Source organism: Mus musculus, chromosome 6 (assembly GCF_000001635.26).
Source record: "Mus musculus strain C57BL/6J chromosome 6, GRCm38.p6 C57BL/6J".
Taxonomy (NCBI): domain Eukaryota; kingdom Metazoa; phylum Chordata; class Mammalia; order Rodentia; family Muridae; genus Mus; species Mus musculus.
In genome coordinates, this window is record NC_000072.6 from 128,138,073 (window position 1) to 128,199,020 (window position 60,948).

At 45.9% G+C, this 60,948-nt stretch overlaps 1 protein-coding gene, 1 long non-coding RNA gene and 1 pseudogene across 4 annotated transcripts in view; 1 reads left to right on the plus strand and 2 right to left on the minus strand.

Moving 5' to 3' along the window:
• Positions 1-5,506, minus strand: part of Tspan9 (tetraspanin 9) — a 182,183-nt gene extending 176,677 nt beyond the window's left edge. For all 3 annotated transcript variants that reach the window (NM_001356301.2, NM_175414.6, NM_001379133.1), the window contains exon 1: positions 5,442-5,506. The gene's annotated coding sequence lies outside the window, so the exon portion shown is untranslated. The remainder of the gene's footprint in view (positions 1-5,441) is intronic.
• A 26,121-nt stretch (positions 5,507-31,627) lies between these two features.
• On the minus strand, positions 31,628-45,731 carry 9330102E08Rik (RIKEN cDNA 9330102E08 gene). The gene is made up of 3 exons (NR_077223.1): positions 44,665-45,731; positions 43,841-44,007; positions 31,628-34,240 (listed from the first exon to the last, which is right to left on the minus strand). It is a non-coding gene; the product is annotated as an RIKEN cDNA 9330102E08 gene (long non-coding RNA).
• On the plus strand, positions 47,293-50,712 carry Gm18609 (predicted gene, 18609; annotated as a pseudogene).

The following is a 60,948-nucleotide window of genomic DNA, read 5'->3' on the forward strand; positions in this document are numbered from 1 at the left end:
ACAGAAAGACAGAGAAAATCACAGGGACATGAGAAGGGAGAGCAGCCCCTCACCAAGATTCTGATTCAAACCTCTCATAGCAGAGAAGCAAGTTTCAGAGCCGGTGACAACTGCTTGAGGCTTTCCCTAGCCCCAGATGTGTCTGCAAGTTTCTAGGAACCTGACCAGAAAGCTTATTTGCAGGGAAAGGACATGTACTAATTAAACTCCTTGTGCAACTTTGCTGGCTCTTGATTTTACCCGATCTTATTATCATTCCATCCGAGGCTTCCCCAGAGCCACCCTATAACCTCACATCAGGACAGACAGAAGGGCTAGGGAGACGGTTGAGGATAAGGTCCTGATGACCTGAGTTCAATCCCCAGGAACCCATATGACACAAGTAGCGAGTGGACTCCCCTAGCTGTCCTCTGACTTCACACTCAGAGATATACACATGCCCACATCCATAAACATAAACAAAATAAACTAATGTTTTACTTTAATTCTTTCTAATTTAAATGGGGGTAAGGGGGATCTAAGCAAGCTTTTAAAATATAAATTGACAGCCATCAAAATTGCACATATGGCTAATGCTAAGATAACTAACCATGATACTCTCTGAAAAGCCCATTCCCACAATCTCCTCTGATGAGCACATACTCAGTGGCTTTCTCTCTAAGCACCTCTCTCCCTGCTCACCCCTGTGCTTTTAGTCTATATTAAAATACCTTCCATAAAATCTCCAATTCTGCTTCATACTGCTCAGTCCTGAAATTCTTCTCTATGCTGAAGCCACAACCCCTGGTTTGGCCTGAGCTGAGGTTCCTAAAGGATCAGGGAATCTCCTTGAGCTGATGAGGACTACAGCCTGGAACTGGCTGGCTGGCTCCTCACCAGTGACAAATTCACATCCATTTTGGTTTGGTTTGGTTTTTGGTGTGTTTGTTTGTTTGTTTGTTTGTTATTTGGTTGGTTGGTTGGTTGGTTGGTTGGGGTTTGTTTGTTTTGTAATGGTAAGGATGGAACCAAGGGCCTCACACATGCTAGAGATGTGTTCTACCACCCGGCCACACCCCAGCCCCCACAGGTGGTCTTGCTCCTAAAGTCTCTCTAGGTCTTTACCACTCCTGGCAGGTCCCAGCCACTCACCATGGTTTCCATCCATCAATCACTTCCTTGAGCCCAGACCTGCTTCTGTGACCCTCATGCCAAAACCACAAGTATCCCAGGACCTCCCAAGGCTCGCCAACCCATGCCTGCACATAGCAGGCACTCCATTTCTCATGGAGGGAGAGATGGATGGAATTCATCCCTGGCTGGACAACTGGAGCCAGCTACAGTGTACCTCATCCACCTGCCTGGTGTCTTCATTGGCCCTTCAGAGCTGTCTCTCATCTGTCCTCAGGCTGCTCCTCCCTTCTCCCATGAAACCAGGCCCCTTTGAAGTTGGTGTCTCCCCTCCAGCTGCCTGAAGTATACCTCCTCAATCAGGGTGACTACTGAAACTTAGATTTCCCACAACATTCTGCTCTCAGAAGGACTCACCAACCATGCTGTCCAGAATTGGCCTCAGCCTCCCAAATACCTGGAACTATGGCAGACAGCCCCCTATCTCACTTTATACTTTAAACTGTGATTTTTGTGAACCCCATCCTAACTTCTTGACTGAATCATATGTCCAAGGAAAACAAGAACCCGCTTTTGGTGTGTTTTTGTTCTTTTTGACAGGGTCTCATTCAGCCCAGCTGGCTTCAAATTCAGGAGGTAGCTAAGGATGGCCTTAACCTTCCGATCCTCCTGCCTCAGCCTCAGAGTGCTGGGATTATATGCATCATGCCTAGCAACTTCGATCATTTTTATTTATTTCTATATCATCAGAAGATAGCACAAAAATTTAATAAGGATGCAAGGCATGTTGGTAAATGCATGTAATCCCAGGACTCTGGAAGCAGGGGTAGAAAGATCACAAGTTCAAGGCCATCCTCGACTATATAGCAAGACCTTGTCTCAAAGAAAATAAAAAAGACAAGAAGAAGAAGAAGAAGAAGAAGAAGAAGAAGAAGAAGAACAACAAGAACAACAAGAACAAGAAGAAAGAACAAGGACAAGAAGAAGAAGAAAGAACAAGAACAAGAGGAGGAGGAGGAAGAAGAGGAAGAGGAAGAGGAAGGGGAAGGGGAAGAAGAAGAAGAAGAAGAAGAAGAAGAAGAAGAAGAAGAAGAAGAAGAAGAAGAAGAAGAAGAAGAAGAAGAAGAAGAAGAAGAAGAAAGAACAAGAACAGGAGGAGGAGGAAGAAGGAGAAGGAGGGGGGAGGAAGAAAGTGGTGGTGATGCTGATGATAGTAGGGAGGGGATGAAATTCACTAGGGAATTACCTAGCAAAAGACAGGTAAAGACACGAAATGTCACGGGAGTTCCAAAGCAAAGGTTCACTGAAGGTGACTCAGAAGGGCCCTGAAAAGAGCTCCAACTGAATAGAGTCTTGGAGGGCAGAAAGATAGACATCAGAAGGACACTCTGGAAGGTGGAACAGAATAAACTCTGGGGCTAAAAAGAAGTGACCAAAGCATGTTTGGAGGACCAGTCTGGCAGGACCTGTGGGTTCCTGGAAGGCCTAGAGTAGAAGAGAAAAGAAGGTGAGTGTACCTGGGTAACATCCACTCCTTAGTCAGCACAGATGATCACCGCAGCACTCCTGGGCCTCAGTGGGAGAAGAGAAGCCTTGTCCTCATGTTCCCAGCATGTGAGTCTAGCCACCCGGCTAGGTTATAAATAACAACCTCCACTCACTGCACACCTGCTGTGTATGAGGCCCTGAGCTACAAGCTTCTCCCCACAGTCAGGGCTCCTTCCCACAGCCCTGGAAACATTGTATTGTTGTCCGCCTTGTGTAAGCAGGAAGCTTAGGCCAGCAGGGGTGAAAGCTGTCGCCCAAGGCCTGACCTCAATCCCTCCTTCCTAAGACCAGGTGCACTGGGGTCACAGAGTCAGGGAGAACACCCTGTAAACCAGCCCACGACACCGCCACCATGTTGTGTACCAGCAAAGCAGGCTGCTTCTCCCAAATGCCTATGGAGAAGCTCAGAGTAAGCTTAAGGTAGATACATACATACATACATACATACATACATACATACATACACACATCAAGAGATGAAGACACTACACTCACACAGAGAGCAGAAAGGCCGAGGGAAGGTACCCTTATAAATTGTACTTAGAAGGCAGAGGCAGACAGAGCTCTGTGAGTTCAAGTCCAGCCTGGTTAACATATAAGTTCAGGCCAGCCAGTGATATATATATGTGTGTGTGTGTGTGTGTGTGTGTGTGTGTGTGTATACACACACACACACATACATAGTGAGAGACCCTATCTCATATTTATATATATGTATATGTTATATATGGATAATATGTATATAATATATAAGATATAATAAAAGATGAAGAATAATTGAAGAAAACACCCAGTATAGACCTCTAGACTCTACCTACACATGCAAACACATGCACATACTTATAATACACACATGACCTAAAATTTTAAAATATATATATAGAGAGGGGGAGGCAGAGAGAAGGGGGAAGAGGAGAGGGAGAAGGCTCAAAAAAAAAATACAAAAATGTCATAATGGAACCTGTTACTTTGTATGCTAACTTAAAATGAATAAAAAGATGTAACGTATAAATTGACTGGGTGCTGAGATCATGTTACACTGTTAGTTTAGGTGCTACTGGAGGCCCTGGAGACTTTCATCCTGGTCCTCCAAAATGGGGAGCAGGGATGGACAGAAACTTGCCCAAGGCTTCACACGTGGCGGAAGGGAGGGAGCAGATAGGCTCAGTAAAGATGGAGACAGACAGATGCTCTACGAAGCTTCCAGATCCAGCCCTACTTCTCTCTCAGTAAGCTTTGTAGCATTAAAGATAATTTATTCTAGTGCCATCTCCCTAACCAAGAAGGCGGGTAAAAGTAAGACCCCAAGGACAAGTATAGATCATTAACAGTAAATCCAGCGTATGTGTGGCAAATGCATTTGGCTTACCATAAATTACCACATGAACACTAGTTGTTAGTATTAATATTACATCTCTGCTCGCAGAGTTCAAGAGCCCTCCCAAGCAGACCAAATAGAAGAAAAGACAACAGCAGACCATTCTGAAGCACTCCCATTGTTCCTGGCCTTGTGCACAGTGGGTCTTCAACTAAAAGAACTGAGTAACACTTGGAGTTGTACATACCCCAATGTCCTTCCCTCTCTCACCCCACCCACCAACTCTAGACTCAGCCACATCAAGCACCAGGACCAGGCTGATATAGGAAGTGTTGTGATTGTCTGACTCCTGCCTGCTGCATTCCTCAGCTAAATATAAATGATTTGCCAAGTCCATTGTTTGAGATGCTCCACAATCCCTCTCCTATTGCTCGCACCTGGAAAACAAACACACACACACACACACACACACACCCTTCCCGGAGGCTGTTCTGAATAGAGAAGGAGCAGACAGGTCTGTAGGAATCAAAGCAAGAGTTCTTTGTGCTTTCCACTAGTCCAGGAATGCTGCCTGGAGGAGGAAATGCCTGAGTCACCCCAGGGGAGGGGGCAGATGCAGGTCAAAAAGGCAACTTTAGTTCTCTGAGCCAAGAAAGGTAAACTGCTGCATTCTTGCCCACGGTGTGAAGAGGCAAGATCATTCCAGCTTTGCGGAGAGCTTACTACACCAACTGCCAACTTCTCCAGTCATCTGGAGAAAGATGCTAAAGAGATCAGTATCCTTCATAATAGACAGAAGCGAAGGAAAACTCTGGTCCATGATGCACGGCTACAATTGCCGCTGTCACAAGCTGTTGCTTGTTTAGACTTTTTTTTTTCAACCACATGAAAGTTTTTTTAAAGGCCCAAACTTGAGCGCACAGATGGGCTACATCGCAGATCGAGGGGTGTGCCAAAGCCCTGTCACTCTAAGAGCCTCTCGGCCAGCAGTAGCCTGAGGAATAGCTGGGGGGTTCAATGGGTCTGTAGACAGGCCCAGACCGTGTCTGCGGCCCTGGGTGAACCGTCTCCAGCCGGTCTACGAGATCCCTGACGGCTCCGGGGGGGATCTCCCTTCCTGTGGCATCTAGGGTCTCCCATCCCTGGGCTGGGGAATAAGGCGGCTGAGGTCCACAGCCCTGCAGCCCCACATTCCTGAGACCTCGCTGACCCTCACCAAGAGCCTGGGGGGCGCGGTGACAAGCCCCTCACGTCCCGGCCCCTTCCCGCCCCTCCTCTGTCACCCCTCCCTCGACCCACCCTCCTACCTCCCCCACCCCGGGGAGTTCCGCCTCCCCGGGCGCCCCCAGACTCCCACCCTGCTAGGAATCCGATCGAGGCCGGGCCCCGCCTGCGCCGCGCTGAACCCCAGCAACTTCGCGCGCCCCGGAGCCCCGAGTCGCCAGCCCGCCCGGGCCGCACTCACCGCGCTTGGACTCGGTGTGGCGCCCCGGCTCCGCTCCCTCCCGCACCGCGGCGGCCAGCGGAAACGGGGGGCGGGGCCGGCAGGCGGAGGGGGTGGGGCCTCACCGGGCGGCGGGGCGGGGGTCTGGCTGCACGGGGGCGGGACCAGTAAGGGGCGGGGTGGGAGGGGCGGACAGAATGGGGACCAGGCGTCCGAGCTGTGGGAGGACCCGGCTGCCAGAGGCAAAGCAAAGACGATTGAAAGAGGCGAAGGCCTCAGGGGAGCCCCCTCCACAATGGCCATGTGTCCCGCGTAAGCACTGGAGGGAGTACGGTGCTGTTTTCCTCTCGGGGTTCTAGGAACCTCCCTCTGCACCCCGATTCCCTGTTCTCCTGTTCTCCCAAGGTGGCACTACTGCGCCAGTCGCCTGCGACTATCTGACGGCCCCGCCCCCTCCTGGGGCTGGACCGAGGGAGGGCAGGGCCTGAAAGGTGGAACTCGTGGGCTGGGCACTCACACAAGCTACCCCAAGGCTGCCGAACCAGGGTCTCAGCTTTCCGGCTCGTGTCCGTCTTCGGGCCTCACCATCCTCACCCCGCACCTAAGAAATACTTGCCTGGTATTTCGGGAGGACTATTTGAGATGTTGACCACGCGGGTGTGAGTTAGATAACTGCCCTAAGATACCCTGTTGGAGGAGCGGCTACCTCCACTTGAGCTAGAGACTCCAAGGGTTAGCGAAGGACACTCGAGGGAGGGACCGAGCGGAAGCAGGAGATTCATCTCTGGCCTACCTTCCTGCAGGCATAGATTCATATAAACACCTCATCTAAACTTGTTTCTGAAGTGGACCCTAAAACTCTCGCCTCTCTGTTCGTATTGTCATAGAAAGTTTTCTGTTCTCATAAGTGCACTGAAATCTCAGCAGAAGAAGAATGTTTTGAGACAGATCTCACCGTGTAGCTCTGGCTGGCCTGAAACTCACTATGTAGACCAGGCTAGCCAGGACCTCACTGAGTGGATCACCCATGCTGACCTCCAATTCACAGAGCTCTTTCTGCCTTTGCTTCCTTCCTAGGTGCAAGGATTAAAGACATCCCACCATGCCCAGTGGAAGACAACTTTTTCTTTCTTTGCTTTGCTTTGATAGTCGCTGGCTATGTTGCTCAAATGGCCTCCTGAGGGGCTGGGACTGTGAGCACAGGCCACCAAATCCAGCTTGAGATAAAGTGTTTAAATCGCAAGGCTCACCCCTGTATTCTCCAGCTACCTGGCTGTTTCCACTTCTCTCCTGGGTTACCTCACATGGTCTTGCTTGTTTCTGTTAGACTTAACCCATAATCCAGCCCCTAGAACTCTCATTTCCCACAGAGAGAAATGGTCTCCTCTCTTCCTTCAGAGTCTCATTCACACCCAATCCCTGGGATGAAATCTTGCCAGGGTGACCCCCACCGGCAGCACTACGAGGGATCAGCTCTGCCTACTTTGCAGTTGAGGGGGTACAGAGAAGAGGCCTGGTGATGGAATCAGACAAAGCAGCCTGCTAAGGTGCAAACTCCCAGATTCAGAGCCACATGTGTCTGATCCTGCCTGCCTCTTCTAGGCCGTGGGCTCTAGGCCATGGGCTCCTCACACCAATAGCACCCCTCCAAGTTTAGGACATGTGAGGATTGTCTAAGATAATGAAAATGGATTGGGTGAATGCTAATTCCACCCCTACACACACACACACACACCTCACTTGAAAGGAACATGAGCAGATCTGACATCTTGGAATTACGAGAACCTTGAGATATCTCTCCTCAGTCGTAAGCCAGGTAGCCCAACTCACTTTGACACAGCCAGGCACAGAGAGAGCTGGGAGCCTGTAGAGCTCATAGCTTCAGGAAAATGCTATTGGAAACGCTGAAGGAAAAGGAATTAATTATTCAGCACAAAGAAGCAAAGTGACCTATGAGCTGTGTGGTAAGCATGCTGTGATTGTGTCCACTGAAGGGAAAACGCAAATAAACCTTACAGTGAAGCTTTTGGAGAAAGAACTCCAAAACCCATGGGTACCAGGCTTCTGAAGAATTCCACTATGTTTCAGAAACAGTGAAGGATAACTGTATATTGAGCTAGATACACATACAGGAAGTTCATCCAAGTTCTGGGGGCACATTACATCCACTGCTCTTGCCCTGGCATGGCTTTTAATAATTCTGCTTTTGCTCTCAGGATACCCTAATTTGCACAATAAATTATATGCCACTTTAACTATGACCACAGGCGATACTCGGAACAGCTCCTCCCAGCCCCGAATGCCAATGATATTTCTGGCTTTTCTGGGTCTCCCAGAGTTTCGTAAGATAGAAAGTTGGTTTATCCCCTTAAAATTACCATACCAAATCAAAAATGATAATAAGCAAAAAGTACATTTGCAGCCAGCCGCCCCAAGTCAAGGGACAGTGGCTGATGGATGGTGCCACCTCATGGGAAGAATTGGTCCTGCAAGGACACTGAGTTTCCTGTAGACTGTGACAGCTAACATCTACCAAGAGCTTGTGTGCCACCACTGTCTCCACAACAACCTCTACCATCCCATCATTCTATAGAAAGGGAGATTGAGCCTCAGAAAGCCAGGGAATTCCTCTCAGGCCATTCAAACGGCAACAAAGACTAAGCGAGGAGGCCGGGGAGGTGACTTAATTGATAAAATGTTTTACTAAGTATGAGGACCTGAACGTAATACGTCCGTTGGTAATCCCCCAGTAAGGAGCTCTGACAGGAGGATAGTGGGGACTCACTAGACAGTGGGGCAAACTCCAGACCCTAACTCAACAAAGAAGATGGAAAAGAATAGGAAAAGACACCACACTGACCTGGGGGGTGGGGCGGGGGGAGAGGATGATGATGATGATGATGATGATGATGATGGAGGAGGAGTAACAAGTCTTTGTTTTAGGTGTTACTGGTGTTGGCTGGGAAATGTAGCTCTGAGTAGACCACATGCTTCGCATGCACCAAGGCCTTTGATTCAGTCCCCAATACAAACAAACAAATAACTTTGCTCTTTAATCGCTGAATCTGGCAACTGTGCCCATTTCATTGATCATAGATAAAACAATTGCAAAACATTCATTAGCAGGCAGTTGGAGCTGCATAGCAACTCCCTCTCTCACAAACAAAAGCAAATGAACAGAGAACAAAATAAAACATGCACTGAATCAAAGACTGGCAAACATAAAGGCCCAGAGAGTAAATACTTCTGGCTCTGTAGGTATACATTCTCTGTCCCACTCATGCAGAACAAATTGTACAAAAACCATAACTGTACAAAAATAAATGAACATGACTGTGTCCCAATAAAACTTTATTTACAAAAACAGGAACTGAACTTCAGTCTGCCAACTCCACCTCCAACTAGTGTCTTTTTCATATTGGGGTGTGCCAACTCCTGCCTAGCCTCAGATGTATTGTGGGAGTGGGGAATGTAAAACACAGAAAAAGATTAATCATTGAGCATAATGACTACCAGTAATCCTATCAGCATGTATATACATGTATGCGACGATCAGCAATTCTATCAGCATGTATATGCATGTATGTGACCAAAAATGGGCCCGCACCCACAGAAGGAGTGCCTCTCAAGTAGAGACAGGTTTAGGGTGAGTTTTATAAGGTCTTGATTAGACCTGCCTGAAGAAAAGCAGATTCTGTGTCTGGGTCAGCATGGACTGTGTAAAGAGAGAAAGGCATTCCTCAAACCACAACAGGAATCCCAGAAGTCAAGGAAAGCAGAGCTCCCCTGCAGGAGACCTTCCGGTGAAGCAATGCTGTGGGCATTCCTCTCCTGTGGTGCAGAGCATGAAGAAGCACATGGTAACTATCTGTGAGGGGAGGGGACAGGGGGAGGACATGCATGCGGGCACTCACCAGCAGAGCATGTGGCTAGCAACTGTGAAATCCTAATGGTTGCTTGAAATCAATAAGTACAATAGTGATGGACACATTAGCCATGTTTACCATCAGTTTTCTCATTGAGCAACTATAGAATGTTAGTCTCTGCTCATTGAGGGCAGTGACATAGTTTAAAACTCACACCTCAGATTCTACCCTGGAGAGCACGTATAAAAAGACTGCTCAAAGATGTCCCTCAACAGAGGAGTGGATACAGAAAATGTGGTACATTTACACAATGGAGTACTACTCAGCTATTAAAAACAATGGATTTATGGAATTGTTGGACAAATGGATGTATCTGGAGGATATCATCCTTAGTGAGGTAACCCAACCACAAAAGAAGTCATTAGATATGCACTCACAGATAAGTGGATATTAGCCTAGAAACATAGAACACCCAAGATACAATTTGCAAAACACAAGAAAATCAAGAAGAGAGAAGACCAATGGGTGGATACTTCGTTCCTCTTTAGATTGGGAACAAAACACCCATGAAAGGAGTTACAGAGACAAAGTTTGGAGCTAAGACAAAAGGATGGACTATCCAGAGACTACCCTACCCGGGGAGCCATCCCATAATCATCCACCAAACCCAGACACTATTGCATATGCCAGCAAGATTTTGCTGAAGGGACCCTGTTATAGCTGTCTCATATGAGGCTATGCCAGTGCCTGGCAAATACAGAAGTGGATGCTCACAGTCATCTATAAGATGGAACACAGGACCCCCAATGGAGAAGCTAGAGAAAGCACCCAAGGAGCTGAATGGGGTCTGCAACCCTATATGTAGAAAAACAATATGAACTAACCAGTACCCCCAGAGCTCATATCTCTAGCTGCATTTGTAGCAGAAGATGGCCTAGTCGGCCATCACTGGGAAGAGAGTCCCCTTGGTATTACAAACTTTATATGCCCCAGTACAGGGGAATGCCAGGGCCAAGAAGCAGGAGTGGGTGGGGAGGGGAGCAGGGCAGAGGGAGGGTATAGGGAACTTTCAGGATAGCATTTGAAATGTATATAAAGAAAATATCTAATAAAAATTAATTAATTAATTTAGGAAAAAAAAAAAGACTGGTCAATTCAAATCATGGTGGTGGGAGTAGAGAGGAAGCTCAGTGCTTAAGAGCAGGCTGCTCTTCCAGAGGACCTGGGTTTGATTGCCAGCACTCACGTGGCAGCTCATAACCCTCTCTAACTCCAAATCCAGGACATCTGATGGCTTCTAGGGGTGCTGTACCCACATGGTACACAGTTGTGATTGCTGACAAAGCATTCATACATATAAAATAAAACACACGGTAGTGCATGGGCGGCAGAGGTAGGTGAGTCTTTGGATTATAGGCAAGTCAGGTTGATGTAGTGAGTCCCAAGCCAGTTAGGACTACATAGTGAGGTCCTGTCTCAATAAATAAATGAATGAATAAATAAACATAAATAAACAGGAACTGAAGAGATAGCTCAGAGGTCAAGATCCCTGCTCTTCTGGCCTCTGAGAACACTAGACCTGCAAAGGTTTTACAGACATACATGCAGGAAAAACACCCATACACGTAAAATAATGATAAAATAATTTAAAGATATAAAATAAAACCTTTAGCCAGGAATGATGGCCACCACTATAATCCTAGCACTTGGGAGTCAGGAACAGGCGGACCTCTATAAGCTCAAAGCCAGTCTAGTCTACACAGTGAGTTCCAGTCCAGAGAAGGCTACAGAGTAGACTCTCAAAAATAAAATAGTAAATAAACACTACACCCAAACGTGAGCTTGCCATAGCACTGAAAAAGCCAGTGATGCGGGGGGTGGGGGGGTGGGGGCTTGATCTAAGATACAGACAGAGACTCACATAAGCAGAGGAGCACACCTGCCAGGCTCAGGAGTTCCATGTGTATTTATGCTCTTTACTAAATAAGTCATCACCGAAGTGTTTCAAACAAGAGAGCAACACTTGCCGTGTGTGTAGTGGCGCATGCCTGTAATCCCAGCACTTAGGCTGAGGTAAGCAGATCACAAGAATCACGAATTATAGGCCATTGTGTGTGACATTAAAAAGAGAGTGATGTGATCAGATTTGCATTTTGAACCTCTGACTCTGGGTGGAGTAGAGAAGGGATTAGAGGGAACTCAGTTTTAAAAACGGATACAGGAGACTTCAACAATAAAGCTAAAAACGGAGCTTTGTCTTGGTTGGTAGAGGTGAAGGAGGGAGGAGCCACCTGGATAGATCTGAGAGAACTCAGAAGTGAATTGTACAGATCCACGGTGGACGTGAAAGACTGGAAAAAAGAAAGGTCAAGAGCTGGCCTTGGTGGTGCCGGTGTGTGATCCCTCTGCCTGTGACAGGAGATGGTGTGGAGGGCAGCAAGCCAGGAAGGGAGGCAAGAGGTGGGGGCTCAGGCTTCTGACTGGTGTGAAAAGGTAGCTGGTAGGTCATTTGCTGAGGTGTGGAACGAGATGTTTAACAGGGCATCAGAGAGTTGAAGGAAGATGAGAAATAAGCAGAAGGGGAATTTTGATGGAAGTCATTTCTTCACTATGACCAGGCAGAAGTGCTGGTGGAGAGAGCTGAGATGAGAGTGAGAGCTGAAGCCTAGTTGGCCATCATTGGGAAGAAAGGCCTGTTGGTCTTGCAAACTTTATATGCCCCAGTACAGGGGAACGCCAGGGCCAAGAAGTGGGAGTGGGTGGGTATGGGAGCAGGGCAGGGGGAGGGTATAGGGAACTTTTGGGATAGCATTTGAAATGTAAATAAAGAAAATATCTAATTAAAAAAAAATAAGAGAAAAAAATTGCTGGGCCCACAGATTGCTCTGTGGGTGAGAGCACTTGTTCTTCCGGAGGTCCTGAGTTCAATTCCCAGCAGCTACACTGTGAACCTTAACCTTCTATACTTAGATCTGAAGCCTGCTTCTGTCATGCAGATGGACAGGAAGACAGAATACTCATATACATAAATAATATTTTTTAAAAAATGAGGACTGGTCGGGTGTGGTGGTACACACCTTTAATCCCAGAACTCGGGAGGCAGAGGCAGGCAGATTTCTGAATTCAAGGCCAGCCTGGTCTACAAAGTGAATTCCAGGACAGCCAGGGCTACACAGAGAAACCCTGTCTCGAAAACAAAATGAGGTCTGATAAGGAAAGAAAGGAGGGAGGGAGGGAGGGATTTAAGAGAGAGAAAGAAAGAGAGAAAGAGAATATTGCCTAACTCAGGCATAACGGCACATTGGCACATACCTGGGGTCTCAGCTTCTTGGGGGAATGTGAACATAAGTAACAAAGTAAGATCCTGTCTCAAAAAAAAAAAAAAAAAAAATGGAGGTGTGTGCCTGATGACTGCTCTTCCAAAAGAGCTGAGTTCTAATCCCAGCAACTGTGCTGGATGGCTAATAAATGGCTATAAATTCATTTTTAGGTGATCTGGTGCCCTCTTCTGGCACCAATACACATAATGTACATACATACATACATACATACATACATACATACATACATACATACATACAGGGAAAGCACACCCATATACATATACACGAACACAAAGAAGTAAATAACTTTTAATTTATTTATATTTTCTTCTCTTATATATTACATCTGGACCACAGGTCCCCAATGCCTCCAGTCCTCCTCCCACGTCTTTCTTTTCCCCCACACCCACTTCTCCCATTTCCCTTCAGAGAAGCATAAGCCTCCCAGGGCTATCAACCAACACATGGCATAACAAGTTACAGTAAGACTAGGCGCATACTTCATATCAAGGCCAGATGAGACAACACAGTAGCAGGAAAAGGGTCTCAAAGTAGGCAGGAATCAGAGACAGACAGCCCCTGCTCCCACTGTTCATAGTCCCACAAGCACATCAGCCTAAACCACTATAACACATGCAAGGAGCCCAGGTCACTCCCATACAGGCTCCCTGATTGTCCCTTCAGTCTCGGAGAGCCTCTATGGGCCCTGGCTAGTTGGTTCTGTGGGCTGTGTTCTTATGGTGTCCTTGGCCCCTCTGGCTCCTACAGTCCTTCCTCCCCTGTTCCCACTCCCGCTCTGCCTAATGTTTGGCTGTGGGTCTCTGCGTCTGCTCCTATCAGTAGCCAGATGAAGACTCTCAGGTAGTGATTATGTTAGGTTCTGGTCCATGAGTGTAGCAGAATATCATTAGGAATCATTTCGTTGACTTTTTCCCCCCATTTTGGTTCCATCCTAGGTCCCCGGGGTATCCAGCCTCTGGTTCTTGGACATCCAGGCGGTGTCAGGCTTGGGCATGGGCTCCTTCTCCTCACATGGGTCTCAAGTTGGTTGGGCACCCTTACCCTAGCACATCTTGCAGGCAGGAAAATTGTAGGTCAAGGGTTTGTGGCCGGGTTGATGTTCCAATTCCTCCACTGGAAGACTGGCCTGGTTATACAAGATGTCAAGTTCAGGCTTTTTATCCCCCATTACCCTAACCCTAAACCTGAAAACACACACATACATAAGATTAAATTAAATAATCTCTTTTAAAAGTTGTTGGATCCAATACACAGCACTATGAAGAACAAAACCACAACCTCATGACAAGAGGCCTATTTGTGGTATGCGGGGTCTTCCTATCCAATGTGAGTCAATACTCACACAGACAATACTCACAAGAGCTCTCTACTCTGAACAATATACAAAAGCAACCAAACAAGAAACCCATCTGAGAGCTCTGGAGAGCTATCCTGAGTAGGTAGGATTTTTAAGAGGCTGGGGTGTGTGTGTGTGTGTGTGTGTGTGTGTTAGAACTGGCTCACATTTCCACACTTAAAGTCGTTATAGAAGGAATCCAGGACAGGGAAATCCCAGGCAGCCCAGCTACAAGTGGAGAATGGAGCTGAGGCAGGAGCTGAGCCTACCAGGGACTCAGGAGGATTTTCAGTTTAACCAAATTGATCATCCACTGAAATAAAAACTATCAACTGTTTTCTGAGAAATAAAATAAAATCTAAACTCTCTCCTATGCAGCCTTCAAAATCTTCAAGGTATTATCCAAAAGTTCATAGCATATAGAAAGCTGTGAGCACTCTCAGGGCAAAAACAAATCATAGAAGCCAATGTCAAGATAGCCCAGAGGTTGGAATTATCAAACAAGGGACTTTCAAATGGCTGTGGTTGTTCCAAGGTAATAAGAAATGAACCTAGAGAGAACAGGCACTCAGAGGGAAGCACGGCCTGAAAGCAGAAACTGGAAAACTCGAGCAGAAGACTTACAAATAAATTACCCAAAATAAAAAATCAATCTGGGAGTGTGACGCAGGCCTGAAATCCTGGCACATAGGAGGTGGAGACAGAAGAATTGCTGCAAATTCAAGGCCAGCTATATAGTGAGATTCTATCTAAAAAAAAAAAAAAATTAACTAGGTGAGCCTACTGAGTCTCCACTGAAGAGCTCAGTGGAAAGGACAAATGGGCTTGAAGGCAGATCAATGTATTATCCATCTTAAAGAGATTGAAAAGAAAAGAAAACCAAGTCTCAAGGCATGTGAGACAGTAATAAAATGTATAGTGTAAGTATTTGGAGTTCCAGAAGGAAATAGGACAGTGATTGATTGATTGATTGATTGATTGATTGATTGACAAGGTTCTTGCGATGTAGCCCAGGCTATATTGGAACTTACCACCTTTAGCTTCTGGAGTACTGGGATTACAGGAATACACCACCATACCCAATAGAGAAAAAATTGTGCACGTGTGTGTGTGTGTGCGCGCACATACACACACACACACACACACAGGTTCCACATTTAGGGTGAGGAGCCAGCCAACCAAGAGGAAAAGACTAAGCATATGAGACCTGAATACAGTCACTAAGCATTCATATAAACCAGGGTGCCCTGGGGTTGACTGTCACAGGCATGGTGATATTGGATGGTTGAGTTCATCTGAAGTCTTGGTTTTGTCAAACTGGTGTGATAACGTGTTAGAGGCTTGAGACTATCATTGGCATGGATTCTAAGGTTCATCAGGAGAGGAAGACAGTATAATAATTAACAGTGGTGGGGGTAAGTAGAGCCCCAGCCCTTGGATGCAGATGGTAGGAAGGACCATGTAGTGAGGAGAACTGAAGGAGCCAGCTGGAGGGAAGGAGAAGGACACCAGAGAAGATGGGCTCTGACTCACTGACGCAGGAGCCCATGATTTGCAGGAAGCAGATTAGGAGGAGAGACAGTCTTCAAGTGTCTGCCAGTTGAAAAGTTCACTCATCCAAATACTGAATCTGCCCATGATAAGGGCAGAAGAGGGTACAAGGGGATGCAAGATGGGGGTAGATGTTATGACAATGAGGACCAGGTCATGCAGTAGAAGAGGTTCCAGAGAAGATGACATGCTTGTATAGCTCAGGCACAAATAGGTGACTAGGATGGAAAGAAAAGGAGACAGCAACCTTGCTTTTTCATTCTTAAGCTGTGACTTATAATAAATTAACCAGCTACCATATAGTGGGGCTGGAGATGCCCATTTAGCTTGGTGTGGTCACCTGGGACCATATACTTAGTCTTTCCCTTTTGGCTGGTTCTTCTCCATCACTTGCGTTTGCTAGCACTTGGGAGGTAGAGGAAGGGGGTCTGGATTTCATGGCCAGTCACAGCTACACAGTGAATTTGAGGCCAGCTTAGACAAAAAGTCAAAACAAAACAAAACAAAAGAACAATAAATGAATAAAAATAAAGAAGCAGAGAAATAAAGGCAAAAAAAAAAAAAAAAAACCTATGCACATTTAGTATTGCGTAGTTTCTCTAAGTTAGTCCCAGCATACCCTAGCAGGGCATCTCCTCGGAACCTCAGAAAGTGTTGTCAAGGTCCTGGCGAGGTGGTGGTGTCTTGATTTTCCTTGACAGCTAGATTCCCGGGGGGTCCTAGCTTCTAGCTGGAAGTCTGTTGGCAGCTGTCCTCAGTTACCAGCCACAAGAGTACCCCTAATGTGCCCTCTCTTCCACCACACCAGCCAGAAATCTTTAGATGGAGCCAGAATAAAACCACAGATGACACATCCAGCCACCATTGCCATTTATTAAAAGCAAGATCAAAACCCAATGCCCCCACAGGGGTTCCACTGCTATGACAAAGACCACGACCATCAGCAACTAGAGGAGGAGAGGGTTTGTTTCCACTTACAATTTACAGCCCTTCATGAAGGCAGGTCATAGCAGGAACTCAAGGCAGGAACTGAAGCAGAGACCATGGATGAGTGCTACTTACTGTCTTGCTCCCTGTGGCTGGCCCAGCTTGCTTTCTTGTACAACCGAGTCCATCTGCCCAGGGGTGGCACCACCCACAGTGGGCTGGACGGACCCTCAACTCAACATCAATGATTAGTCATGAAAATGTTTTACAGACCTGTCTGCATGCCAATCTGGTAGGGAAATTTCCTCACTTGAGGTTCTCTCTTCTCAGATAACACACACACACACACACACACACACACACACACACACACACACACACAAATAAGCCAACATGCCCTGCATGGTGACACCTACCTGTAGTCCCAGCATCTGGGAGAAGGCTAGTGAGAACGATGTAGTGAGAATCCATCTCACAAAAAAAGAAAGGAAAATGAAACAGAATTAAGTCTCGGAACCATGTGCTCACACACGGGGTGGGGGGTGGGTGGGGCAGCAGACTGGGTGAGCACCAGGAGCCTGAGAGCTTGAGCATCTCTTAGGGTTTGTCCTCTACTGAAGAAAGTGGAATTAGAAAGCCTTTTGCAGGCTATAATGAGGCAGTCCAGTACAGCGGTGGGAGATGGGAGGGCGCAGTCAGACATGGTGGGAGCTGAGGCAGGGCAAAAACATTCAGGATGGTGCTTGACAGATGATGATGGGCGGAGAAGACTGCGTCAACTTGCCATCCAAGCTGGTGAGAACCACGCTATTTGCTTTTCCCACCATGCATACTGTGTGAAAAACAAATCCATTGACTTACATACTTAAAAAAATGTGTGCCAAGCGGGTGCGCATTGTTAGACATGTACTGGTTATATCCCCTCCAAAAAGCCCAGCCTTCTTACTGAGGAGATGGTTAGCAGGCGCTGCACACACGGGGACAGCTTGAGAGGAGTCCTGAAGATGACAGAGAGAGAGGGAAAATGACACACCGTGATCTAAAGCACAGAATGCAGGCAGGAGTCAGAAGGCAAAGACAGCTCTCAGCTCCTAGAGGGTCGAGGCAAAGCCAACGCTTCAAACTTGGAATCAAAGCCAAGTGCACTGAATAGAGCTGGGTGTAATTAAATCGTGTGACTGCCAGTAAGATGGCCAGAGTGTGATGGTTTATAAGACACGGAGGGTAAAACAGACAACCAGTACCCTGGACAGGAGCCTGGGCTCTAAGTAAACATGTATCTATTCATGACAGAGAAGAGTTCATTAAGACTACAACTAAAATATAGAGAGATTAAGAGTGTAATCTTGTGGTACAATTTGTGCTTACCATGATTCAGACCCAGGCTCTAATTCCCATTGCCACCAAATGAATGAATGAATAAAATAAGCCAGATGTGGAAACCTGCCTTTGAAAATTCAGTATTGCAGATGTGGAGTCTGGATGAGTGCCAAGAGTTCAAGGCCTATCTGGGCAACATAGTTCCACAGAACTAGAGTGAGACCCTGTCTCGGAAAGGCAAGATGGGGGAACTGGAGAGATAGTTCAGGCACGTCCCATGCAAGTGCAGGGACTGGACTTTGGATCCCCAGTACACACACAAAAGCCAGGCAGGAATGGCAGGATGCCTGTAATCCCAGCACTAAGGAGTCAGAAACTGGGGATGATCCCCCAAGCAAGCTGGCTAACTAGACTAGCTGAATCTCAGCTCCAGGTCCAGCAAAGACCTCTGCAGACAAGGTGAAGGACAAGGTGAAAAGCATCCAATTTCAACATCAGGCCTCCGCACAGACAGCATCCACATGCATACACACGCAAAGGGGGGGGGGAGGGGGGAGAAAATGAAGGGAGAGAAAAAAGAAAGGATGGGGGGAGGGAAAATGGGGCCGGGGTGGTGGCCCAGGCATGTAAACCTGAGAGATAAGGCAGGAGAATTGGAATTCCAAGGCACCTGCACCTACACAGAAACCTGGAGGCTATCACAGGGTATCAGTTGATGTCTTCATACACGGGCCTGGGCTCTCACACATGCACTCTCTCCTTTTGGATTTTTGAAGCCAAGTCTTGCTATGTGGCCCAGGTTAGCCTTCAACTTGCGATCCTTCTGGCTCTCTCTCCTATGTGCTGGGATTACACATTGTGCAATTATTCCTGGCCATCAATACCGACCTTGGTTACAGTGTTCTTTTTTGGGTCCACAAGGAAATTAATGTCTGTTCTGAAATGTCATCTATCTATTCATTCTTTCTTAAGGAAAAAAAAAATCAAATGCCAGACCTAGCAGATGCTGCGTGTAAATTGGTAGTGAGTAATGGCTACAGCTCAGATGATTAAGAATCCTATAACAGAAAGTTCTGCTACATGTTTGATTCCATACACAGTTGTGGTCATTAGCACACTGTTAGACATAAACCTCTGCTTACGGTTCATCGTACCTCCACTGATTTCATAATGTGCTCACTGTACGCTGAACAGATTAAATGTCAATAAATGTCCTTTAACAATCGTGTTTTTAAAAGTCAGCTCTATTAAGAACAAGTAATATGCATATAAAAGAAATTTTAAGATGATTTTAAGACGGTTAGTCACAAATGCAAAACAATATATAATTTCTCCAAGTTTCTGAATAAAATAAAATTAATATACACGTTCAGGTATTATGTACAGTTGCAATAAGCTGGGCAAGTGCTGTGTGGAAATATTCCATACTTGGTACAAATCTAAAATTATATTAATTTTTAAATATTTGTAGGTACATGTAAATCCTTTAATATTTGTAAATACATGTAAATATGAAAAACTTCTACCTGTGATCCTAGCACTTGAGAAATGGAGGCAAGAAGCTAAGAGACTTAAGGTCATCTTGGCTATTAGCAAGTTCAAAGCCAGCCTGGGTTACCTGATACTGGTCTCAATGATTAAATTAATCAAATTAACTGCCAAAATCTTAGCTGACAGAAATTTAGTATCAGTTTCTAAACCTGAAGCAAGGAAGTGATGTCAGAGCTGGGGGGTGTGGAAGGACAGTGAGGAACACTGTTTTCTGGATGCAGCATGGCCAAGCACTTATGAGCTCCACTGTGTAAGACCGAGTCTTTCAGGAGTCCAACATGGATAGGGGAAGAGTTTATGAGACCCCACCACTGGCTAAGGGGCTCTTGGCTGTTAATGGCTGTTGGGGAGCCAGGAAGTTTTTTTTTTTTTTCCAGTGATGTAGCATTTTTCTTCAGTGAAGTAGCTACTGTTAAGTTGATCATGCCTTAGTGCATAGCTCCTCACCCACGCTCATGTAAGCAGCCATAATTAAACTTAGTGAGCCATTAAAAAGAAAAACACTGTGTAGGCAGGTAAGAGGGGGACTTGTTGGGGAAAAGTGTGAGTGGGATTAGAGAGGGTAAGGATAGGTATATGTGATCGAGACATTATATACATGTGTGAAATTGACACATTAAATATGTTTTTGTATGAAAAAAAGTAAACAAAAATTAGTGGCTGACTATAACATGGAAGGGGATCATATACCAGTAACCCATGCATGCACTTGGAAGGCTGGCACAGGAGGATCATGGACTAAAGATCAGTCTGGGCTAGACAGCGAGGCCTTGCCGGGTGGGAAACTAAGGATATTCTACTGCTGCCCGGCGAATCTGCGGCTGCCCGGCGAATCTGCGGCTGCCCAGCGAATCTGCGGTTGCACTCCCTCACTTAGCGGCACAACCTCAGAGCTTGGGAAATTAACTAGGGCAGGCCATCTGCTCCCTTTTCTTTGACTATATCCATGTCTTTATTGGCTTTTTCTCCTTGCTTAACAATAAAATTTATCTCTTAAAAAGGAGAAAAGGGTCTTGAAAATAGAATTATTATACGGTCTCCCTGTTGATCTACAGATGGCACTTAAAGAATCCACGTTAGGGCAAAGCCGCGCCTCCGCAGGCTGTAATTGCTTTGAAAAATCTTACTGCTAAGAAAAAAAAAAATCAACGTAGTCTAATTTTAAAACTAATTACAAAACCCATCTCCTTAGTAGATTCTAATCCCTCCTTTGCCAAGTGTCCCAGCTCAATGAAACTTCCATCAATTTCCACGTTCATTACAGAGGACAAGAGTCATTGTCCCAGCAGTACTGGGGAGGTGGGGAGTTGTACCTTTTCACACTGGCCTATTTTGAACAAGTCTGCCTGGTATCCACCCACTGTGGCCATCAGATGCTATTAGTTAGGCTCCCTAGAGGCACAGTGCGCGCGCGCGTGTGTGTGTGTGTGTGTGTGTGTGTGTATACTGGAATCTGGAATATATATTGTAAAATGGGACTCAGGGCTTACACCATAGGAACTAGATAATCCAACAGTGGCTCTCGACCTGCTGGAGAGCCTGGGAGCCCAATGGCTACACATTTAAGAATCTGGAAGCTGCAGTGGTCGTCTGACCCTGCAGGCCTGGAGTGAGGTCCAGGCTGGAGTGTGACGCCCTATAGGGATGGGAGTGACACTGGGCACACTCTTTCAGGGAGAAGCTTGCATGACTGTGCTGGCTTCCTTGTCTCCATTGTCCCCAACTGGAACCCTCAATATATTGAATGCCACCTACCTTCTGAGCTGTCTTTCCCTCTCAGTTGACCCTCTCTGAAAATCCCTCTGACACACTGAAAGATGTCCTTCACCATTTCCTAGGTGATCCTGAATCCAGTCAAACTGACAATGAAGATTAGCCAGCGCAGATGGTGTCTTTGGTCGTTTTCCCGTACCTCTTTTAGCTCATTTTTAGTCACTTCCTCGCCTGTCGTTCTAACAAGTAGGTCAGGAGGAATCTTCCCACTTAGAAAATTTCCCTTAAATCTGGATGGATTCTTTTTGTGTCTTTTGTATGTCTCCCTGTACCTCCACATGTGTGTGTGTGTGATATGCATGGACTCATGTACATGTGGGGGGGGGGGCGGGCAGGGTGTGTCTTTGTCAATCACTCTCCATTTTATTTTCTCCTTTAAAAAATATATTTATTCGTGTGTGTGTGTGTGTGTGTGTTGCCCAGGAGCACTACAGTGTCCCCATGGAGATCAGAGGACACCTTGTGGGAGTCAGTCCTCTCCTTCCATCATGTAGATCTCAGGGATCAAACTCAGGCTTGGCAGCGAGCACCTTTGTTGAGCCCCCTCACTGGTCCTTCCAGTTTATTTTTGAGACACTGAGCATGGAGCTTGCTAGTTTGACTAGGCTACCTGCCCAGCAAGCCCCAGGGACTCATGTCTCAGCCTTCCCTGTACTGGGATTACAGACACGCAGTGCCACACGCAGGTTTACTTTTTGTGTGGGTTCTGGTGGTCATCTGAAGCCATGCTTATAAGCATGCACTCTCCCTACTGAGCCACCTCCTGCTGCCCCAGACTCCTTGCATACTTAAGACTTGATTTGTTACTTCTTATTCTACTTCAATCTCTCACATCTAGAACCCTCGACCCTTGACATATCACTCCCTTGTGTGAGAGTCTGGTTCTTCCTCAAAAGCTTTAACAGCAGCAGGTCATTTGTTTAAAAGGTAACAGCAGACAGCTCCCCATACAGAGCTGTAAGTGCTTGCTGCCCTAGGTCAGATAATCTTCTCCCTCCCTCCCTCCCTCCCTCCCTCCCTCCCTCCCTCCCTTCCTCCCTTCCTGCTTGCTTTCCTTCCTTCTTTCTCTCATCTTTCTTTCTGTCTGTCTAGACAGGTTCTCACACAAGTAGCCCAGGCTAGCCTTGGGATGTTGACACAGGAGACTCCGGAGTTTAAGGTCATCCCTTGCTACCTATCAAGTTTGAAGCCAATCTGGACTATGTGAGACCCATCTCGTGGGAAATAAGGCAAAAGATGTGCCAGATAGCTTATTACTGTAGAGTTACGTTTTTCTCTGATTATGAATATTACCTTCCTGCCTGAAACAATACACTGTGCAAGATACTATGAAGAAGGGGAGGGGGGAGATCTGGTATTAGTAACAAAGAATAACAGTAGAAGAAGTTGAGAGTTCAAAGTGGGGAGGGGCTGGGAGTATGCATCTCTCAATGGTAGGGCACTTGCCTAGCATGCACAAGGACCTGAAGATGACCCCAGAAGGGAGAGGGCAGACGAAATGGAGACCTCTGACTGTAGGGTAAGTTTTCTGAAGGACTTGTTGGACTTAGGAGTGAAATTGGACACATCAGTGTGAACTCATTTTCCAGTTCTCTCTAGAGGAGTCTAGCGGCAGCCACCCTGCCTTCAGTCCTCAGTGGATGATAGGATTCCATGCTCCAGAGCACAGCTACTGGTCTCTAACAGCCGTATGCACACAGGGCTTCCTCGGAGAGCAGCTGATTCCGTCCAGCCAGACTGCAAGGATAATCAAAGTACACCTGGTGGCTGGGCCAGAAGCAAGTTGCTCTTGGCCGGTGTTGACTGTAGTAGTAAAGGAAAAACAGACACAGACATTTAAAAGAGCAAGCTTTGACCATTAGAATATATTTAAAAAATCTTTTATGAAAAGCCAGAGTCTGTCATGACAATGGATATGTGCTGTAAAAGGGGGGGTGGGGTGTGAGTTCCCTAAAATGCCCACTGCTCAATTGATGTATGAACCCATGTTGTTCGATGTTATTTAAAAAAAAAAAAAAAAAAAAGCCAGACACAAATCAGTTCATGGAGACCAAAGGTTTATGTGAGTGATAGTTTGGGGTTTCAGCCCATAAGTGTCTGCCTGTGGCTTCAGGGCCTACACGGAGGCCACACATTCTGATGGCCCTCACCACAGTGCACAGCCAGTCACCTCATGGCTGGGATGTAAAACCAGAAATGGACCAGGATCACACAATCCCTACAAGGGATAGCAACATCTTCAGACCTTAAGCATGGTGCAGTTTGCCTGACATACAAACATGTATCTTTATGGTAATGGAAAGCTGACCAACCAGCACTGCTGGGCTTGTTTCTCACATAATGGCTAACTAGAGAACATGCACGAACTCACACATGCATGAACACACACATATGCATGCACACACACACAAGCATGCACACACACATTGTCACTACAGATCAGGTTTTCTGTTTCATTCATGATTTCTTTCTGAAACAGTGATGGTCAAAGCTCAGCTTGTTTTTTGGTTTTGGTTTAGTTTGGTTTGGCTATTTGTTTGGCTTGGTTTCATGTGGTTTGTCTGAGTCTGTTTTTCTTTTAATGTTGTCGTCAGCCTGGCTAGACACTAATGTGCTTCTGGCCTCAGCTACCACATTTACTTTAATTTTCCTTATACTCCTACATTGAATCAGCTGCTCTCTGAGGAAGCCCCATGTCTTTAAGTGGTCAGACTATTAGAGGCCAGTATCTGGGCACGTACAAATCGTATTATAGTGGGCTGGGTTCTATCCCTGGCAAAGGCAAAAGGAAGAAAAAGACAAAATGGAAAAACAATGTGCTCATTGGCAAGCTGGTTATAGCAGTGAGCTCCTGTAATACCAGCATTTGGGAGGCTGAGGCAAGAGGATGCCCTCTGAGTTCAAGGCCAGCCTGGCAACTACCTCATCAGCCATGGTGACTGAAGAGTATATTGCCTCAAAGAAACAAAACAGAATAATAATAATTCCTAAAAACCTCTTACTAGGTGTCCCCTCCATATGTCTCTATACCCTCCCAGTAGCTCAGGCCACAAGCCTTTAACATTCTGGTTTTATTCATTCATTCATTTATTTATTTAGCTTAAAAAAAGTGATGGGAAAATTCACTTGAGATTCAGTACTAGCCAGTGTGTGTGTGTCTGTGTGTATGTGTGTGTGTATGTGTGTATGTATATGTGTGTGTGTGAGAGAGAGAGAGACAGAGAGAGAATGAGAGAGATGTATGTGTGAGTGTGTGTGTGCACATGTTTTCATATGTATATGTGTAGAGCCCAGAGCTGGTGCCAAGGGTCTTCCTCAAGCTTCACTTTTTTTTAGGACAAGGTTTCTCATGAACCTGGGCCTGTTGGATTCAGATAGTCTGACTGGCCAGTGAGTTTCAGGATTCAACATGTTTCTGCCTTCTCAGAGCTAGGATTATAGATGTATGCTAAGATGCCCAGCTATTAAGAGTGGGTTGGGACATTGAGTTCAGGTTCCTGTGTTTGTGATGTAAGCACTTTACCAACTGAGCTATCTCCCTGGCCCAGCCACCATTTTCTAAAAGAATTCTTGGCTTCTGCTTAATCTGGAAAATCAGAACAATATGTAAATTCCAAAGCAGTTAATTTTCATCTTAATCCAAGACTTTTAAAATTAACTTGTTATTACTTTACAAATAATTGGGTTTCATTAGATGTGATTTAAACAAAATTTGGCTAGTAGTAGGTTTAAAAAAAAGAAGAAGAAAAGCACGTGCCTTTAACCCTAACACTAGAGAGGCAGAAGCAGGTGAGTTCAAAGCTACTCTGGCTTGTAATAGCACGTTGCTCCAATAGCACGTTCCAGGGCACCCAGGGATATGTAGAGAAGCTCTGTCTGAGACAATCAAACACAATTTGTTCGTGTTTTTCTTCCTGCCATCTCCCCACTCTATTGTCCTCCCTCTTCCTTCCCACATCTGTGTTGTCTGTACCCTTCAACCCAGCCCCCTGCGCCCAACGTTAACCAATTAGAAAGGTAGAATTTGCCTTTTAAGGTATTGGAAATGTCAAAAAGCATGCTTTGTAATGTTTAGTGCTGAGACAGACCGGGTATGGTGGTCAGAACGCATGGATGAGTGTGCTAAGAGCTGTGAACGGAAGCCTTGTGTTTTTTGAACACCGGTTGACATTCTTAGCGTTAAACACTTATTTCTAAGATCTTGTAACATTTATAAGTCTGCCTTAGGCAGATGTTAGAAGTCAAATGTTTGAAGCGCTTAATTTATTTTAAGCTGTCTAAGCCAATTTAATTACTCAAGTTTGTAAGTGACATTAAAGGCGGGGGGATCTCACGAGCTAATGGAGCATTAGTCAAACAGCATATGAAGGAGGGGTACGTTAAAACACCGGTGAGCAGTAGTGCATATGCCAACAAGATTTTGCTGATAGGACCCTGATACAGCTCTCTCTCTTGTGAGGCTATGCTGGTGCCTGGCAAATACTGAAGTGGATGCTCACAGTCATCTATTGGATGGAACACAGTCCCCTAAAGAAGGAGCTAGAGAAAGTAATCAAGGAGCTAAAGGGGTTGGTATCCCTATAGGAGGATCAACAATGTGAACTAACCAGTACCCCACAGAACTGTCTCTAGTAGCATATGTAGCAGAGGATGGCCTAGCTGGCCATCAATGGGAGGAGAGGCCCTTGGTCTTGTGAAGATCATATGCCCCAGTACAGGGGAATGCCAGGGCCAGGAAGCGGGAGTGGGTGGGTTGGGGAGCAGGGCAGGGGGAGGGTATAGGGGACTTTGGGGATAACATTTGAAATGTAAATGAAGAAAATATCTAATAAAAAAGAAGAAGTGAAAAAAAGGGAAAAAAAACCCACTGGTGAGCACAGAAACATGATGTGCACACCGAACGTCACAAAACTGGACCCTAAAACTTACAGCTTTTGGCTAACTCTGAAGTCCCAGTACCTTAGGGGCTGAGGCCAAGAGACTCACAAACTCATGACCATCTCGGGCTACACAGCAACTTCCAGGCAAGACTGAGCTGTGCTGTCAGATCCTATCTCAAAGAAAAATAAAACAGTAAAATAAAAAGTATAACTTTCATAAACTGAAAAAATAATGTAGAAATATCTTCTAGCATTACCTAAGTCTATTACATACAAGTTCTCCTAAGGCAATAAAAGAATTGTCAAACAGGTAGCAGTTTGCAGACTAATACAAACATAGGCTTGGAGATGAGGGAGTTGCTCAGTGGTGGAGCACTTGCCATGTGCTGAGCCGGGTTTCTTCCCCAACACCAAAGGAAAAGCCACAGAATGATGTGCCTTAGTTGAAAAGAGTTAAAAATCCTCCAAGTAGCCAGGCACAGTGGTTCATGTGTCACAGCTCCAATTGGAAAGCTATCCAATGGCAGGAAGGAGCCACGGAATATTAAAAAGTCACACAAGAGATTTTGGGGGGTAGGGCAAAACCCAGGAAGGCAGATGACTCTGCTCAGATGAGAAGCAGCAGCAAAGAACTGAGCGCAAGACAGGGCTTAAATAAGGTTGGGGGCGGAGGGGGGAGGGGGAGGGGGAGGGGGGATTGGGGGGGATTTGGAGGGGTGGAGCTCTCCAAGGTGGTCTGCGATTGGAGAGATTATGTGGCCTGATCTTGGGGCAAGCTCAGGGATTGGTGTTTTTTTTTTCTTTAGGGCGGGGCCTGGCCTCTCCCACCTGGGGTCGGGGATAGATTAGGAAATGCTGCTTAGGGGCTCCTACCTGAAGGACATCTCCATCAGGGCTTCGAGAAGAGTCTAGGGCTGGAGCTTGGTACCTGGAGGTCTCCAGGGGCGGGGCTTACAAAGGCAAACTCTTGTGCTTAAAACGGAGTTGGTGTGAATAGCCAACAGCACACACCTATAACCCCAGCACTCAGGAGGATTGATAATTTGAGGCCAGCCTGTCTCAAAAAATATGGAAAAAAATAAAATAAAAAAGCACCTGCATTTAGACAAAGAGTCCAGTCCAGTTGCTCAGTTGCTTCTTAGCCTTCAGTATGCATGGGAATCACTCACCCACAGGGCTGGACCAAAGACTTAAAGAATGAGTAGCAGCTTTGTATTCCCAGAAAGCTCCTGAAGTACGCACCAGCTGACCCAGAACCATCCTTCCTCGCCCTGAAAACTGTTCCTCTCCACCTGTGCAAGTGATCTTGCACATCATTCCAGTTAACAAGACCTGGAACTGACCTCCAGCCAGGGGCGGCTCCTCCATTCCCTCCAGTGTACACCTCCTACCCGCAACCCACCCCCCTCCCTTTTCCCAAGTAACAGCAGGACTCAGATTAGCTAAGGAAGGCTTAGAGCAATGGTGTTTATTCTGAATTTCCAGTGGTGAGGTGTGTGTGTGTGTGTGTGTGTGTGTCTGTCCCTGAACACATGTGCATGCGACCATGCTCCTAAGTATGGAGGCAGACTCAAGACTCTATGCCAACACTTCTCAGCAAGAGAAATTATTGGGAGGTCTGCCTTGATTTTATTTCTCTTCTGTATGACTCCTCCAATTAGAATGCAGTCTTCTTGCCTGCAAGGCTTTGGTGTTCTTCACAGCCATGTCTCAAGGAACTGGAACAGAGCCAGACACTTCCTGTGTGCTCAGAAACGATTTGTGGGATGCTCAAGGCCTGGTGCTTTGAATATTAGGTTGATGTTACAGCTCTGCTGTCAACAGGGGTGGGTGCCTTGTGCCTGTGTCTCCCTCACAAGAGGAGCAACTGTGGCCACAGGCAGAAGTGGGGGGTCTTCCTTGCTCCCTACCACAAGTTATCTCAATGCCACTTCCAACTCTGACGTAGCTGTAGGATTCTGCAGAGCCCAAACCAGAATGTTCCTCATGCAAGGCCAAGGAAGGACATAAAATCAGAGGAGGAGACACAGCAGAGGGCTGACCAACAAAATCCAGAGGCCTCCAAAGCCATGGGGGGAATGTGATGAGTTGCCAAACCAGAGAACTTAGAAGCAAATATCAAAGCCAGGGAGCACAGCCAGGAATCCCAGACCAGAGATGAAGAGAAAGAGCAAGTGGGCAGATCACAGCTGGGAGGGGCGAGGCTTGCTTTAATGTGCCTCCAGAGCCAAGCTGGGGTGGGCGACTCAAGGTTACAGGGGCTATGGTAGGGCTGTACAGAATGGAATTTTCTGGGCTCTTTGTTTCTTAGAACAGAACCTGAGGAGGAGGCACATAGCTTGCTTAAGGCCTGGCTTCCACATTCTGACTAACACAATCATACTATTGCCTGTGTTAGGACAGTGAGGACCTGGGTACCCACTTCCCCTAAGAGCTGGCATATACCACCACTCCTAGTGTCCACTTCAGGATTCAGGGCTAGATTTCAAGAAAGGAATTGGAAGAAGTCAGCAAAGTTGTCACCAAAGAGGAAAGACTCCCAAAAAGTCCCAGGCTGTCCTCTGAGGAGGGAGGACTGCAGAGAGAAGCAGATCCCTTTGATACCAAGAAAACATTTACAGGGTCACAAGACGCTCAGCAGACTCGGGCTAAGCATCTGATGACTCCTGATTACTTCTAAAACGGGCTTGCGAGCCCGCCAGCTGGCAAACACATTTCCCTCCAATCCCCTTCTGCTGTTCATTTCTCTTTACTCTCCACGGCCTCCTGTGCCCCACATCACCCCTACAACAGCAGAACTACTTTACGAAAGGTGATTGCTGTACAAAAAAAAAAAAAAAAAAAAAAGAAGGAAAAAAAAGAAAAAAGAAAAAAATAAAGAAGAGCTTTCTTCTTTATTTTCCAAGTCTTGGGGTTGGAACCCAGGGCCTCACATGTTTGACAGTCTCCCACTGATCTACCCTTTGCCCCAAAACTGTTTCCTTATAGTTTTCTAGTTCCAGGCATCTGCGCTCTCCTGAGGTGAGCTCTCATATCCAGCATCAGGCAAACCCTGAACCTTCCTGGCCTGCCATCCCCCCACCCCCTCCCCTCTCCCCCTCCCCGTCCCCTGTATTAATGAGCTCTGGCTGAGGAACCAGGTCAGTGGGAGGAGAAAGGGTTCAGCTCACTCACCAGGTGGGTTAGCTACTGATTTCTCTGCGCCTCCATGTCTTCGCCCATGAAACACTGTAGTGTATTTTCATGCAGCTGTGGATGTCAAGCAAGAAAGTGTATCTGGAAGTGCTTTGTAACTGAAGAGCGCCTCCAAGTCAGGAAGAGCCTTGTGTGGTGGGTAGCACAAGCCTGATACCAGCGCTCAGCAAGATGCTGAGGGCTAGGCTCTCCTGGGCTACCCAAGGCCCTGCTTCAAGAAGCAAAGCACTACTGTCATTATGACTGCCACTTCTCATGCCTTACTGTATGCCTTCACATTTGTTACTGGGTTAGAATTGTTTGGTTTCTAATTTTAAAAAATAATCTAAAATATAAATGATTGAAATAACACTTTTCTTTATCATATGGAATCTATCCAGAGCTATGATAAGACTATGGTATCGAGGATCCAAGATCCTTTTATCTTCTTGCTTTAACCATGGGGAGCACCCATTCCTAACATTATTTTAGTCCAAAATAGATACACGAAATCCAGCCAAGGATTGGAGAGATCAGAGACTAAGGATGATTGACACAGAGCTTGAGAACTTGAGTTTGATCCCCAGAACCCACATAGATGGAGAGAACCCACTTCTACAAATTGTCCTCTGGCTTCCACACATCCAGTGAGGTGTGTCGATGCACAAACACAAGTCTAAAACAACTAAAACCAGTCATTATAGAACATTCCAGTCAGCTTCTTAGAATGAATAAAGATGACGCCCTCTTCTTTGCAGGTCACCCCTGAAAATTCTGCTTCTGCTTACTGGCCTTCACTAGCCAAATGTTGTCACCTTTAAGTACAAGAAAGGATGGGAGATGTGGTGTTATTCTGAGTGACCATGTGTCTATCAAAACAGAGAGGTTTGGTCCTATTATTTGAAAAGGAGACAGGGGTCTGTATCATAACTGGTCACTTCGCCATGGTCATCCTCATCTCCCTGTGAAGAGCAGCAGCTGACCTCCCCTAGCCCCAAAACCTTTCCATTACCACTGACAGCAAATCACACTCCTGCTTCTCCAACTCTTCCTTCCCTATACACACCATGTCTCAGCACAGGGCTGACCACAGCTTCTCTTCTCAGCCCCAACTCTCCTCTCAGTCATGTCCCCAACTCCCAACCCAAATAAGAATATGCTGTCCTTCCAGAGTCTGGTACAGGGAGGAAGGTGTCCACTGAGGGCAGGCGCAGTCATCCAGGCAAGGCCTCCCCAAACCCTGCTCAGGAGCGGGAGTGGGAGATGCAGCAGGTACAGGCGGGGCTTCTGCATCAGACCTCTCTGAACTCCAGACTAGTTCAGTTTAGCAGAGTAGAGCAGTTGACATGAGTAAGATGCTCAGTAGCATTGTGGAATAAATGAGTGCTCCTGACATTTCAGCATGATGCAATGGGACATCTTGGGCCCCAAAGAAAGAAAAAGACAAAAGCTATGAAGATGGGAAGGGAAGTACTGGCCAGAATTCAAGGTGGTTATGTTCAACATATATACATGTATAAAATTGTCAAAGATAAATTATTTGTAGAGAGGAGATTACTGCTAATAAATGTCTAGAAATTGGGCTTCTTGATCCTTGGGAGAACCAGAGCCTTATATTGGGCACAGGACTTAAAGAAGTACACACTCTTTTAATGTCATCCAACTCCTATTAATGTGGATGCCAGCCTCAGACACCAGTGCTTTCCCATGGAGGAAGGGCCCCCTGCAAGGATGGAATGTACCAGAGAGCAGACAGAGTGTCCTAGTGCCCGGGGAGTGTAGCTGTTGGGTGTGACCTACTAGAGTGGCACATGAGCTTATCAGTCATGCCATTGTGATTTCTGACCATAAGCTTGTCCTGGGCAGCTTGCTGATCAGTAAGCCATTTTACTTCTGTGTCAAGTGCTAAATTTGTGCTCCTGAGTTGCTAAGTAAGGTTCATACTCTTACTGCAGGCCCTGCCTGAATCCATTGCCCCCACTCCTCCTCCTCAGACCTAATACAATGATTTCTGAGTCCTTTTCTTCGATTAAGTACACAGGGTTGTGCACTCAGAAACTGAACAAGGAGCCCCCTGCTGGAGACTCGGCAGAGAGATGACCAAAGATTTGCAGGGCCTGGGTAGTTTCTAATGCACTTATTCTTGGATAAAACAGTGATGCTGGCTGGAAGTTTGCCTCCAAGGGCTTTCCAGTAGGTGCTTTAACTGGCAGGTACTCTGTAGTGTTTGAGGAATGTTGGCCATATCCTGTACTCTTAGTCAGTAGCACTGTAAAGTGTTAGCAGAGGACCTTTAGCGCTGGCCTGTTGCTGTTCCCATGGTTCAGCGAGCCTTACTCATGTGCACCTGCCCAGTGTGTGCCTCCCTGGTGTGCACTTGTTACTTTGTGTACCTGCTCCAGGACACGCCAGCTGCTGGTGTCTGTGATCTATTAACAAGTGTGGAATTCTATCATTCCTGTACAAAGGAATATGCACAAAGGCCTTCATGTCTGTAGCAGCCTTTACTAAAAGTGGGTAAGATGACATGGGCTTATATAGCAAAAATGCAACACTACAGCAGACATGCAAGAGCTTTAAAGAAAATAAAAAGTGTGGTCGAGTCTACTGCTCGGGCTCTGGCCCCATGGGAAAGCCATTCTCCACACTTAACAAGTAGACAAACAACAAAATGCAAAGCTTCTCTGCAGGCCGACCTCCTCTTTCCCTCAGGGTCTCCTCTTGATGCCTGAGACACCTCCATCCACTTCTTGCCTCGAGGACCTACAGTTCTCAACATGGAGTGCAGACCCCTCACCCTTCTGGCATGGTTCTGCATGATCTTCACAAACTGACACCAATGCTGGACCTCCTCAGCCCCCTCTGAGGGACCTTGATGGCTTTCCGTTCCTCTTCCCACAAACGACAGGTCACCTTCTCCTTCTTCCTCAGTCCAAAGGAAGCTCCAGGCACTCTGCTCTGTGTTGCTTGGCTTCATTGTCTGAAGCGCTTCAGAAGTTAACTATGACACAGCAAGTATACAAATGCATTACCAATCACAGCAATATAGCTGGGCTCTCTAGGCCACACTTTCTTCTTTAAAATAAACAGCGAGGCTTGTCTGGAGTCCTAACTTCTTGAAAAGCAAAGGCAAGGTTACACAGAAACCCAGAAGCTAAAGATCAGCACAGACAAGAATGCGAGACCTCTATCAGTGACACTGTCAGTTCCATGAAGATGCACTCTTCTGGACCATGTAATATGAGTTCTCATGGAGTGGGTACAAAGCAGGCATGACCAAAACTGTGGCACAAGAGGAGGTACTTATTAGTGGTCTCTTATAAAGTTAGCCACAGGTAGCCATTAGGAAATAGGAAGGACATTATTAGTTACAGAAGGCTATGGGCAGTCAGTGAGCCAGGAAGGCTAGACTCAGGTCTATGGGAAGCAGGGAGGAACAGCAGAAACAGTTCCCCTTCCTACTGGCCAAGGTAGCACTCCACCAGTATAGAGGCTCCTAAGCTGCTGTCTTCTATGGCAACTCTTTGGACAATAGGCCTCTAAGTAAGTAAAGTTACTCAGGTCAGGTCAGAGGGGAAGCTTGTGCTCAACAACACTAAGAGTCAACATCATTACCAACCTACAGCTTGTGTTCAGGGAAAGGGTTGTGTCTACCATTTTTCTATGGCCAGGAGGCTGCCTCCATGCTACCTCCAGGGGCCTGTCTGGCCCTGGACCCACACCAAGCTAGGGAGAAGGCTGGGGCTTTTTGGGAATTGCAAACAGAGGCTCCTATCTTTACAGGCAGTCCCTTGCCACTGGCTCAGAGACTTACTCCAGGCTCCTTGGTTTCCTCTCCTCTCCTTGACAGCAGATTTCCTTGTATACTACAGTCATGCAGCCAGCCTGAGGTTCAGCTGGGGCTCATTAAAGTGATCACAGTGGGGGTAGAGGGAAAAGTGTGATCAAGAACATGGATTTGTTTTCCCCAATTAGGATCAGTCAGACTCCTCTCAGGTGATCATCTAAAACATGATGGAGCTGTTGCCTATGGGATGAAAACAATTGCCCAGCCTTTGCCAAGCTTGGGTACAACTCCTAGCTCCTCAAAATGAAGAAATAACATCAATAAATATTTCTCATCTTTCAAGGGAGACCTCTTCCATGTCTTTCATAGTCTTATCTCTCCCATCTGTGGAGGCCAATTGTTGTGGGGACCTCACAACCTTACTGCATAGTTCACTAGCCTGTCCCCTCCATTCAAGTCAGTTCATGCCAATGCATGTATTTGGGAACTGGAGGATGTGCTCAGCACTGTAAAGCATTGCTCATAAATAGGGTTGATAACTTGATACCTACTTTACAGGCAGGAAACTGAGGTACAGTGCAAAATAAGTGTGTTGCCCTAAGGCTGTGCACTGAGTTAGTGTGGACTGACTCCAGAGTGCTGCTCACCTCTTCCCTGCACCACCACCTCTGCTGCCCTGCTCACGTCTGCTTTCCCACAGAATACCTCGTTCGAGCTGGGCACACACAAACCCTCCCAGGTTGGACCTTCCACCTCTGCTCCAGATTGCTTGAAGCAGTGTAACCAACAGCACCAGCCCCGGTTAGAGTGGAAGCATAGGGACCCTTGGGTGTGGATCCCCAACATCTGGTGATGTTCCTGGCTGAGTCCACTGGGCACTCGGGTGCATCCTTCTCAGCTCTGCCAGCTCATTCAGACACTTCAGTTCATTTGAAAAATGCAAGGTACAATGGGATCACTGGCACCACAGGATCAGTCAGTTCGCTCCTGGTGGTGCACTTTTGCTTCATACTTTGGGCACTTGTTTTGCTCCGTATTTTGTCACTGCAGGGCTTCCAAGTCCCTGATAACCATACTCATTTCTTTCCTCTTTCTGTCCACAGCTTTTAGATTGGGTGTTGAACTCCAGGCTGCTTGGTTAATACCTAAAAGGTGTGTGAAATCCCCAGCAAGTCTCCTGCAAGCAAGCCTCTGTTGACGATAACCTACAGGCCAGACAAAGATGTGATGGGTGAAGCCACGGACTGGGATGCCATGAGTGAAGCTCTCCATCAGACTGCTCCTTGTGTATTACTAAGCAGGTTCTTCACCCTGTGAATTAATGTGAACATAGGCTTTCAGGTAGGGGATCAATGGATATGATTTGAGTAATAGCCACTCTCATTGTAAGCCCTGAAGCTAGGACCACCTAACCAAAGCTCCTGCTGGTTCTCAAATAAACCAGGGAAGCCTAGTGGGTTCTTTCTAGGCTTGTTGGATTCTGTTCCTCTCTTGCTCTTTCCCAGGGAGGACATCAGTTGGCCTGAGGCTGGCTCCAAAGAGACTACCACACAACAGCTCTGCCTATAGCATCCAGGAACACAATACTTTGGATTCCTTCACCTCCAGCCCAAGTCCAAGTCCATGGGACATCCCACAATCCAATCATTGTCAAGTAGGAAGAAAGGCGAGAGGCCAGGGACCTGGGAATAGAGCCATCCTTTGAAGCTGATGGGCACTGAACCAGGCTGTTCTGCTTCATCAGTGACATGACAGGCAGACACCAGGCAGTCCAGGAAGGTTTAGAGACTTGGGACTAGTACAACAGATGAGATGGAGCAGGCACTGAACATGAAGCTGAGGTGGAGGAGGACACCCAGGGGCTACATGTGGAACTCCCATATGCCTGAAGCTTGGTAGCAATCTCAGGGACACACACACAGTTACACAAGAGAAAGACAGACAGACAGACAGACCGACAGACACAGACATAGACAGACTCAAAAAGACAGACACACAGGCATAGATACAGGAGAGACAGAACAAGGGAAAGAAAGAATCTAAATATCAAGGGAACAGAAGCCCATGCTCAATTCCATGCAATAGAAAACGAAAAACAAAAACAAAAAGAAACCAAAAAACAAAACAAAACAAACAATTACATCAAGCCAGGGATGTGAGCAGAGCTTCACTGGCAGAGGGCTTGTTTACATGAAGATGAAGGTGTGAATTAGATCCCCAGGTATAACGCAAGACTGCACGTAGCTGCACGGTGCTGGTATCCCAGCATCAGGGAAGTAGAGACAGGAGGATCAGAAGCTCAAGGCCATCCTCCGGCTACCTAGCGAGCTGGAGACCATGCTGGGGGACCTAACCTCTCACCAAAATAATTACAAACAGACAAGCAAACAATGCCACAGTTTCGTTGTGGGTTTTCCTGTTTTGTGAGTACTGTAGACTGACCCCAGGTCTCACACATACAGGGCAAGTGTCCCAGCACAGAGCTGTATTCCCAGATCCATGGCCGGTTTTCAGCTTTTGTGGAGTGAAAGGTGAGAAGGGAACAGACCTCAAACACCCATCCTCATCTGCCTCTCCTCTAGGCTGCAGGGTGCCTGGGAGTATCTCTCCTCTCCCCAGGCCCAGAGTGAAAGACAAACTCAATTACGGAGAAATCTGCATTGGCCTACACTTTGGTCTTGCTCTAGAAGATGTAAAATACCTGTAAGGAAGAATTTGAAGGAGTCCACTCCTGCCTACCCTGGCCTGGAGAAAAAAATGGTTGTTTCCTAAACAACAGAAAACAAATCGCCCACATGAGTTCCTGGCCCCTGCTCAGATGTTGTACTGTTTGACGTTTCCACTGTGTGGCTAAATGCCTGTCAGACTATGTCAGGAAATATTATTCACTCACAGCTTCAGTCCCTTATAGTGGGACAGACATGGCAGTTATGCCAACACATTCCACCTAATGTAGCAGAAGCATAAGTGGACATCTGGGCACAGGTCGACGAGTAGGCACAGACAACCAAGGTCAGGTAGAACCTTCAGAGGCCATGCTCTAGTGTCCCAGTGTCACCACCCATGCCCTGCCTCTTAAAGTCTCCTCTGCCTGCAAAACAGCCCCACCAAGTGAGAATAAACATTCAAGAAATGAGCGTGGAGTGGAAAAGATGTCAGATTCTAACCAAAGCAAACTCCTAGCCTGGAAAGCATGGGGTCATCTCAGAATGCAGTGCATTTAGTGCAACTTCAAAGCCTCCATATGCCTGCTCTGTCTGAAGTCTGTGTCTTCTCTTAGCTATGAGCTCTTGTCAAATAAAAAGAAGGTGACATCATTCTAGGATACAATGGTCCTAAGTAAACATTCCTATTCCAAAAGGAAGAAATAGGAAAACAGCAAAAAATAAAAATAAAGAAAATTTAGAATTGACTAAAGGAAGACACCTGGAACCTAGCAAGGCAAACATTGAATCCAATAGCTCCATATCCAATATCTGGGACTCATGGTGGCATCATCTGGGCTCCAAGAAACTTGGGCAACTCAGGCTGTATGGCCCTGCCATTTACAGCATCCACGGTGTCTTGGGCCAGCTCCACTCACTGAATCTGACTTTGTTGGCAGATTATCATCCCACATGCTCACATTTCCAACTCCTCCTCACACTATAACTCAGGTCTCACCTTCACAGTTTCCTGTGCATCCTGCTTGGAGGGACCCTGCAGGGAATCTGACCCTATTACATGTCACCAGGTCTTACAGGTTTATCTCTGGGATGTCGATGCACTGCCTATGATCCAATAACCTTGGAATTCTATGATCCTGAAAAACTAGCACCACATGTCAAACGCTGGGTTCTGCTTCCAGCCTGAGAACTAGACAGGCCTGTCTGTGCCAAATGCCCTGTACAGCTGAGAGTAAGAAACACTTCCCTGGGTGACTCTTGACCAGGCTTCCCCTTCAGCTTGCACTCTTTTCTAATGGACTTGGAGGTGTAGAGCGTGAAGCTTACTTTCAGAGGGATCATGCCCTCACGGTACCGTTCCTACTGTCCCAGTGCAAGGTGCAAGGCTTCTAACCGCTATACAGGTTACAGGCCTTGGGCCTGGAGAGATGGATGGCTCAGTGGTTAATAGTACATACTATTCTTACGGACCCCCCGGCCCCCGTTTTGAGTTTGATTCCCTGTACCCACATCAGAGAGCTCACAACTGCTGGTAACTGCAGATCCAGGGAATATGACATCCCTCTTACCACACACACACACACGCACACACGCACGCACGCACGCACGCACGCACGCACGCGCACACACACACACAGACAGAGTAAAGGTTTTTTAAAAAAGAAAAATTTGAAAACAAGTACACAGTGAGACAATTTTTTTAAAAATAATTACCTGGGCTGGAGAGATGGCTCAGTGGTTAAGAGCACTGACTGCTCTTCCAGAGGTCCTGAGTTCAATTCCCAGCAACCACATGGTGGCTCACAGCCATCTGTAATGAGTGCTGGTGCCCTCTTCTGGTGTGTCTGAATAGAGGGACCATGTACTCACACACATACATACATAAATAAATCTTTTTTAAAAATACAACTCTTTTGTCTCCATTTGTCTGCAACTTCAACTGTATGCACACCTGCCCACACACATATCTCAAATGTTTTTGTCTTGCTCTTTGCTTTTAGTCCTCACTATAAACCTGGCTAAAAGGCAGCAATGATGGGGCCACGGCCTGAATATTATACTGCCTCCACATTTCCTCTACCAAGGAAATCTGTCCGCTGCTTTTTAAAATTCATATTTCCTCAAATACCAGCAGAACATAGATATTCATTATGAAAATACAACAAAAATACCTTGCACAATTCCCAGTAGAATCCTGTCCCCATCTGAAACCTATGGGCAATCTACCGTCTGCACTTCTATAGGCGTTCTGGCCTGTTAAACCTCGCCAGAGCCATTACAATCACTTACAACAAACTGAGGCTTCTCTAGCTTGTACCTCCAAACTCTTCTACATTCCTTCCAAAGTGGGTCCCAAAGGCCTAGAACCACCTAGTCTGGCTTACACTGAAACAATACCACTTCACTAGAAGCAAGTTTTAGTATTGATACTTTGCATTGTGACCTGACAGAACTAAAGACAGGAACATCTTATGTTGACTCATCGTTTCAGAGGTCTCAAAATGGGAAGACATTGGGCACAAGAAAGAAGCATGTTCCTATCCAGGAATCAGAGTGTAGCTACAGCCAAGGTGAATACAACCTTCAACGGCTGACTACACATGCTCTGTCTCTGCCAACCAGACCCTACTGCTCAGTTTCTGCAATCCCCAAAGTATTTCCACAAGTTGGAGACAGGCATTCAAAACATGAGCCCAAGGTGAAAGTCAAGGTTCAGGCAACAATAGATGCCAACACCTCTAGCAATGTGATTGTCTGCGTTGTCTCTAAGAGACAGTTTCATGATCCAAGATAGCAGAACCTTTGCAGAGTCAGTTTTGATAGTGAAAAAACACAAGGACACAAAGCAGAACAGAGGACTGGCAGACGGCATGCTGGGAAGTTCTCCATGTCTCTTCCTCTGGACAATCTGTCACTGGTCCCTGCTGATGCTCTTCCAGGACAAGGCTCTTAGATGGCCACTCACCACAACCCTTGGCACTACAGGGTCAAGTCACCATCCCTCTGTTCAAATCTCTGACTCAGCCACCAGGCTCAGTGACCTCCGTGACCTCCCACCATCTTCCCTTCCTCTGCTTCATCCCAACTGCTCTAAGCGTTCTCTTCAAAACACAGGTCTGACTGTGTCACTCTAGTCCAAACCAGTCCACGGAGCCATCTGACTACCAGGGTGTCTTAGACAGAGTTTCTATTCCTGCACAAATATCATGACCAGGAAACAAGTTGGGGAGGAAAGGGTTTATTCAGCTTACATTTCCACATTGCTGTTCATCACTGAAAGAAGTCAGGACTGGAACTCAAGCAGGTCAGGGAGCAGGAGCTGATGCAGAGGCCATGGAGGGATGTTCTTTACTGGCTTGCTTCCCCTGGCTTGCTCAGCCTGCTCTCTTATGGAACCAAGACTACCAGCCCAGGGATGGTCCCACCCACAAGGGGCCTTTCCCCCTTGATCACTAATTGAGAAAATGCCTTACAGTTGGATCTCATGGAGGTATTTCCTTAACTGAAGCTCCTTTCTCTGTGGTAACTCCAGCTGTGTTAAGTTGACAAAAAACTAGCCAGTACACAGGGCAATCATCTGAGCCCCTGGCCTGGCTCGTGGGTCCTTCCAGTCCCGCCACTTGCCATTCCTCTCCAGAGCTCATTGCCATGCTCCAGACAAGACCTTCTTCCTTCCTTTCCAGCATCTACTGAGCTGAGCAGAAATGTAGCCTTCATGCTTCCCTCTCATCAGCTTCGGGTTATCAGAGAGCCTTGGTGATGTGGGTGGGCCTTTCCCAGGGTCATGCAGCTGACCAGGGACTAGTGTCAGGCCCAAGTCTGAGACTCTAAGCCTAATGCTGCCTCCAGCAATTGGAGGAAAGTGCTGCATGGGACAGTCTCCTGTAACTGAGCTCTACATTAGATGAGTCACCATCTGGTAGAAGTAGAAGTAGGACATAGCTGTAGTACAAAGACTGAGTTTTGTTTCCTTTTGTGTGGGGCACCAGGCTGGTCTCAAACTTGTGGCAAGCCTCCCACTTTTGCCTCCCCAGTGCTAGAATCCCAAGGATGATCCACCACACCTGGCAATGCTGACATCTGACGTGTTTAATTATGACAGGGTCCTATTGGTTCATATTTATCCCCAGTACTGTCTCTTGTTGCCCCTCCCACCAAATAGCTCCTACTTCTACTTCTGTCTTTCACTTGTGTAAATATATGTATATCTGCACTCATGTATATAAAACATAGGTCCCACATATGAGTCTGCCTTACTTGGCTTATTGCTGTGTGGTGATTCTACCAATTTTCCTGCAAATGACATGCAGAAGACAGGGAGGCCTTTTCTACCCACAGCACAGCTGCTTTTAGATCACTGCCACAAAGTACAGGGTGTACACACAGATGCAGCTGCGGGCCCTGATACCCAGAACTCTCCCATAAGAACAAAGACAGCACTAGAACCAGGTTGGGCAGGATTGAGGGCACAGGGTGCAGGGCACAGGCAGTTCTGTCACCAGAGCCTTTCAGGGCACATTCACACATTATTCCCATTTCCATGCAGCAGTTTCCCTGGAGTATGGTCTTTCTGAAGACTGCCAGGGGTGGGGTGGCAGTGTTAATTGCCCTATGGCACAATGCAAGATTGTGCAGTAACAAAAATGCTGAGAAGGACGTCCAGAAAAAGTATTTCCATGAGGAAATGGAATAGCAAGTGGCTCGGTGTACCATGCACGAATTAAATGCAGAACTAGGTGGAAGGGAAAGCAATTACAACAGCATTCAGGACAATGGTGTGCCTCTGAAACAAATGGTCCCCTTACTAAACACCCACCAGTCCCTACCCAGGATGGCTCAGTCTCCCACCATGCCTCCATCATGATCCTGAAGGGGAGGACAGCTGAACAGGACTGACTTCTTCATGTGATAAATGAGGACCAGAGCCAGGGCTTTCTCCTACTTAAGTCTTAGACCAATCCTAGAGGACCAAGTTTGTCAGACTGGCCTGAATGGAGTTCAAGGATGGTTTGTGTGTTCAGATTCTGTTTTGACTAGATACATGGAGCAGAACTGTGGACCACACCTTTTTATAAAATGCTAGTAGGAAGGCTGGTCACAGTGACTCACATCTAATCTCAGCACTCAGGAGGCTAAGGCAGAGAGCTGCCATGAGTTTGAGGGTGACCCAGGCTGGGTAGTGAATTACAGGCCAGCAAACTCTTACTGGTGCTGTCTGAGAAGGTAGGGGCTTCAACGAATGAGCTCAGAGCCTAAAATGGTGCCGATTCATGGGCTGAAATCACAGGCCAACAGGCTTCTTTCCAATGCCCCAGTACTAATCATCTGACACACACCCTCCTGTGCCCTTGTGGCACCTTCTTTGTTTTTTTTCAGGCCTTATTTTGCTATGTAGGTCAGGCTGGCATCAGACTCCTCTTTTAGTTTCCCAAATACTAGGATTGTGGGTATGAACTTGGCTTGTGGTGTTTTTTGACTTTAATTTCATGCAAAGCAATGTAAAGACAGCAAAGATTCTGTGAAACTAACCGTGTAACTATGAAAAAAGAAAGGGCTGTGCCTGTGGATCTAAAAGACCCCTCTGTGCACCATACAAAGGAGACCCTATACAAAAAAAAAAAAAAGCTGTCTCACTTTCGCGCATGCGCACACACACACGCCTATCTAGGTGCTCCAGGAGCTCCTTGCACACCCTTTCATATTTACATGCTTTCATGATCTGACCAGTGGAAAGTTCCTGGGACAGGGAGCAAGGTCTCCTCAAAGCCCAATGCCTGACATCCTGGCCTTGAATAAAGGTTGCACGCAGCTGTTGCACCTCTTACCTCTGGGTGGCACTATGAGAAGGTCCTTTGACACAGAGGCACCTAACCCCTGATTACAGGACCCCATCTCCACTCTAGACCTTTGGACATCACCTCCTACCCTGGGAACTGCTTTAAGACATCCATCTACCCAGTCCCAGCCCAGCACTGTTGGGGACCATTAGGCTGAAAGAGGAAAAAGATTTTTATTTTTTAACTATGAAGGAATTTATGATTGAGATCAAAAGTAGTCAGTGGGTGGGATGGAGGTGGATTCCAAACTTGTCCCAGCACCTGCTCTGGAGCTGGGATATACAACCTCATGAGATGGTGGTCACTGCCACAGGAGAACTACCACACAGCATGTCCACTGCTCTCCAGAGCCCAACACTGCCTCTCCCAGCAGGTATAGTCCAAGACAGCCAGCTTCTTCACCGGTCACCCTTCTGAATGCTGCCATACTCTGCACCCAATTTGTTCAGATAGGCACCTCACAAACTGGGCCTAGAACAGGTATGGGGATCAAGTGACTGAAAAATGAGCTCAGATGGCCATTGTCTGCTGTGGGAATGGGGACAGGGGCAGGAGCCTCAGATTCATTGGCATGGAATGGTATGTGCCTGGGAGATAAGTCAGACCCAGAAGAGGGCAGCAGGCTATATGCAGAACAGGCCTAAGGTACGGTCCTGGCTTTGTCCGGTACACAGATAGGTTTTAGCTCCTTTTCCTACCAAGGACAGAAGGACACATCTCTGATGGACTCAGAGTACTCCTCAGAGTTGGGCCTTAAGAACCCTTTCCCTTCCTTTGCTGCACCTTGATGCCACTGGCAGTGGGGATAAGCCACGGCAGGCTACAGAGCTACTATTACAGCCCCATCAGAAAAAGAAAGAACACTCAGGGGAGGGAGGTGACAGCTTGGATTGGGGGAAGCCAAAGTGGCCCCTGCTCTAGACAGGTTTGTTGTTGTTTGTTTGTTTGTTTGTTTACAGGCATATTTATAATGTGTAGCCCTGGGTGTCCTAGAACTCTCTCTGTGTAGATCAGGCTAGCCTAAAACTCCTTCTAGGCAGGTTCTCATCAGCCCTGCAGCACCTGGCAGACAGACTGAGCAAACAGGGGCAGGGGGAGGAAAGCTGGCCATGAGACAGGCAACAGTTTCTGGTCTGGACAGGTTTCCTTCCTATGGGTATGTACCCAAGCCCACAGCAGACAGTGATAGGAGGAGGGAACAGGCCAGGGCACAGGGGACTGCCCGTCACTGACTTTATTCTCACTACTGGCAAATGTTACCCACTGCATTTTCTGCCTTTGAGCCCCTCCTACATTAGGAAAAACAGGTGAAGGCTGCTAAGTGCCCTGCCCTCTGGCACTCCCTCTCTGACTTCAATTCACTGTCCATAAGGTGGCAGTGCTCAGAGAAGCCTGGCTCTTAGCACACAGAAGACAGAACTCAGCTAAAACTCAGCTAAAACGCAGCTAAAACTCATTACCCCAGGGCATTGCAGATAGGGTATAAGGCAACACAAAGTAATGCTTTTCACTGTAAAAAAAAAAAAACTCTTGTTACCAATAACAACCATGTTAGAAAGATCAGCAGGCAGGGTACAGCTCAAGAGCATTGTGTGTTAGTGGAGGAGTGGCAAGAGGGGTCTGAAAGGTCCTCCCAGGCCTAGTGTCAGACACAGCCGATGTTCACTCAGGGGCCTGAAAGACTTCCTGCTCTTATTGGCTATTGGCCTGGCCTCCCCTTTATGCCTGTTCTGTGTGTTCTAGGCCCTGGAAAGACGCTGTGATGATGATTCTATGCCTCCTGGTCTTAAAGCCACACAACCCTACCCAGGAGTAAGGGGAGGAGAGCAGAACAGGCTACAGCATGGATGGGATGCTTGGGGTAGACACGGTATCTCCCTTTAGGAGGACTGGCCTGCAGCAGTGACAGGAAGCAACCGTCAGCTACACTATTCATTTCCAAGGTCAGTCTAGCGCAACACTTCAAGAAGAACACTGGAGGGACGACTAAGGACCAGCAACAGACAGGGAAGACAAGGCTCAGCTGGCATGCTCTGTGCCAGCTCCCTTCCTGCTCCCACTGCTCCTGATCCCAGCAATCCTGCCTCCTTTGTCCTGTTTCCTGCTCCTGCCTGGATGCCATAGGAACCACCAGAGACCCTGGGCTAAGAGCATGCACCTCAGTCGAGGAATGCTAGCTAGCTAGGCTAGCATGGAGGTGCTAGGTTCCACCCCAGTGCAAAGAGAAAGAATAAGTAGGGAGAATAAGACAGGGAGAGGAAGAAAATCACCCAAAGGAAGACCTCCACCCACCCACAGTGCTCCAACCTTGGCCCCATTCCCGCAGTGGGTTCCTGTGTGGGCCCCTCTTCTGGTTGCCTCAGCTAGGAAACAATGCTCCCTTTCCACAATCCCAGTGCAGGGCTTACCCAGCGTTTCATGAAGATCAAATCATTGGCAAATCTCAGTTTGAACAGTTCCTTGAGGCCACCCATCTCGGAGTTGGTGATAGATCTGGTAGGTGTCCATGACTTCCACACAGTGCTAACTGTAGCTTGGGCTTGATTGGCTGATATGCTTTACAGGTGCTGTGTTACTGCGGACAGAAGGGTAGTTCGTATGAGAGTGATACCCAGAGGGTATCAGGGTAGAGACAGCTCTAGCGCCCACCCCATTTATGGCCTGGGACAAATTACTTCACCTTTATTCACCACCTTTCCCTTCAGGAAAAAGAGATAGGAAAGGTTTGCTTTCACACAGGATTTTCTGAGTAAATGTGTATTTGATTAATAAAGACATCAGTTTAAAACCTACGTTAGAGAACATAAGAACATCCCTTTGTGCATGCTTCCCACCTCCACATGCTACTCTGGTCTTTTCAGATGACTCTCCATCCTCAGGATCCTAGTCACTGAAGGGGACAAACCAGGGCCAGCCTGCTCTACCCTGCTGGTGTCCCAGAAGACATGGATCAGATGTTAGGAGCTCCTTAGCTTTCTATAGGCAAAAGCTAGAGCAGAGTGAAGGAAAGGGGGACCAGGGATGGGAAGAAGGGACATTAGAACGAGGGGGGAACATAAGGGACATGGGAGGAGCCTACGAGCTGAGAGAGAAGAGGGAAGCTTGTAGACAGAAGGTAGGACAGGCAAGAGGAGGCTGGTGAGGACCAAGGAGGCTACAATACACTCTAAAGAAGAACAGGCAAGAAGCTAAAGGAGAGGAGAAGGCCCAGCCTGCAGGATTGAGCACCTACCCAGTCCAGGTCACGCTGGTGCTCCAGGAAGCAAAAACAAAGTCCAGGGTCCAGGACTTGGAGTTGGCCGCACTGTTGCCCTGACACTGGTGTGCCAGATGTGTAGAGAAATCCTGAAGCAGACTCACATCCGACACAGGTGAGACAAGCACTTGGCATCTGGAGTCCCATCTTTGAGTGCTCAGCTATGTCAGTGAGAGCACTGACTGACGGGTCTAAGCACAGGCTGGGGCATTTGGGAGCAGCCTGTAGTGACAAGTGCTCACACCATCATTCAACGGGCCCAAACTCAAGGGAGATGTGTTCTGCAGGGTCTCAGGTCACCTGTCCTGGAGAGCAAGCTGGCCTGTCACTAAGGAATGGCTAACCTTGAGGCTCTCCTAGTCCACGGAGGAAGACGGTGCAGTGAAACAATCTTCACAACTCTGCAGGGACTCTGGGAGGAAATTTCCTGGATGGCTGGGCTTTCCCTCAGATCCATAGACTGTCAGCTGCCACACAGGACGGTGGAGCCAATGCTGACGAAGCGGATCCTCAGTACAACAGAGGAGCTCTTGGTGCTCCCGGGGCTCGTCAGGAAGGTGAGACTTGAAAGCAGCATGAAGTTAAAGGACAAGTCCTGGGTGGACACAGGGAAAGGCTAGCCTAAGCCTGCAACTAGCAAGAGTCAGTGCCAGGAACCTAGCTATGTGTGGCTGGAGAGGTAGAGAAGGGCAAAGGTGGGCTGCTGGCAAGAACCAAGAGTGCAGAGCCAGACAAGTATGCAGGCCTGACACGACAGCTTCTATCCTCAAGTCATGGGATTGAAGCCTGGCTGGGAAATGGCCAGCACTCATTTGTTGATTTTATGAACTTGTAGTATCAGGGATGGAACCCAAGGCCTTGGCATGCATCCAGGCAAGCTTCCTATCACTGGGTCATCACCAGGCTACTTTTGCATTTTTGTGCACTCCTGCCCTCGTTTGGGATACAGCACATTACAAGCCTGGACTTGGGAATTTTTCAAGTGAAAAGTGAGCCAGGCCATGAAGTAAAGAGGAAATGAAAAGACACATTTTTCACCACTTGGTGGCATCAGCCTGTGAGGAGAACTGTGGATCACCCAGGTTTTTCTTCCTCAAGTCTGGTGGCCTCTAGCATTCTGCACAGAAGCCGTGGACACAGCCCAGGGTAAATAAAAGGCAGAGGAGACCAAGAAAGAACAGTCCAGGAGAGAAGCCAGCCATGCTGAACACACAGCCCATGCTGAGGGCATCCATTGATCCTTTCCTTCCTTCCTTTAGCCCCAGGGCACCGAGGAAGGTGTGCAGAGTGTGAGAACCCACAAGGATAGCAGATACAGCTGGCCTAGAACAAACAGGAACGGCAAAGAAGACTACCTCGGCTAGACAGAGGTCTGCAGAGCCCTGGGTGGGCAAACAGTGGGCACCTAACCTGGGTGGGGGCAGGTGAGAGGATCCATGGCCCAGGAGCAGCGGCCACAGCCCAGAGGCCGAGCAGGGAGCACAGGAGGCTGAGGCTCAGGAGTCAGGCAGATCCACTGCAGAGCTCAGAGCTCACCAACAGGAACCACGCTGCCTAGAAGCATCTTAAGGCTGGGAATAGCATGGCCAGAGAAGCATAGCTTTGGGAATCACAGGGAGCCAGTGAAGAGGAGACTGCAGTATTCCAGGCAAGAATTAGGTGGATCTGAGTGCAGACTGCATCAGCATGGACAGAGGGAAGAGAACAGAAAAGAGGACAGGGACATGAGGAATGGACCCAACTCAGAGATGCTCCATATGGGGGTGAAGGAAGCAGAGAGGAGGCACCAGGGGTGCCAGGAAAGCCTGAGGGGCCACAACCAGAATGGTATGGCTGGTCTCTCCCCAAGGAAGGGTGAAAACCCTGGCCTGGACTGCAGCGTGGAAAGAGATGAGGAAGCCTCCTGAGAGAAGCTCTCACAGAGCCAGTCCTTCTGAATGTGTCCATGCGTGCATGCAATGTACTGCAAGGCTTCCTTCATGTCCCTGCTGTGATCACTGCAGGTGGAACAGGGGTAAACAAATTTCAGTGTTGCCCAACTATGTTCTGAGGCCTAGTGCTTCTATCTACTAGCCTGTGGTCTTAGCCACATAGAGTCTCAATCTGGCTCAGATTTATTGCAAGATATTCTTCAAGGAAGCAATGTTTTGGATCCTGAGAGGTACTGAGAACAGTGGCAAGATCCTGAGAGCAAGAGTGGGTGCTTCCTGCTTTGCCTTCCACCACCATAGTCCTTAGGCCAACGTGCATCCTTTCCCTGCATATGCACTGGTTGCCATGAAACTTCAGTAAATACTGGCCATGTGAACCATACAGGGATTTCCAGCCTTCCCTGCTTCTCACCCTACACTCTCTGCTCAGCCCAGGTAATTCTCAATAACTCAGCTTTGTGGTATTTGCATTCCTAACCAGTATAGAAATGATCCCTGAGCTTCCCAGACATTTCTAGCTATCACTAGATTCCCAACCAAGTGCCCTCAGCCCCAAGAGGACATGGATTAAGGAATCACCTTCCCCTGATCACATAGGTCTCCCAAGATGGCCTTGGTATGGTCAGCTCCAAAGTTATCAGAGACAGGTACACTGGCCTGAAGTGGCCACTAGCAACTGATGAAGAAAATGAAAACATTTGAGGAAAACAGGAAGAATACCCTCTAATCTAGAAAATTCCTACAAAAACTGCTGAGTAGGAGAAACCAGAGAAAGTTCTTCTAGAGTTTTCCTGAGGCTATTTCTGCTATTTCTTATCTGCTGCAATAGGACAGCTAAGTAGTACTACAGAGTGTCCTGTAGAGGCAGATGGCACCTTTCCCATTCAGTGATCTGTTGGCTGTGGTCAAAATAAAATACTTAGGCAGCAAGCTATATGGATAAAGTAGGAGACACAGCACCAACACCATAACTTCCTTGGTGGGGGAGTGTAGGATATGTGCATGGCAGGCCACTTATAATTCTCCAGAATAGAAGGACCAATGGTTTCTCAGCCTTCCTAGTTTCTTACCCTACAGTTCTGCTGCCCCAGGAGATCCCTAATTATCTTGGTTCATGTTATTTACAGTCTTAACCTGTCTACACAGAGAACAACAACAGAGAGGGTATTCACCTCAAAATATTTACCAGCCATCTCAGAAGTGGGATAACTGCAAAGCTGTAACAGGAATGAATTCAGATACAGGAAATGATGTGATCATCAGGGCCTTCTCAGGGGTAGAGAGGCATAACCGGAGGTTAGAGCCTTAGACTACTCCACCATCCTGACACTTAGCACCACTAGGGGTGACCCGTTTTGAAGAACATAACCAGTTATGGATTAATCCTGGAAATTGCAGCACCATAGCCACTCACTGTGAACAACTATCCTATGGAATCCAAACAAGCCATTGCAAGATACTGCACTCCTGCCATGAGAATCAAAGGATTCCATAACCCCTCCCAACACCCAGGCTTCCTTCCTCATGGAAGAGCTGCCCAAGAGAGGCAGTGCCAGATCATCCTGAAGATCACACCACTATGACAGCCCATCACCAGACAAATGCAGGTCACAAGAGTGTTTAGAGACCCCTGCAGTGAACTGGGCCTCTGGGTGGGCTCCTGGTACTCCCCTGCACAACTTGCCCACACATCCTTCCACTATGTACAGCCAGAAAACTGTGAGAATGACATGTGTCCAAACCTATTTGATATGTTTGGATGTCTGAATTTTAAAAAAACCAATGCACCCCCTCACAAAAGGCAATTCAGGCCGTTGGCCAATGTGAATTCCTGCAGAGAGCAAAAGGATAAACTAATGTCTAGAGTCCAAGTACACCTAGACTATGAACCTTAAAACTATTCTAGGAAGATTAGCTTCATCAAGACTGTGTGACATGGAGGTCTACACGATGAGAAGTTCTGCAACCCAAAGAATATTAGACCAGCTTCCCAAAACCAATGTTAAATCCTGGCATACCTGTCTAGAGGGTTCCACAAGATTGAAAACATTCTTCATCCAGTCAGATGACTGCGTCTAAACTTAGCACTAAGCACCTCAAAGCTCTCTTTGGCCTCCTACTTCCTCCAAATTACAACTAGAAAATGGACTCACAAAATATGTTTTTGACACTTGTATAACTTCTGACCAAAACTTGCTGTAGGATATTTATAGAACAAATAACTTCATTTGTGAGAAAGTTATCAGCTAAATGTGGCCCTAGGAAAAATGCCTCACATATATGTCTTGCTTCCAAATGAATGATTCCTGTATGGTAGATTGGAAAGTGAGGCAAACACTGGTTTTGACGACCAGAGCATTGGCTGGTGAAGAAACCTGGCCAGGGTGGGAGAAACATGGGCTCTGCCGTAACCCTCATGGACTACTATAATGCCAGTCAGCCTATCTGGAAGGCCTTTTAACCCTGAGCAATACTGACTCCAATTATTCTAAAGATGCAGACAATCAAATGAGACAGCCACCTGAGTCCAAGCCAGTGAATGCCTCTCTAACATTAAGACAAGTGTCAAGGGAGGACCATCTCAGGGCCTCACATTCAGCTGCTGGTACCAAGCTAGAGCAGCAGCTCCGAGAAAGCTGCAGCACCATCAGCGCTGCTTGGAGCCCAGCATCAGCTGTACAGTAGACACAAAGCTTTCCTCTCTCTGGGCTTTTTACCACTGAGGGCTGTAGAAGCAATGCAGTGCCCTCCCAAAACACGGAGATTATCAGAAGTAGAACCAGCACTTACACCAGCAAGAAAAATGTCACTAATGAAGCAGTAAGGACAAAGGTCTCTCTACAGGTAAAGGACATCAAAGACACCTTTCCCTATGTCCAAGCCAGTGGTCATTTCAATGGTGATTTACCAGCCATTTGTCCTCCCAGAATCATTCCATGCACTAAACCTTGATATAGCTACTCCTACAATGCAGAGAAAAGATGCCCTTTACAGTTGGTGCTGTTCGGATTCAGATGATCAGACCTGCACCCAAATGGTCCTACTTCAAGATTTGTTCAGAGGAACAACAAAATGTAGCTATTAATCTGCTATTTTGTTTCAGTGTTTTGTTTCGGTTTTTTGTTTGTTTGTTTTTGTTTGGTTTGTTTTTTGTAATAGTGCAAGATTATCTCAAACGAGAAGAAAACTGAGCACAATCAATCACACAAATTGATGTGGGCACTGTCAGGCTGCTACCTTCAGCACTGCCCCTTGGCAAGAGGGCAAGCCTTGCTCCTCCAGCTTCTCTTTCCCACACGCAGTCCATCTGAGTTACCAGCCAGCACCTATGAAAGCACCTTTTCTCAGATTTCTGATCGTTGGGCAACTGAAACTTTCTCTCCAATAGATTGCACTTCTCAGACTAAAAACAAAAGAGCATCCCATTGACTTCAACAGACTCAGTCTCCTTTCTGGACTACCTGGCTTCTCTGCATAGGTTTCTCACCAAAGCAAGCCAATGGTCAACTCTATTATATGGTTTTAAGAAAGAAAATTGCAGAGTGGCATTGACCAATGCATTCTGTGACTCTTCACACAAGCATGTAACTGGGCCAATTTGAAAAACTGGACCCTCATAAAGAAAGCAAAATGGAGGTTGGGATATAGCTCAATTGGTAAAGTGTTTGTTGAGCATGCACAAACCCAAACACCAGGCATGCTGGTGTACACATGCAACTTGGTCACACAGGAGGCAGTGGCCACAGGATGATAAGTTCTATGACAGCCCGGGCTAAAACATAAAAGAGAGGAGAGAGAGACAGAGAACAAAAGTAGTCACACTAGAAAAAGAGAATTATGTGCTGTAAAAAGGACCTTCACCTTCCGGTGCTTCTGGGCTTCTGACCTGTGGCGGGAAAGAAGCAGACATATCTCTAAGGGCACACAAAGGACCTGAAGCTCTGTGGACTATGCAAGGATATAGTTCTCATCCTATCAGGACTCAGAGAAACCATCCTGCTCTTTATTCAGCCAAATAGAAAGAAGAGCCAAGCTTTTCATGAAGTTCCACAAGGGAGGAGAAAGCAGAGGGTAGTATCCTTGTAATGTCCCTCCTTGAAGAAGAGCCTCACCCAGCTCTGACTATGGATGTCATGGCCAGCACAGATGCAAGGCCTACAATGATGAGTGATCATGTGGACAGGCATTTACCCAAAGACATTTAAGCACAATACAAAGCTGTACTGTGCTAGGAAACAGAACTAGGCTCATAGTAACACAAAGAAAATAATGACTATGATCCCTTTCCTAAGATAGTTGGGATAGGCAATGGAAGGAATATCATCGTTACTACTTGGGACAACGATTCTCTTTATTGAGATTATTTGACAAGACTCTCGTGCTAAATCTCTGGGCCTCTAACATTTGGAAGGCTTTTCCTAAAAAAGCCTTGGCAACACTCGGGCTAGGGAAAGGATCTTCTACAGATGAACTCTAATGTCAACACTCTGGCATTAGTGTCTGGAGAAGATAGCGACATCAAATGTGGAACTAGACCGAGTGAGAATAGACAGTACAGAGAAAGCATCGGTGTGCTATTGAGCACTTCTAGTAAGTAGGCCAAGCCAAAGCCTTACGAAGAGAAGCATGTGCAGCCATGAAAGAAATCATGCAAAACCTCGACCCGGATCCCAGACAGTAGCCATTTCTGGGGCATCTGCAAGTCACATCGCCACATGGTGATTCTAAGGAATTAGTTTGTTGATACAGTCAGAGTAGAGAAAACTAGAGTGATCCAAGAGCCACTGACACCAGGACATCGTGTTATTCTTTTTCTTTCTCGTTTTGGTTTTGCATTTTGGGGGGGGGGGTTGTTTTTTGAGACAGTCTCACTTGTAGCCCAGGCTGGTCTCAGACTTTCAGCAGTCCTCCTGCTTCAGCTTCCCAAGCGCAGGTATGAGACATTGTATCCAGCTTTTAAAGCATTCCATTACTGGACTTGTTTTTCTGTAGTGCTGGGTTGGTTTGCAAAGGCCCCAGGACACAGAGCTGTAGGAGAAAGAAGGAAATGTTTGGGGGTCTCTGAAGCTCTCTCTGCTAAGAACAAGCTCCACAAATGCCTTTTCCTATTTTGAACGTGGCCTCTAAACAGTATTAGCTTTCTTAATGGAGAGAAAATGACTGCTGTATGGATGGGGGAAACAATGATTTATGGGAGATGTGCTCCCTGTGGTCTGGGAGGGATGGCTATGGCTGTATCAATAGCAATGGGTGTGTGTAAGTAGCGATATTTATACAATGAGAAGAGACTTTCTGGCACTCAAATCAGAGAAGAACATTGTTCATAGGGACCCTTAAAAAAAAGGCTTCTCTAGTGTTATGGAAGCCAGGTGAAGGTTTTCACTAAGTTCAAGAGAGTGGCCATTTCAGTGGTACCTCATTTCTCCAAGTGGTGTCGCCATATTCTCAAGAATGGATCCAGAAATGGGCCTTTGATGGTGGTCCATCTGGATACCTCTGGCTATACATAATGACTTGGGCTTTCTGAAAAATTTTACATAACTTCTTTTGTTGACAGGAAAGCTTATTTCTACTGTTCCAACTGGTGACATTTCTATACATGAGTGTTTAGGTACATGTATCTGCATGCTCACTACACTTTTGCCTGCATGGTGCCCTCAAAGGCCAGAGGATAGCAGCTGACCTTTGATACTGGAGCTACAGAACACTGTGAGCCACCATGTGGTTTGGAATCAAACCTGGGTCCTCCACATAAGCAAATGTTCGTAACTCCTGAACCATCCTGCAGCTCCCATTTTCTTGCCTATTTCAGGCAAAAAATAGAATTCCTCTCTCATTTATAAATAGTTACCAGCATGCGATCAAAACCTGGCCTCTGCCTGCTGAGGTGCTTCTCCGCAGCCCTGCTTCCAAGTCATCCTTTTTCTTCCTTTTCAGGGCCGGCACTTGAGGTCTCAGTTCAGAGGGTAGCAGGTTAGAGACTCATAGCATAATAGTCAACAAAATGCTGGCCCGGCTTCTCCAATGGTCACCGGCTTGGGAATTTTGACTTTCAAAAGCTTTGTCATCTTTTGCAAAGTAACATTAGTTTTTATTTTGACTCCTCCCTGTAATATAAGATTTATAAAGTTTTTAGATTCAATGAAGTTTGTCACCTTTGGTCACACACGTTCATTCCTTGCCTAGTACTAACTGGAAAGGAGGTATAGAACTAAATTAGATATAAATCTCCTTAATTAGATCTATTTTCTTGTTAAGAAGATGCTTAGAAGACTGTATGATCTCTAATTTACCATCAAATAGACTTTTCTCTCCAAAACTAGCTTATTGCATATTATTTTTTATTAGTCCCGGAAAACTGCCAGATGAGATGTTCATCTTGTCTCCTGAGGTACACTGTCAGTTACACAGGTAGGCATCTATTTGCCTTGGTCATTATAATGAATTTATAAAATTCTGTGTCCTGAGATTTCTATTGTTACACTGGCTGTGTCAATGGGGCATGATGAAGCCGACTTCTTCTACAAACAACCTTGTCCATTAAGATTTTTAGGTGTTCATATGCACCTTTTGTGGTGTAATGAAGTCAATAAGGACTCATTTTGTCCTTAGAATGTACTACTCTCAGGAATAGGGCATTAAATATCTATGAGTAGATATTAATAAATATCTGAATACCATCCTGGAAGAAATTACTTTTCTACTTATCAAAACTTTCTAGCCTTTTCTATTTCATACTGGCTGGTGGAAAAATCACCCAGACAATTTGAACCATACAAGAAAATACTGGCTACTCTTTTAAAAAACAATCATTTCTCCTCTTGATTATTATTATTCATCCTCTGGTTCCTTGGTAGCCTTGAGAACAGCCTTCTACAATCCCATCAAAACCCAGGAGACTAGCCACCCCTATGCAGGGCAGACAGAGTACAGTTTAAACGCATTCAGAGCTGAGCCTGTTATACTCTCTGTGACGCTGGGCAACGACAGAAGTTTCAGCTCTCAGTCACACAATCAGAAAGGGAAATACCAGATACTGTACAATGCACTGTATTGGCATGTTGTAAAGTTTAGGCGCTTGGGTATTAAGTGCTTGGTTTGTTTGTTTGAGGAAGGGCTTCATTATGGAGTTCAAATCTGGCCTTGAGTTCATTGAGATCCTCCTGCCTCAGCCTCCTAAGTGCTGGAGTTACAAACACTGACACCACATCCACCTTAACTGCCTTTTAGATTAAGATACTTTCCATTTAAAATGAGCCCACTGGGCTTTTAGCCCCATAAACGGAGGAACATCTGTTATTGCTGACATAATTAGTTAAGGGGAGGTGATACTAGCCACATATGCATATCTATAATTACAGCACTTGAGAGGCTGGAAACACAAGAATCTAGAGTTTTAGGCTATTCTCCCTCTAGACCAGGCTAGCCTAACTTTACTGTGTAGCTCAGTCTAGTATCAAACTCCTGACAAATATTTCTGCATCAGCCCCCCACTGCTGGAATTACACATGAGCTGGTATCTGTGGTCATTTGTTTGCTTGTTTATTTTATATCTATGCTGAACATCAAGCCTAGGACTTTGAGCATGTTACACAAACACTCTACTACTGAGCTATATCTCCAGACCATGGCAGGTGTTCCATAAAATTGAAAACACTAGACAGAGCATACACCTGTGCCCAGCTTCTTGACACACTGAAGGAGGAAGATTACTTGACCTCAAGAGAGCAACCAAGACTCACACAGGAAACATAATATGACCCTGTCCTGAAATAAACCTACTAGCATAGTAGAGAAAGGAAGAGGGAAAGAAGGAGAGAAGGAGATACTTGGGGGTTACAGCTGCAAGCCAAAGGCAAAGGATTTTCAGCTAATCATCAGAGCTGGGAAGAGGCACAGGGAGCCCTAATAAAGGTTTTAGATATTCCTATCATAAACTCAGTACAGTTTTAGCATACTTCTGTCAACATCCTATGAATTTTCTGGAAAAAAAAAAAGGGATGCTGAATTTAGGACTTCATTGACTCTAAGTATCTATGTGTTCCTCCACTGTGCTACATCCTCAGGCCCAGAACCTGAGATGATAAATTTCCGGTCTGCAGCACTTGGATGTGGCAGCCCTAAGAACCCAGTGCAACTAATTTTAAGTCCCACTCTTTGGTTTCTGTTCCCTGTTTGACTCCAATGTACCTAGGTTGCATTTATTCTTATGTATGCTCTTTAGTATTCTTAGTGATTTCTGACCTATTAATCTAATTTTCATTAGTTTGGAGAAAGAACTCAACATCTTTTAAAAACAAACTCACATCCATTCTTAACTTCCCTTCTGGGGTTCTAGTGGAATTTACAATTAGAAACTCCATTTTAAATCTCCTCCACCTCTTCCATATCCACTTCATTTCCTTTTCCCTCCACACTGACTGTAGACCCTTTCTTCAGTTGAGTCTTCTATTTCACCCTCTATATAGAGGCATCTAAATAAATTATCTATTGAGGTTCACAATTTAATAAAGCTTAAGAAAATCTAATAGAAGTTAATCGTTTTCCTCTCAGCAGCAAATCTTTATTTCACTAATAGACTTTGGTTTGGAGACTGGGTCTCACTACACAGAGTGGGCTGGGTTCAAATGCGTGATCCTTGTGCCTCATACAAGAGTGTATTATGACATAGGGCTAAGCTTTCTTCATTTTAACTGGGTGACTGATGAGAATAAAGGCTGTATGTATTTCCATTCTGTCCTCAGACAAGTAGTGACCACATATTAAAGTTTCCAAATTATATTTGTGTGTGTGTCTGTGTGTGTGTGTGTGTGTCTGTGTGTGTCTGTGTGTGTGTCTGTGTGTGTGTGTCTGTGTGTGTACATGCGCATGGCAGTGTATGTGTGGAAGTCAGAGGACAACTTGAAGAAATCCATTCTCAGCTTTGATCTGTGGGTTCAGGAGATCAACTGAGATCATTGGGCTTGGTGACAAGTACCTTCATGGGCTAAGCCATCCTGATGATACATGTTCTAAGTTTTTGCCTAACACCAATATATCAGAGGTGTAGGTCATTATTAGGAAGTCTTCCAAAAGGTACTGACCATGCCTTCTCCTTCCCGTTTACTTCTCTACTCCGTGGGATGCCCACATAACTCACTCACACAGCTTCCTCAGTTAACTAAAGTGACTACATAGAACATATAACATACTTAGTCAGAGGCCTCCCATGAGTTCCTAGGGGTTGGGGCAGGAGCTCGGTGTCAGAGTGCTTGTGTACAAAGCACTGGGCCTTGGGTTTGGTTCCTGGCAGGGAGTGAACAGACCAGCTGAGTTTTTGTGACTTGGCCTCATGTGTGCTTGCTTTCCACTATGAGGAAACCACAACCTAGTGATAACTGCTAGTTTATCCTTGGTCTCTGCATAGGAGATAAATAGAACTGACTTTAATTTGACTTGTATCTAGAATGCAGCTAAGGTAGCCAAGTTCTCATTCCTTCAGCTTCCAATTTTTAATTAGTGAAAATACCCGAGTAAGCTGTTTATACACCAGTGAAGTCGTAAGGGCAACTCTCAGGAGCTAATCACTGGGGCCTTGAATTTTTTTCTCTGATTTGATGGTTACAGTGATGAATAATGCTATTATAACACTCATGTACCCATTTGTGTCTGTATTTTATGTATATGGTGCTGTCTGCATGTATATTGTACATCTGTACACCAGAAGTCACTGTCTGATGGTCTTGAACTGCCATGTATGCTGGGAGTTCAGTTAAGGACCTTTGGAAGAGTAGTCGGTGCTCTTAACTGCTGATCCGTGTCTCTAGTCCATACCAATTTGTTTTAATCTTTTCTTTTTGGTTCTGGGGCTTGAAAACAGTCTCTATCACTGAGAAAGCTCCCTAGAAATAACCCATGTACCAAATTTGAAGTGGACATATATTTTTATTCCTTGCTATACACATGGGAGTGGAATTTCTGTGTCACATGGTAACTGAATTTTCAAAGAAGTATTCCATAGGTTTTCAAAGGGGCTTTCTTTGTAATACTACTCTTAAAATCATTTTACATTTTCAATATCAGTGTATAAGGGAACCCATATCTACCTCCGTAAAACTTTCTCTTTCAGACAACCTCAAAAGTTTCATGGGGTATCTTAGTAAAATTTTGATTTGTGTTTTATATGCATTATAAATAATGGTTATGCAATAAACTTTCCATGTTCTTACTGCTACTTTTATAACATTAAAGAAATATCTCTTCAACTTGAAGCAATCCCACTAAAATTAGGGACTAGACAAGGCTGCCTTCTCTTATCCTTATCTATTCAACATAGTACTTGAAGTTCTAGCTATAGCAGTTAGACAACAAAAGGAGGTCAAAGGGATACAAGTTGTAAATGAAGAAGTCAAAATATCACTATTTGCAGATGATGTGATAGTTTACTTAAGTGACCCTAGAAACTCCACCAGATAACTCATACATCTGATAAACAACTTCAGCAGTGACTGGATATAAAATTAACTCAAACAAAGCAGCAGCCTTCCTATACTCAAAGGATAAATGGGCTGAGAAAGAAATTAGGGAAATGACACCCTTCACAATAGTCACAAACAATATAAAATATCTTGGTGTGTCTCTAACCAAACAAGTGAAAGATCTGTATGACAAAAACTTTAATTCTCTAAAGAAAGAAATAGAAGAAGACCTCAGAGGACGGAAAGATCTCCTATGCTTGTGGATTGTCAGGATTAATATAGTAAAAATTGCTATCCTGCCAAAAGCAATCTACAGATTCAATGCAATCCCCATCAAAATTTCAACTCAATTCTTCATAGAGTTAGAAAGAGCAATTCTCAAATTCATGTGGAATAACAAAAAAACCTAGGAGAGTGAAAACCATTCTCAAAAATAAAAGAACTTCTGTGGGAATCACCATCCCTGACCTCAAGCTGTACTACAGAGCAATAGTGATAAAAACTGCATGGTACTGGTACAGAGAGAGGCAGGTAGATCAATGGAAAAGAATTGAAGACCCAGAAATGAACCCACACGCCTAGGGTCACTTGATCTTTGACAAAGGAGCTAAAATCATCCAGTGGAAAAAAGACAGCATTTTCAACAAAAGGTACTGGTTCAACTGGCAGTCATCATGTAGAAGAATGCAAATTGATCCATTCTTATCTCCCTGTACAAAGATCAAGACCAAGTGGATCAAGGACCTCCACATAAAACCAGATACACTAAATCTAATAGAAAAGAAAGTGGGAAAAAGTCTCAAACACATGGACACAAGGGGAAAGTTCACCAATCGCTCACACTCTAAGATCAACAATCAACAAATGGGACCTCATAAAAGTGCAAAACTTTTGTAAGGCAACGGACACTGTCAATAGGACAAAACAACAATCAACAGATTGGGGAAAGATCTTTACCAATCTCACATCTGATAGATGTGATCCAACATATACAAAGAAGAAGGTAGACTCCAGAGAACCCAATAATCCTATTAAAAATGGGGAACAGAGCTAAACAGAGAATTCTCAACTGAGGAAACTTGAATGGCTGAAAAGCACCTAAAGAAACATCCTTAGTCATCAGGGAAATGCAAACCAAAACAACCCTGAGATTCCACCTCACACCTGTCAGAATAGCAAAGATCAAAAACTCAGGTGACAGCAGATGCTGGTGAGGATGTGGAGAAAGTAAAACACTTTTCCATTGCTGGTGGGATTACAAGCTGGTACAACCCCTCTGGAAATCAGTCTGGAGTTCCTCAGAAAATTGGACATAGTACTACCTGAGGACCCAGCTATACCACTCCTGGGCATATGCCCAGAAGATGCTCGGACATGTAATAAGGACACATGTTCCACTATGTTCATAGCAGCCATATTTATAACATTCAGAAGCTGGAAACAACCCAGATATCCCTCAACAGATGAATGGATACAGAAAACATGGTATATTTACACAATGGAATTCTACTCAGCTATTAAAAACAATGACTTCATGAAATTCACAGGCAAATGGATGGACCTTGAAAATATCCTGAGTGAGGTAACTCTCACAAAAGAACACACATGGTATGTACTCACTGATAAGTGGATATTAGCCCAAAAGTTTGGAATACCCAAGTTTCAATTCACAGACCATATGAAGCCTAGGAAAAAGGAAGACCAAAATATGAATGCTTCAGTGCTTCTTAGAAGGGTGAACAAAATACTCACAGAAGGAAATACAGAGACAAAGTGTGGATCAGAGATTGAAGGAAAGGCCATCCAGAGACTCTCCCTCCTGAGGATCCACCCCATATACAGCCACCAAACCCTGATACTATTGTGGATGCCGGGAAGTCCTTGCTGATGGAAGCCTTTTATGGCTGTCCCCTAAGAGGCTCTCCCAGAGCCTGACAAATACAGAGGCAGATGCTTGCAGCCAACCATTAATTGGACTGAGCACAGGAGTCCCAGATGGAGGAGTTGGAGAAGGGACTGAAGGAGCTGAGAGGGTTCACAGCCCCATGGAGGGAGCAACAGTGTCAACAGGCCAGACCAACACCCCTTGAGCTCCCAGGGAGTGGACCACCAACCAAAGAATACACATGAAGGGACTCATGGTGCTGGCCGCATATGTGGCAAGGGTAGCCTTGTTGAACATCAGTGGGAGGAGAGGCCTTTGGGCCTGAGGGTGTTCTATGCTCCAGTGTAGGCCAGGGAGGGAAGAGAGGAGTGGGTGGGTGGGTAGGTGTATGAGCATCCTCATAGAGGCAGGGGAAGGGAGGTATGGGATAGGGGGTTTCTGAAGGGGAGACCTGGAAAGGAGAAAACATTTGAAATGTAAATTTAAAAAATCCAATAAAAAAAGCAAATAAAAAGAAAGATCTCTTCAACTCCTTCCTCTCATCCTTTCCTCTCTCTCTCTCTGTCTCTCTCTCTGTCTCTCTCTCTGTCTCTCTCTCTGTCTCTGTCTCTCTCTCTCTCTCTCTCTCTCTCTCTCTCTCTCTCTCTCTCTCTCTCTCTCTCTCTCTGTGCTCAGTGTTCTACTAGAGCTATACCCTCTGTCCTCATTTTCCTTTTTAAAATTTGAGACAGGGTCTCACTAAGTTGCTGAGGCAGGTCTTGAACTTGTGATCTTCCTGCCTCAACTTCCCTAGTAGCCAGAAATACAGACTTTAGCCACTTGCCTAGCATCGCTTCTCATTTTTAAATAGGGCTGTCTTTTGTTGAGTTTAGAGTTATTCATATATTCAAGACAGACTGTAAGAGACAGAGCTTGCAAATTGTTTTCCCAATCTGTATTATCGTTAAAAAAGAAAACCTTTTAAAGATTTAATGTGTACAAGTGTTTTGCCAGCATGTATCTATGTGATTTCACAGGTGTGGTGGTGCACATGGAGGTCAGAAGAGGGATTAGATCCCCTTCGTCTGTAGTTATAAGAGGTTGTAAACTACCATTTTGGTGCTGGGGACCAAGGTCTTCTGCAAAAGCAACAAGAGCTGCTTGTTGTTGTTGTTGTTTAGGGGGGGGAGTTAAAAAAGTCCCTCTACATACTGGCCTTGGACGCACAGAGATCAGCCTGACTCTGTGTCCTGAGTACTAGGGTTAAAGAAGGTTGATACCATGCCTGGCATAATAAGAGCTCTGAACCATGGAGCCATCTCTCCAGCCCTCTGTATTGTCTTTCCATTTGCTTCTTCAGGTAGTGCCATTATGTAACCCAGGCTCTTGTCCTGCTGTACTGAGTTCTGGGATGACAGACATACACCCTGTACCTGGGCCATTTTACTTTCTTGACAATGGTTATATTAGTCTGGGAGGGCAACCATATGATATCATTGGGGATTTTTCTTGATACATATATATGTGTGTGTGTATATATATATATATATGTATATGTGTATATATACATATATATGTATATATATATATAAAACAAGGTTTCATATAGCCAAGCCAGGCCTCAAACTCACTATATCCATCTCTCTTTCTCTCTCTCTCTCTCTCTCTCTCTATATATATATATATATATATATATATATATATATATATATATATGCAAGAATGGCCTTGAATTTGTCATTCTCATACCTCTATCTTGCAAGTGCTGGAATTATAGATATATATGGCACTGTACCAGGCTAACATATAAGTTTTTAAGGAACCTAATTCAATCCATAACACTCTGCTCTCCAGGCTTCTAAGTTCTCATATATATTTTTTGACAGTCCCCAAATTCTTATCCCATGTCACTATCAAACTGTAAATCCAATGTCTTATCAAAATATAGGTAGAAGGTTATGAAGTCACAATCCTGTAATTCCAGCATATGATTGGGCAGGAGAATTGC